General features: G+C 35.9%; 3 protein-coding genes across 3 annotated transcripts in view; 1 reads left to right on the top strand and 2 right to left on the bottom strand.

The window, feature by feature from the left end:
- Positions 1-6,571, bottom strand: part of LOC126707125 (KH domain-containing protein HEN4) — an 8,458-nt gene extending 1,887 nt beyond the window's left edge. The window contains exons 1-5 of the mRNA XM_050406722.1: positions 5,751-6,571; positions 2,167-2,610; positions 1,773-2,048; positions 180-530; positions 16-98 (exon numbers count right to left, since the gene is read on the bottom strand). Of these exons, the coding sequence (XP_050262679.1) occupies positions 16-98; positions 180-530; positions 1,773-2,048; positions 2,167-2,610; positions 5,751-6,431 (1,835 nt within the window). The 5' untranslated portion in view covers positions 6,432-6,571. The remainder of the gene's footprint in view (positions 1-15; positions 99-179; positions 531-1,772; positions 2,049-2,166; positions 2,611-5,750) is intronic.
- A 45,778-nt stretch (positions 6,572-52,349) lies between these two features.
- Positions 52,350-54,278, top strand: LOC126704876 (uncharacterized). Its single transcript, XM_050403868.1, has 2 exons — positions 52,350-52,745; positions 52,848-54,278. Exons 1-2 carry the CDS (start codon positions 52,350-52,352, stop codon positions 54,276-54,278), a joined length of 1,827 nt encoding a protein of 608 aa, XP_050259825.1.
- An 8,468-nt stretch (positions 54,279-62,746) lies between these two features.
- On the bottom strand, positions 62,747-66,314 carry LOC126705844 (fructose-1,6-bisphosphatase, cytosolic). Its single transcript, XM_050405061.1, has 3 exons — positions 65,732-66,314; positions 64,049-64,445; positions 62,747-63,531 (listed from the first exon to the last, which is right to left on the bottom strand). The coding sequence occupies exons 1-3, from the start codon at positions 66,161-66,163 to the stop codon at positions 63,131-63,133; spliced, it is 1,230 nt and encodes a 409-aa protein (XP_050261018.1). The 5' UTR covers positions 66,164-66,314; the 3' UTR covers positions 62,747-63,130.
- Positions 66,315-72,089: the final 5,775 nt, after the last annotated feature.

The following is a 72,089-nucleotide window of genomic DNA, read 5'->3' as shown; positions in this document are numbered from 1 at the left end:
TAGGGTATTACTGACCCGCCTAGCTCCAAGCCACCTTTAAGTGAAGTCAATCCTCTGCCAACATCAGGGTTGCTTCTTAAATTTACTCCACCTGCTGACTGCAACCAAACCCACCCGTAAGAAGTAGCAAAATTATGAGAACTTCTACACACAAAGAGAGGGAGGAAGAGAGATCTTACTTGTGATGCCCATAACCTTGGTGAAGGAGGACGATCTAAACCATGGGAAATTCCAAGATGATCCATACTTTGAGTTAAAGGAGTATGTCGACCGAGACCATGTGAAACACCAACTAAAGGATCTGTACTTTGAGTAATAGTATGTCGGCTGAGACTATGAGAGACACCAACTGATGGATGATTTCCAAGAGAGACAGGATCTCTTATTCTTCCATAGGGGCTGGTATCAGTTAATATAGAGGAACCGCCCCGTGCTCCAACATTGTTCTGTGTGCTTGAGAAAAGGTTATCTCGCAGTCTACCAGTTACATTATACAATGCATCTTGCACATTTGAAAGCTCTCCTGAAATCTGTCAAAAAAAAAGAAATCATAAATGAGGACCTTGCTGCATTTAGAGATTATCCTATTTGACTTTGGCCACCAAAAACCAAAGATTTTACTAAAAAATCCGAATTATTCAGTTTGCTTAAAATTTTCTTTGAAGGATGAGTACATTAAATTACAAACCCAAACATGAAATATAAAATGCAACAAACTATTAAAATCTCTATAATTTATAATATTCAATAGGACTGTACACCGCCATGTACAAGGGTGATTTTATTTGGGTTCAATAAATTTTCATTACTTATCCAACAAAAAAATAAAAATATAAAATAAAATAAAACATTGGAAAGGACTTGAAGGACAAAATTTTGGCTGCTTTAATGAAAAAATTATCATAAAATATTGCTAATTTAATATCATAAATATTGGTAAAAAATTATTGTTTTAGGCTGGATTAAACAAAACTGTCATCAAGAATATGCTGCCAGGATTTTTTTTTTTTCCTTGGATGGCGTGGAGCCTCACCAAGGCAGGGCCCCATAGATACACAAACCCTGCTTGCCAAAACTGGGTATCAAGTAATCAAGGGGAACTCCTAACAGGGAACGAAGCCAGGATGCAGCCAGCAATATAATCAGCAAGATCCTAAACAAACAAACTTTTGAGTCATTTACTTGTTTCTTTTCTGAAAAGTAAACACTGAGTCATTACTTGCAAAATCCATAAAGTGTTTTTTCTATAATTCCAAGCTACAATATGAAGGAACATTTAACCATTTTTTTTAATCTGGAAGTCCCAGAATCATTTCTGCATACTAAATATAACCCAGATTCACTCCCCTCTGGCTTCCGACCCACACCCCACCAAAAAAAATTCCAACCAAGCAGCTAGCGTGGATCAAACACATGACCTTCAGATCTCAAATCTGACGTTCTTCCAACTGAGCTATCCCCCGCTTGGACAGAAATCCCATCCAAGGAAAAAAAAATCAATAAAATTTATTTTCCATCCTTCCATTGTACTTAACAAAAGAAGTGATTCACTGATGTAAGGGGCAGAGTTGTGGCAAAATAAAAACAAATAATTCAATCCAAAATAGGATTTTGTGTTGTGTGTGGAAGCAGCCTAATTCTGTATTGAATTGAGCCGTCTATTTTCTCATTGTTGAAGGCTGTTTTATTTCCTGCTAAGCAGGTCCTTTGGTTGAATGAAATATTACTTATCATCCAAAAAAAAAAAAAAAAAAGAAAGAAGTAACTCACACCTGCACCACTTGATCATTCTCTGACACACACTTTGGGACCTGTTCACCTCCAATTATTCGTATGCCAGTACCTGTAACCTTGCGCATCTCTGAAACTATCGCACCCCCTTTTCCCAACAAACAACCAACTTGGTTATGTGGGACTACAATCCTTGCATTTACAGTTGACCCCTTATTTGAGCCTGAATCTATCCCCTTCTCAATGCCTGCCTCTATAGATCTAGAGAAAACAAGAACAATTGCCTTCTGCGCTGGTGAATATCGTGAATCAGGGTTCTACACAAGACAAAACCAACCATAACACCAATTAATAATTTAATAACAAATACACCCATAAATAAGGACAGGTAAATCGTGAAAGATAGAGATGAAAAAGAAACACAAACTGACAAACCTCGGATGCAGTAACGGTAATCAGTCGTTCATCACACTCAGCTATAGAAGCTCCAACACTTATACTAGCACCTGTCTCATTTTGAAGAGCCCTAACAATGGAACCCCCTTTTCCAATTACACCTCCAACCCTATCATTGGAACAAAGAATCTTAAAAGTAACATCCTGAAATAAGTTGTTTGTTTCCAGAGCAGGAACCCTGTCAATTTCTACTGACAATGGATGAATTCCTGAAGCATAACTGATTGAGCTACTTGGCATAGTGGGTAACCCTGAGTTCCTTTGAAGAATATGATCTACACGCAGTTCAGGCAAAGTCTCACGGGCAACTGCTTCCAGAGGTTTGCTTCCAGCCATCCTTGTCTTGTCAACTGGAGGACAGTCTTGCAAACGGCGGGAAACGGCAACAAGTGCTTTCTTTACAGCCAAAATATCCCCTTCTATCTGCCACAATGTTGATCCATTTTCACAACCAGAAATATATTGTCTAATAATAAACAATAGAAGGGAAGCACAAGCATAGGATCAACATACATAACTGTCACTCTAGAAGCTGTACTAGAATACTCAATTATTAAAATTGAATATATATATTCCTGTTGGTAACTTACACATGCACCCAATGGGTTTTTGAATCAACATCCTCAACTCCCCACCCATTTTTATGAGGGAAGGAATTGCCATCTGAGCAAAGAGCCCATTGGCAAAAAAAGTAATTCTTTTTTTTTTACCTATCAATAAAAAAGAATTACTTTTTTTGCCAATGGGCTCTTTGCTCAGATGGCAATTCCACCTCATAACCATTAATTAAAGGATAACAACTAAATACAAGCAAAATGGAAAACTAATTATGGCTTATCATACAACAAAAGTTATTTCTTTCTTTTAAAAGTATATTTTTAGTACATTTCCTATGTACTGGGCTGTGTTCTTTTTAATAAAATTTTTATGTTACTTATCAAAAATTAAAATAAAATAAAATAAAACAAAATAAAATAAAAAAGTATATCACAAAGATTTATACCATGTTTTGAACCTGAAATGCACACAACCTCACTTTCACTCAACAAGTTCATCAGTTAGGATTTGTCTCTTTCGATTGATTAGGTTTATTGAATGCTTCTTTCTCAACAGAAAATTTAAGAAAATTTTTCAAAAGGTCGCTCTATAACAGAGATTTCATTTTTCTGAAAAACATTACAATATTGTTTTTCAATATATCCTAACTGACCCATTGAAAGAATAAACTAAGTTCTCCTTCATGATTTTGGTGAATTTTCAAAGCTAATTTTCCCCACTTCTAAAAAGAAATATCTTTACATACACAAAAGGAGCCTTTCAGAAAAATAATTGTCCAATTAGCCCCAAAATTCTGAGAGAACATCCATAAAAGATGGACTTTGCTTGAGTCCAGTGCTGGACACGGACACAAAACCTGTACAAAAAGGGCCACATGTTGCACCTGTGTCCTGTCCAGTGTATTGGAGCACTGGATGAAAGGTTTCTCCACCCATAAAAAATTTTTTTTTTTTAGAAAGTCAACCAGAACTATAGGAGGAGGGGCTTCACTAGACAAGAATAATTAACAGATGCCCTAAACAAGAAATTGAAGTGCAATATCTAAGATTTAAAACAATAGGAAACCTCATATTATAAATCAGAGGTTACAGAAGCACAAAGAAAGAAATTGACCAAAGTTTCTCCAATAGATCAGAGACCTAGACCACCCTAGAGATTTTTACTTCTTACTTGAAAAGAAAGCGTAAAGGAAAAAGTTTTTTTTTTTTTTTTTCTTGGGGGGTGGGGGGGGGGGGGGTGTTGTTGTGAAGACCCCTACCGAGGTGTGATAATAAAAACTTAAAAAGTTCTAGCATTTATTTCTACCTAGATAAAGCAAATCATGGCTAAAATGAAATGCCTTCAAACAATCTAATAACACTACCCAGAAATCTCAACAACTCTTTTCGCAAACCCATTCCACTAAAAGGAACCAACATCTAAACCAATGGCAATCAAAAGAGTTAGCCTGTCGATGTGTGGAGAAGCTAACAGAGTTTTTAGATTTCTTCTTGTTAGAATATTGTTAAATGAACTGCAAGGGTGGGGGGGGGGGGGGGGGGGGGGGGGGGAGGGGGAGCCTTTAGAGGCACAAGATGGAAAAAGATGAGGAAATTTTACTCTAGAGGCACTCATCTGAATCACCATCCCACATGAAATATAATTCCACACAAGATTCCCACATTCTATTCAATAAGATCAAAACAGTAACCTAAGTGTGATCAACTTCTAAATAAAGTAATAAACACAATACTCTTGTCATCTGTAGTCTTACAAAACTAAGCATATGAACTTCGATTTAAAGTAACGATCACAATACTTTCGCAGCCTCAAAACACTAAGCACACCCTTAATTCCACACTTTGCTTGCAACAATTGTATGCCATGGAAATCTCCAAAATAATTTTACAATTGAACTTCACTTTTGGATATAAGATTCCCCCAACCTAGCTCTCCTTGTTACTTTGAATGAAAAGCCAAACCCTGATTCACATAATGCTCTTCTTTTCACTAAACCAAGTCTTCCAAGTAAACATACAAGATACCAATCTTTAGGGCAACTTAAATAGTATCCAATAAGAAGATATCAAAATATTGGCCGAAGTTGATTATATTGACATAATTCTACTAAGGAGATGCAATCAGTTTTCATCTTGGTTTTCACCGACATATGTCCAAATGGATACCAATAATTCCCCACCTTCACATTCCCTCATACAGTCCTACTGGAAGGCCTTAGTACTTAATTGGTCATATACCAACATCCTAACTGAAAAAAGGTGCTAGGTGATGCAATTCTCCTTCCAACATTTTGCAATTGAACTCTCAAACAAGCTGTTATTGAACCCCCAATACCCATGAAAGAACTTAATAAGGATCATACAAAAGAATTTAACTCTGTTGAGTAATAACAAACATAATTTTTTTTTTTTTTTTTTAAACCCCAACGACTGAGGTAACTATAAAGGAAAGGCCAGAATATGATGCTGCCAACAAGAGCCATTCATTGAGATGAAAGATGCAATCTTTGAGATGGTACTATAACTTCAGGCAGCCACTAACAAAGCTAATAAAATCAGCAATACACAATCGCAGTGTCTAATGGCCTAAAAGTCTAACCATTCAGTAAATCATACTCAGAAAGACCTGAATTATATCGGTTCAACAACAGCACTTGAATTTGAAGGACGTTTGACATACGCAAAGAATTTGCCAACAAGAATATGCCAACCTACTCTATGCTTTATGTTGGGGGACCACAGTTTGACTCTACAACTACTCTAAAAACAGGCCCGCGTGGCATGATGTCGAATGTCATAAAAGATTTGAGTGTGTCTTCCTCGTCACTAATTGGTTTTGAGGTGGAATGGCACAGCACAGTCCGACACTTTAAAATGCCATTTATCACTAACTCTACAATCAACCTAGTTCAGCAAGTCCAAAAGTTTTCAACTAAATAACCACACACCAACTAAAAAAATCAACACACATTGTAATAAAAACCCGAAAAACACGAAAAGCTATACCTCAATCATCTCGTCGGAAGGGGCGGCGCAAGCCGGCAACTTGTCGGACAAAACCCTAATTTTAGTGCCACTCTCTTTCCTAATCTTCTCCACAACCTTCCCTCCCTTCCCAATCACAGAACCAACCTGAGCCGCCTCCGCCAAAAGCCGGCACGACACGACCCCAACCCCGGCCCCGACGCCGTCACTCTCCGCCGCAACCTCCAGAATCCTCTCGAACACCTTCACCAACGCCTCTTGCGCCTTCGACACCTCCACCACCTCCTCACCACTCCTCCCAAATGCTTCCTCCTCCTCCTCCTCGTCTTCCTCAACTTCGCTCTCGCTCTTCTTCAAACTCAGCTTGCTGCTCAGGTTCGAATTCGCGACGACCAGTATGACCCGATCCGGCGACTCGTTCGGAGTGTCCACGATTCGGATCCTGGCGCCCGTGCCCTGCTGCAGGGTCTTGATGACGTTGCCGGACTTCCCAATCACCCCGCCGATTCGCGACGCGTGGCAGAGCAGCCGGAACGCCACGTGGCCAGGCGGAACGGACAGCGGCGGGTGCTTGTGCCGCTTCGAGGATCCGTTTGCCGAATTCGGGTTCGGGTCGGGCATGGTGGTGGTGGTGGCGGTGGTGGAGGTGTAGAGTGTGGAGTTCGGGCGTTTTGCTGGTGGAGTGAGAAAGTTACTTCCCATTATCTCAACAGTCTTTCACATATAAACACACGATTTATGCTACACACACTCTCTCTCCCTCTTTCTCTCTCTATATTTTGTGTTTTCTCTCTCTCTATATGTATAGGTTTTTAGGGTTTTAAATTTTTCCTTTTTTTTCCTTTTTTTTTTTTTTTTTTATGAAATTTGTCTGTTTGTGTGTATATAAGAGAGAGTTGCAGAGAGATGAGAACGAGAGGGGTTTTGGGGCTAAAGTGCGCGGCCCCTAAGGAAGATTAGGGTGCGCATTGCGCTTACTATCAGTGTTTGAAACGTCACCGTTATTTATGTTCACTGTTCCTTTTTTGTGTGTGTTTCTCAAATAAAAAAGATACTCAGTATTGTCGAGTCATCTCACATCGGTAAGTTATAATATTGAGAAGAAGTTTATCACTTGCTCTGTAACACTAATTGCCGCATGCAATTTTGGTGTTGACATGTGAGTGTATTCCCTTATCTCATCTTTCTTCCCCTATATATATATGTGTGTGTGTTTCTCAAATAAAAAAGATACTCAATATTGTCGAGTCATCCTACATCGGTAAGGCGTGATATTAAGGTGTGTGTGTGTTTCTCAAATTATTAAAAAAAAAAAAAAAAAAAAGGAGGATAGTTAACTAAAAATTAAAAATATTTATTTTGCTTAGAGGTCTATGACTTGACTTTAAAAAAATGTATACCTTGAAAATGAATGAAAATAAGTAATTTTTTGTTTAATATAATAGTTATAAAAATTCTTTTTCTTTTGTATCATTGGTTTCACATGACACATCTCAGCATGGACTATTATATGATGATGACTTCACACAATACTTAATTGCAATTAAATCTACTATCCACCACCAACATAATCTATGTTATCTTCATAGTAGATCTACAAATTGCTTTCTCATATCCTCCATCATTTAGAAGGTGACTGAAGTAATGATTGTATGTAATGTATAAATTTTATTCTTTTACAATATAAAATAATTAAAATAAAATTTAATGTTCAAGAAATTTTTTGAAATAGAATTTTAAATTTCTTAAAACTTAGTTAATAGAGTTTCTATTTTACCTAAAAGCAAACTATCACAATTAATGAGAATTTAACCATTTTTTGCAAAGAGAAGATAAACCATAGGTCCAATTTTATTTTATAGCATAGGATGTTACCGTTAGATTCATACCATGCGTAATACATTAGTCTATTATGATAGTTCTAAATAATATCCTAATACCTATTTATATGAGTTTTCTTTTTAATGATGCCATAAAGGATGAAGTTTAATAGAAGTTATTTAAGATCCAACGTATCCAATAAATTTTTTTTTTAACGTGTAATTGCAAAAGTCTTTTAATTGTAAACTCTAAAGAAAAGTATTCAGAATGATCACATCATTGATACCATATCATGATGGTTGCAAATAACAATATTATTATTCATGATTAATAGATGAACAATGAAACTGTGAATTAACAATTTAACAAATCAAATACCAAGTTTAAACTACAACACATATACAGCAGAATCCAAATACAGGAACGTACTTCTTCTGCCATTTTCATTATTCAATCAAAACCAAAGTTTCAAAGATAATTCCAATTCAGTTAAACCCAATACATACATACACATGAACGTAAATAATTCCAAAAATAAAAACACAATATCTCTCCTATATGTTAACATTAAATCTGATAAGAAAACTTTACATACCTTTTATTTTGAAGGCGCTCAAAGAACCAAAATCAATGCAAGAGATTGTACAGTAGAGTGGTGTTAGAAGAATAATCCAAAAAAAAAAAACTATTTAAAATATAATATAGGAATGAAAAGCCAAGTTGAAATTGTAACAAATAATCCCTAAAAAATTATTTATAATATAATATAGGGTTATAGATTCCTAATCAAATTTGGTTATATAAAATTTTTTTAAGGATCAATATGTTGGTATAGTCCATTTGATATAAAATTTAAATCCTATTGAAATAAAAAATTATATATATTTGTTGAGTCTCATTGATATAATTATAGAGTTTAAATCCTATTGAAATTATAATTTCTAATCAACGTTAATTATTAAAAAAAAAATGAAAAAGAAGAAGAGAAAGAAAACGTGATTGATAGATATAAGGAAATATGATAGAATTTTTATTTATTTTTGTGGGGTCCAATAATCGACGGGCCAGGCCCGTTTGCTGATGAAGGGTCCAAAGGCCCAAGCCTAAAAAGGTCATGGCCAGAGTTCAAGAATAAGGTGGCCCAATTGGCCCGGAGAAGCGGCCGAGGACGGTGCAGTCCTCGGCTGACCCAAGAAAAAGGGCAGAAAAGTAAAGGGGAGTGCCCGAAGGGGAAATCTAAAATATCTAAGAAAGGCTTCCTTTGCCACCTTCTCCATGCATATCTCTGCACCTAACAGAGCCTTATCCATGAACTTTATCCACAACTTTCAACGACTTAGGTCTGAGACTGATGGGACAAGTATCAGTCTTGAAAGGGTCGACCCTACACGTGGACGAAGGAAATTGAACGCATGCGAGTATAAAAGAAAAATATGTAACCTAAAGAAGGGGGTCTCCTCCAGTCCCACTAAAAGGAGAAAGGGTTTCAGAGGCAAGTATACTGGAACCATGCACAAATATCTTAACAAAACCACAGCCGGGTAAACATGACTTAGCCTTTCGATCCCACTCTCTACAAATGATATTGTATGGGCCCATTTACGTGCGAACCCAACCCAACTGAGGTTTAACGCAAATCGTGACCCTACAATTTTTAAATGTCATCAACGTAGAAATTATCAAATTAATGGAAATATATTCCGTTTTTTTGGATAGATTTATATTAATGGAGTTATTATACAGTTTGTTAGGATTATCTAAAAATTCTCTAATTAGGTAATAATATAGGTCTCCTTTAAGTATAGTGGTTGTATGGCACCAAACAACTGAATTTAAATTTTTTTAAAAAGAAATTTAATAAATTTTCTGCAATTTGGTGCTATAAAATCGAAAGAATTAAATCAAATTAAAAAATATAAATAAAAAATGTTGATGTGGAAAATTGTGGAGAGGTCAACCAAAAGTCAAAAGTTTTGGCTATATATATATATATATATATTAGGATTTAGATTTGGTGCAATTAGTGTGGGTTTTTTTAGAATGGGTGAAAAAGTATAAGTAGCAAAAAAATTGAAGGTAAATTTTTTATTCATTTTTGTCCTAAGAGTGAGATTAAAAGTGGTTTTTTTAGCTTTTTAGTATCAGTTTGATTTATCATTGTATGACTATTGCACTCGATATATATCCCATATGTATACATTTTTTTATACAATAATATATATATATATATATATGAGATATTTGAGATACACCGTCGTACTCATTACCTAAAAGAAATTCCAAATGAGTATATATCTAAGATTTTAGTCAAAAATTAACTAAGACAATCCAAAAATGAGATGCATAAGTTAGTTTGTTGCTAGCGAAAATTCATGAAAGTTGTAGTATCTTATCAAGTCTAGCAGGTTACAGGGGCAGTTTGATGCATTTTAGGGCATTAGGCGAAAACTGATTTGAGGTTTTTTATATATTTAAGAGAAAATTACATTTTTCTCACCTTTCTTTAGCTCGAAAAACACTTTACCTACTTGTGGTTTAAAAATTGATACTTTACCCACCTAAGGTCAGTTTTGTTTGTCTCCCGTCACCTACCTCTGTTAAAAATATGAGTAAATTTGTATTTTTACTACCCTTTTATATCTCTCTCCTCTCAAAACATAAAAAATAAAAAATCAAGAGAAAAGAAGATCTAAAAGCTAGGTTTTAATTTGGGGAAATTGCACTTTACCCACTTGTGGTTTGGCCCGTTTTAACAGTGCCTACCTGTGGTTTAAAAGTTGTCACTTAACCCACCTGAGATGGCCTCCATTCGACCCCCGTTACCCACCTCTGCCTTTTCACCGTTAAAAATAGGGGTAAATGTGTCTTTTTCATTATATTTTATGTCTCTCTCTTCTTTTCTCTCATTCTTCTTCTTCTTCACAATCAAAACCCAGAAATCCATGTGAACATACACCCACAGATTCGCTAGCCTTCCACTGCTAAATCCAAAAATTGACTACTTAATTCTTCATAAAACAATCAAAAAATAAAATACAAAAATTAAGAATAAATGGTATCCACCAATTTGCTGAATTCTATCTTTACCCTAGGCTTTCTCTCTCTAAAACTCTAATCCCTTCTCTTTTGCTGGGTTCTCTAAATAAATAAATAAAACCCAAATTTGCAAGTAAAAAAATAAAATCTGCAAAAAAAAACCCCAGCAAAGACCAGCAAGGCAACAGACGGTGGAGATCTATTCCTTTCACGCATCCTTCGACTTTCGAAACCATCTCCATGGAAGAAGATCTCAAAAACAAGGTAAAGTCCGACCTAGAATTTGAACGTAATTTCTGAATGAAAAATTAAAGAAATTCACTGAAACTAGTAAATTAATCGCATTCAAAATTCACTCTTTCAGTTACAGCAATTTTTTTCTTTTCCTTTTCTTCAGTTTCTCAGCAAACAAACAGAGAATGAAAAAATAGAATTTCAATAATCTCTTTGAAATCAACTGAAGCAAGTAAACTAATCACATTTAAATTTCACTGACACAGTAACCTTTTATTCCTTTTCCTTCTTTTTCTTAGGAAATAAACAGAGAATAAGGAAATAAAATTTCCAAAATCTCCCCAGAAACTTTGAAGAAAGCGACCGAAACCAGCAAACTAATCAAACTTAAATTCTCACTGAGACACACTAACTTTCTATTTTCCTTTCCTTTAGTTTCTTAGCAACCAATCAGAGAATAAAGACACTGAATTTCTGCAATCCCACTAAAAGCTTCTATTATTATTATTTTTTTCCTTTTTTTTTTTCAATAAATTGTTTCCAATTCCATTAACACAAAAGAAAATTATATTTTCCTTTTGGTTTTCTCGGAAACCAAATAGGGGATTAAAAAACGAGAGATAATTTCTAGGGTTTTAGGATTTTTTTTTTTTTTTTTTTGGTGTTTATTCAACATTACCTGTAAAGCGACTCTGGTGAAGTTGCGGGAGTAGATGAAATCGGCAATGGGGGCAATTTCATAATTAGATTCCAAGTCCATGGCTGAAGATCAAGTTGATATGGAAGAAATGGGTTTGGGTAAGGTAGAGAGAGGGAGAGAGCTCATTCCTTTTTTTTTAGGGTTCTATTTAGGTTCTAATTTTGGCTTATATAGTAAAAAGGATTTTCTAATAGAAAGGGCAGAGGTGGGTAACGGGAGTCTAACGGAGGCTACCTCAGGTGGGTTAAGTGATAACTTTTAAATCACGGGTAGGCACTATTAAAACGGGCCAAACCATAGGTAGGTAAAGTACAATTTCCCCTTTTAATTTTTACAAAACCTAGTTTTTAGATATTCTTTTTTCTTGATTTTTTAGTTTTTTTATGTTTGAGATGACAAAAGCATAAAATGATAGCAAAAATACAAATTTACTCATATTTTAAACAGATGTGAGGTGGGTAATGAGAGACAAATGGAGCTTAATTTAGGTGGATAAAGTGCCAATTTTTGAACCATAGGTAGGCAAAGTGTTTTTCGAAAAAACCACAGGTGGGTAAAGTGTAATTTCCCTTATATTTAAATATGACATTTTAAAAAAATTAAATATTAATTAAACTCTATTATTTTGTTTTAGACGCAAAATTACAAATTAATCATATAGAATTTTTTTCTGAGAAAATCTATAGTCACAAAAAATTTGACTAAAATTTTCACACCTATTGATGTGGCATATTGGTAGTGGCAAGTAAAAAAAATGATGTTAGTAGTGGATTTAGATGAAAACTAGTAAAAGTTTGTCAACTCAGCTGTTGTGAAATTTTTGTGTATAGTTTTTTTTTTTTTTTATATATAGAAATATTCACAACATTTTCAGAATAAATCCTAGGTTTGTTATTAGTTCTAATTTGAATCCACCACTAAAATTACTTTTTTACTCATTAACAATAGCTAATAACAAACTACCACTTAAGATTTGTTGCAAAAATGTTGTGGATGTAGCATCTCTCTTTCTCTCTCTCTCTCTCCCTCCCTGTTTTTCATTTGATGAAAAAAATATCAATTTATTTATTGTCTAATATTTGAGCTCCTTAGGCTCAATGCTTATAAGGCAATGGTGGGAGGCGTCTCCCCGATGTGGAATTGAGCAAATCCATGAGGGTCACACCTGAACCCAAAGCGGACAATTCCTTCTTCGGGTAGATTCGTTCCTTCCACAAATACTATTACAATAAAATAATTAACTCTATTGATTAAAATTTAGAGATCTTAGGCAACTGCCTCATTTGCCTATACTATAAAGCCGATCCTAACAAGTTACTATAAGTCCTCAATTTTTGTGTTAGTATTTAGAATTAAATACAAAAAATCTCAAAAATCATATTTATTTATTCATTATTCGAAAGCTATGAAAATGACAAGAATTAGATTGGTTTTCCCCAATCGGATGTTGAATAAACCAAATTCACATATCAAAAGCCAAAACTACAAGAAAATTCTCATTGACCAAATTTGGTCTAGTTTGACAAATGGTCAGACGATATCTAAAAGATATCAAGACACCAATCTCTACCAAAATGGTCAATAATGTGAGTCCTAACAGTTCATTCCTTAAGGCTGAAACCCATTTAAAAGTCCATCAAGAAAATTCCGAACCAATGTATGCTATTTTGAAAGTAGCATACACCACTCAAAGAGAAGAACTCTAAAATTACTCAATTTTCATATAGTGGATGATTATGGCCATTGCTAGTTGGCCAAAACCACCAATCTCTTTTTGACCTTCTAAGCCTATAAATAAAACAAACTTCCCCAACCTCATTTCAAACCATTCGAAAATCACTTGGAGAATATCTACACACCCCATTCTTACAAAAATTCTCCTCATTCTGCCTTAGGTCTAGCATTGTCTTATAAAAGTGATAAAAGGAGTCATTTGAGAGCTAATCATTAAAACTAATCACACACTCACAAGATTCCAACTACCACTCCCATTTACGCCTCCCATTATTCTAGTCTGAATGAAGTTACTAACCTTTTGTTTAAGTCTTGCTAGGTTTCACTCAATCTATTCAGTAAAACACACAAGCTTGCAGTACTGATTTGATTGAGGGACCAGTCAAAAGATCATTTCAAATTATTAAGAAGAAGTTATGAATCTACTTAATGATCCATACTCTCCCCTTAAACACACAAGCTTGGTTTGTGCTTTTTTCTTTTTTCTTTTTCTTTAAGGATCTTTATATGTTTACTCTGTACCTATAATGTAAACTTACATTATAGACACACAAAAAGTGCCAAATATTATACAGATTTGCAAAAAGAGGTAAATATTGTATAAATTTTGCAAATGTGTACAAAATTTTTCAATTTTTATGTGTTTACAATATAAATTTACATTGTAAGTACAATGTATACATAGATATATTGTGAAAGTATTGTGATGCATGTGTCAATTTCTTATGGGTCAAAATAAAATAAAATAATAAAATATCATACCGAGATCTAGCATAACTAAAAATAAAGGTATTGTATTGTGAAAATATTGTGACATTTTGTTGTTATCACAATATTTTCACAACTACTAAGGTGTTAATTCCTTATAAGTCAAAAAAAAAAAAAAAATATATATATATATATATATATATATATTAGACTAAGATCTAACACGGTTGAAAATAGAGGTATTGTGAAAATGTTGTGATATTTTGTTGTATTCCTATCAAAGTTCACTTTTTCACACACAATTTTCTTGGGTAAGGTTTCTCGTTTGTTTTTATTTTTTTACACATTGTTTAAAATTTAAAGTAAAAAAAAAAAAACATTTTTACACCAAAAGTAAAAAATAAAAAATAAAAATTAGGCCCTTGGGGTAGTTTCATTCCTCCCTAAACTTTAAAACTGAGCAAATACCCTAATTGTTACTCTCTTAGTTAAACCATTTTGAAATCTTATAATTCCTATAATGTTTCCTTCTACATTGTCTAAAATACTCCCACCAAATTTTAATATCACAAAAATTTTATCCGTGTAGTTTGAATTTGAGAAAAACTTAGGTGTAATACTTAAATGTTGTTCCTTAGGTTTCCTTTTTAAAATTCAGTCATGTGACTACTTAAATAAAAATATACTTCTATCCCAAAAGAAAAAAACCACATGACTGAATTTTAAGGGAAAAAAAAAAAAAAAAAACTGCACCTAAGATACTGTACTCAAATTTTTTTTCTTTTGAGTTTTATGTGGTAGTTATACTTGAAAAGTTGGAATGGTAATATAAGGTGTTCTATTTGTCCCCTGGAGAACATTAATTTTCTTAGGTTTAAATATTCTAGACTTGAAATTTTATCTAATGGAAAATTCAATGACATATTCCTTTCGTTATCCTCTTCTTTCTTTATTTATTTTCTTACTTAAAATGGTGTTCATTAAAAACTAAGTAGGCTAAATATCGTGGCTAGACTCATAAAATGTAAGATAATAAAAAAGGAAGTATGAATAACAAAATCTTTATTATGGATAATTGCAAGTATTTGAGGAAGACCTTCAATTATAGTATATGACATCATTCATTACAAAAATTTAAATATTGTGACAATGTGTTAACAAAACTCAATTGTTTATTGTTGAAAAAAGATGATATTCGTTATCATTCTTAAATTTTATTAGTAAATGGATACTGCCTTTAGCAAATAGGCTCTAAAGAGCTATCATGACAAATAAATACTTATATCTTGAATAGTTACTCTAAATTTAAGTCCATGGTTTCATTCTTCTTCAAATAGAAGTTCTAACTTAATTTTCTTGCTCAAGGAGGCAACATGTGCCTCGCACTTGCCACCCCATCTGCATGATATTCTCCTCTTTAGGAGTGACACGAAGCCTTGTCCCTGAAGGTTTTACTTCTCCCACATGACACCAAGCCTCGTGGGAAAAGGTTTCATACACATGAAGAGGTGGGCACCACTCACTTAAGCAATGTGGGACTTTTGGCACCAGCCTCACCCACACCCTCAGAAAAGAGCCGTCCTCAGCTCTAATGCCACAATTGTCACGCCTCAAACCCAAAAGAGTTCAAAGCATGAGAAAATACAATCCAAAGGTACCAATAGATTTTTCTTTTTTGACAATTCAATTCAAATAATTCCTATCCAATAGGATTTCACACCCATTTGTCAAATGACGCTTTCCAATTCTTTAAATTATCTAATTATTTGTAATATCCATTATAAATGAATCATCTCAAAGCCAATCTCCTAGAATTAATAAAAACTTTTCATTTTTCCCACATTATATATATACACACATTACATGTTTTAAATAGCTACTTACCTTGCAAGACCGCATAAAAGCCTAGCTTCCAAGTGCTCCAACAAGAAATAGTTAGAACCTAAAGAAAAGGTATAAAAGTTTATCATGACAAGTTTGAAAATCTTAAACCAAGTCTAGTTAAATAACTTTAATAGCATTACTCTTCCTTTTATAGTGTAGGATTTATTTCCTTTTGTCTAGAATAGGATAGTTGGAGTTAAAGAAAATTATAAAATCCCGATTCATGAAAGATTAAGTTTTCAAAACCTTAATAAGTAAGAGATTATTTCCCTAAACAATCATAGTTAAATGAAATTGGAATTTAAATGGCTAAGTTGGGGAATTTTTTTAATTAGTAAATTGAAGGCAAAAACTTTCTTAAATAATAGAGGAAATGACAAATTACACTCCTAAAGATTGGGGGTGTTTGAATTTTACACTCTGAAGTTTCATAATTTGGATTGTACCTCCTGAAATTTAAGGGCGTTGGGATTTTACATCCTAACGTTTCAAAATTTAGATTTTACCCATAAAGTTTAGGGGCATTTGGATTTTACACTCCCAAATTTTGAAACTTCAAGGTGTAAAATCCAAACCCTCCCTCTCCCCCCCCCCCCCCCCCAAAATTATAGAGTAAAATTCAAATTTTGAAACTTTATGGTATAAAATCCAAACACTCCAAAATTTCAGGAGGTAAAATCCAAATTATGAGACTTAAGGGTGTAAAATCCAAACACCCTCAAACTTTAAGGGTGCAATTTGCAATTTATCCTAAATAATAATGATTACATTTTAATGGTTTATGTTAACTATAAGTAAAAGTCAAGAGTGCATTTGAATTTGAATCTTGAAGCTAATTTGGTAATAATTTACTATACAATTAAATTTCCCAAATAGGAGTTAAGTTTGAATTATAGCTTAAATTAATTTTTGATTGTGCAATTAATTCATGCTTGGTTTACTTTCACATGTGCTCACATACTTGTATGACTTTTACTTTCCTTTCTTGATTTATTTTACCTCCTTGCACAAATTATGCTTTTTATTATTTTGTGTTCTGTTTGTTTGTCTACCTCCTTTAATAGTTAGAATTTTATGGTTTTTAGGGTTATGATTGTCCGAAGAATTAAGGCTTTCTTGGTAGACCCATTTAGGTATAAGAGAGATGCTACGTCCACAACATTTTTACAACAAATCACAGGTGGTTAGTTGTTATTGGTTCAAATTTCAAACTAAAGCTAAGATTACTTTTTTGCCCCAACAATAACAACTAGTAACAATTTGCCACTTAGGATTTGTTGTAAAAATGTTGTAGACATATCATTTCTCTAGGTATAATACACTTAATACAATTTAAGACCAGCTATAGTTGATGGTCTTGGGTGTTTATTACTTTTCCAAGAAATACCCTAGCTTTTTTATGCTCAAATGAAAGATTAAGAACAAATCCTAGATCCAGACCTACTATAGGCTAGTATCTTTGCGCATGGAGTTCAATGTTGGTTCCTTGACCTGAACTAGGAGGCGATTCATTTCTTTGTATTAACCCATGATGTTTATGGCATACTCTTAGGCTCATGTTTACGATAGGCCCATACTAGGCTACCCAACCCTGCTTCACAATGATCCATTAAACCCGGAGCCTTTATTAGAAATGATGGACATGGGCGGCTTTACATTAAGGCCAGGGTGTTCAAATGAACCCCCTGACCTAGCCCAAACAAAATTTTTATATATAATTTTTTTTTCCATTTTGACCCCTAAAATAAAATTTTGAACACCCTAATCCTAAATTTTGTTTGAACCCAATTGAAATAAGCTTGAAGCTTGAATATGATCATCTTAATTTTAATTTCACAATATTTTTACAATAATATGAGGTAAATTGTAACTGCTTTTTATCTAGACCCACAACAAACAATATTTTTTATTATCTACCTTTAACAATTGGCCACCTAGATTTTGTTGTGGAATTTTTTTGAAAGTATTGTGTCAGTTCCAAAAATTTTGCTTATTCATTAAATATATATATATATATATATATATGAATATTCTTTCCATGCTTTTGGCTTACTTTACAGTTGACAACGAAGTGAAGTTGTTTTTCCTTGCACTTTTCTTCTTTATTAATAAAAAAAAATTACATCACTGTTACAACTAACACATCTGTACAAATTTGTATCTATATGACTATATCTGTAATTTTTTCCTCATTCTCTCTATCTCACTTTCTCCCTTCTATTTTTTTCTTAATTTTTCTTTTTATCTCCAATTCAAAGAGAGTGACTATATCTATGTGTATGTTTAAGAAGTCATCCACTTCAAAAGCAAAAATTTATATCAATTACTATTTTAATTTCTTAGTTTCACATTTACTCCTAGTCCTACTTAGGGCTGTCCATCCAATCCGAAAACCCGATCCACCCGAAGATTCCGACCGTATCCGACCCGAAAACCGGCCGACCCGATCAAGTCACCGGTCGGCGGCGGGTCATTTGTTCCAAAAACCGACTCCGGCGGGTCGGCTCTCGGTTTTCCTCCCCAAAACCCGAAAAAACCCGATCCGACCGATATACTACGATTTCTATCAAAAAATTTCCAGAATCCGGCGAAATTTTCCAGAATCCGGCGAAATTTTCCAGATTCCGGCGATATTTTCCAGCTTCCGGCGATATTTTCCAGATTCCGGCGTTAAATTTCCAGATTCCGGCGTCAAATTTCTAGATTCCGGCAACAAACTTTCATATTTCGGCGACTTATCAAGTAGATCTAGTGATATTTCGTCCAAATCTAGTGAAATCTCACCGGATCTAGCGAGATCTCACCAGATCCGGTTAGATCTCCGCCGGATTTGGCGTTTTTCTCCTGAAATCAACTATTTTGGCTGGTTCTTTTCACCGTGGACGATTCCGACCGAACCGACCGTGTTTCCGGCGCAAAACCGACCGCACCGATCCGACTCCCTTGCCGGTCGGCGGCGGGTCAGGATTTTCTCAACCCGATTCTATCGGGTCGGTCTCGGGTTGGGCACAAACCCGACCCGGACCGACCCGTGGACACCCCTAGTCCTACTCCTAAGTGTGTTACTAGTCTTCTCCTTCTTTATCATATATTTTTATATAATTGATATTGATGAATCCTGTGATATCAGTGGACTGAACGTGCCGGGCCTTGATGAATTTGTGACTGAATCCTGAGAAAACAAACAAAAACTCAGAGGAGACCGGTGGAAGCCGGCCAAGAATCCTCCGATGGTGAAGTTAGCCTTTTGTATGACTTCGTAAATGGAAAGTCTCAGAAAAAACAGAATCCCTTACTCTTTCATTGGCGTGTGTTTATATAGTATGCGGGGAGCGGTTACCTGTTTGGTAACCGTTCCTACCGTTGAGGAATCCAAAAGGCTCGGAGGTAACTTCCATAACTGACGTAGAAGTTAGATTATTCTAAAAGTCTGTACTTCACAACGGTTGGACTTGACTAGCAACGGTACATTCTTTCACTAGGTGGAGACATGGTGTAGTAGCCTCCTCCGTCCTTTAAGGACGAAGAGACAGTAGTAAGCTCGTCCGTCCTTTACGAATGGATGGACGGTAGAAAGCTCGTCTATCCTTCAAGGATAGACGAACGATAGTAAGCTCGTCTGTCTTTTAAGGACAGACGGACGAGGAGCTTGGCGAGGATTTCCCTTCCTGTCTTCCCTTTGGCGACGCGTATGGACAGGAAACGACTTAGGAATTTTCATTGCACATCAGATATTACATATAAATATAATAAGTTATTATTAACTTGACAAAAATGTATGATTAGTAATTTAATTATATTAGTTTATGCATTCAATAGTTGTTGTCTTACCTATTTTATAACAGTTTTAGACTATTGTATAATATAGTTATATTGTATACTAAATTATATTTAGAATATTATTTTAAATTATTGTATATAATATGGAAGTTTATCTATACAAAAAAAGATTAATCATTTAATTTTTTACTCACTCCTCATGACAAATGACAAATTCCTAACTTTGCCATTGCTGACCCCCCTAGAAAAAAATCTTGGAGCCGCCACTGATGATGGAGACCCAAGTAGGGGCGCTCACAATGGTGACTCCACTACTGTTAGAGAGCTAAACTCAAGATATTACAAGATTATAGTTAAATGGACTCTTACTTTGAAAGCCTAAATGCACACACATGCAATTTTTAACCCTAATTACCCAATGGTGTCAAATCTGTTGTTCTTTATACACAATGTTCTATAGTCTACACAAGCATTAAAGACCTTCATCCCAAACATTAACTAAATATGTCCATTTATAGTAATGCTACAATTAGGGCTGTCCACGGGTCGGTCCGGGTTGGGTTTGTGCCCAACCCGGAACCGACCCGATCACTTCGGGTTTCTCATGCACAGACCCGCCGCCGACCGGTGAACGGAGTCGGTTCGGGTGGTCGGATTTTCATCGGGTGCAGATCGGTCCTCGGTCGGTTTCGGGTTGTGAGAAAAACTGCCGGATTTTGCCAAAAGCCGCCGGATCTGGCGAGACCTAACCGGATCTTGGCGAGATTTCGGCGGATCTCGAAGAGATCAAGCTAATCTCGGCTAGATCTGGCCGGATCTCAATGAGATCTTGGCATATCTCGAAGAGATCAAGCCGAATCTCAACGAGATCTTGCCTGAACTCGAACGGATCTCCTCAGATCGAACAAAAAATCAGCGCTTTCCAGTCAGTATACGGTCGGGTCGGTTGAAAATCGGTTTCTAAGCCTCAACCCGCCAACCGACCCGCCATTTTCGGGTTCAGAGGGCAAAGATCCGCTGCCGACCCGTCACCGGCGTCGGGTCGGCCGGTTCTCGGGCCGGATCGGATGGTTTGGCCGGGTGGGTCGGTTCCCGGTTTTGTTTGGACACCCCTAGCTACAATCACAAACTATTTTACAACATTTTTACAAACTTTTGATATGGCAAATTCTTATTAGTTCTAATTTGGGCCCACCACTAACATCACATTTTTACTTAATAATTATTTGGAAAATGCTAAAGTCACATTAGCAATATGTAAAAATATTGTAAAATAATTTGTGCCTATAACATTACTTGTCCATTTATTAGAATAAATACTTAATTAAAAAAAATATTGGCTACTGCTTTTAGACTATTATGGGTAACATTAAACTATGAAAGTGTCAACTTGAATTTAAGCATTTATAAATTTAAACGAATAACAAATTTTTTTTTACATAAACATATACTTAAACATAAAATATATTAATGAAATTAAATGATTTTGTATATTTGTTGGATATATTTCAACAATTTACTTTGTGATTAAGCAAAAGGAATAACATACAAATCTAAGAATAAGAAATAACACAAATAGATGTGATAGGCAAAAACAATAAACAAATACTGAATATATTTAAGAAGAAATCTACAAATAATTAAAAACTCACAGACCAAATGCGTGAAAGATTAATGATTCAAATCAAGTCTTGTGTTTGACACAATCTCCTTAAAGCAGATTTCGCCCATCACACAATCACTATGGTGCTTTGAGACTCACGGACGTCTGCCTCTCAGGATAAAATGATCTATAGCACGAAAACGAAGCACACAAGATTGTGTTTGACACAATCTCCTTAAAGCAAATTTTGCCCCTCACACAATCATTGTGGTGCTTTGAGACTCACGGATGTTTGCCTCCCAGGATAAAATGATCTACAACACGAAAACAAAGCACACAAGGTCGTGCTCTATGAACTACTCAATGTTTCTTTCTCTCTATTTGACACAAAATAAATGCACAAAATATTCTCACTTTGAGAGTTTTCTTTTAAAAGTAGTTTTTATGATTGAGGGACTATATAAAATTATATGTTACTAAATACGCACTCTGTTTCAGTTAACTACTGCGCACAAACTAACTGACTCAAAAATTAAAATAATAAAATATTATTATTTGGACAAGTAGGCCCAGTCCACATATGCCAAAGGCCCAACCCAATGTCCAATTCATGAGCATATAAACTAATATATTATCTCTTTCTTTTCCTATGTGGGACTCAAGATTTTTACCACTTTTAATAACATCTTCAAGTGAACGTAGAAAACATCAATTTCTTATTCACTCCATGTTATTTTTCCAACAATATGCTCATCTCATATGTGGATATTTTTCTTATTTTTGAAACACATAAAAGAGAAAATATTGAGACATATTCTTTCAACCAAATTAAGTTTGACCTACAAAGTGTGTGTGTATAGTGAAATGTTTGACTTTTTTTTTTTTGGTATCTCTCCCTATTGTGCTATGTGGTTGTATAAATTTATGTCACATTTACATTTAAAAAAACAAAAAAAAAATGTCACATTTACATTCATGTCACAATTAAGTGAATATGTCCCTTTATTAGAAAATTAAAAAATTAAAAGAAATTTTATTAGCTACAATTTTTAGAAATTGACACAAATGTTACAACAAATGATGTTCAAATAATATACTAAAGAATAAAACATTTTACGAGTAACATCAAACTATAAAATACCAACTTGCATTTAGCTATTTGTTAATCTTAATAATTTTAACAAACATTTGTTTAACATAAACATATCCTTAAACATAAACGTGTATTTTAAATATATTTAAATTCATCCCATACGTCACTGTTTTCATTTTTTTTGAGTGTGTGACTGTTTTGTCCTATAGTTTTAATTTTTATCAACTTAGATCTTGGCTGTTTTTTTTCTTTTCTTTTTTCTTTCTCTTTTTGCATTGTTTTTTTTTTTTTTTTTTTTTCTTTTTGTATGAAATTAGGTAGATTTCTAATATATGTGGTTGTTCATGATAGTTATAGTATCTCAATAAGTTTAGTGGGAAATTGTTGAAATTGTAGTTTATTCACGCGTGATTAAGAGAATTTTTTCTTTTTTGAAAGCTAAGGGAATCACAATAATTAGATTGGTTTGTCCCTAATCAAATGGTGGATCAGCCAAATCCCAAGAAAACTCTCATTAACCAAACTTTGTTTGAAGTTTGATCAGGTTTGACCAATGATCAATGAGAGCTAAAGGGGATCAAAACACCAATCTCTACCAAAATGATCAACATCATATGTCAAGCCTAACATTTCATTCCTCATGGCCCAAAACCATTTCAAAGCACATAAGCAATTCTTTGACCAAAGAGTATACAGATCTTTTGGTCCAGTATGTTTAGAACTTTCTACCTAAAGTACGCCCAAAAGGGCATACACAATTAGGGATTGGCATACTTCATTTGGTTTTGGTGTACGTTGGGTATATTCAATCATGCCTTTTGTCTTTGAGTTTATATTCAAACCTTTGTGTCTATGCTACTTCAGACATAAACTTTGGGTTCTTTTCAATTATTCATATTTGCTTGTACAATGTCATTTTCCTAATTTTAATTCCTTTTGAAATTTCAATTAATTTTGTGAATAAAGTGCTTTCATTATTGTTTTTGGGTATGATAATGCATAGTTGATTGAGATTCAATGTGGGTAATATGAGAATCTTAATGTTGAATGAGATATGTTCATGCAAATGTATTGATTTAAATTTTGCCTATGCAGGTTTGGTTTATACATGTTGATTTATGATTAAATGTTGCTTGATCTACATGCTTGTATATGTGTATATATACATAAACCCATGTGTTGATTGATAGATGTACTACTTTTAATGAGTAGATTCACATATATACTAGTTCAGATATGCTTGGATCTACATGATGATTAGCACATATATTGATTTACATGTTACATGCTATTGTATATGTATTTGTGTATAAATATATATGTCTAGATTAACATGTTGGTTGATAGATTTGGATTTATATGTTTAGATCTACATGCTAATGCAAAATCCTATTTAGATCTACATGTTAATAGTGAGATGCATGTTTAGATCTATATATTTGGTGTATATACATTAGATTTATAGAATGTTTACTTGATTTGTGTATACTAATGGTTAGATTCACATGCTTTGTTTTATCACCATGAACATTTTGTTGGAAAAATACATGTTTGTATCGTATACAAAACATACGCAACAGAAAATTAACGGATCTACTTCATTCGCAATTGATAACATGTAGTCATGTACTATGTAAATTTTAGAAGTTAAGAACAAGAGAGTGTACCTTGGTATGGTAAATTTCAAAACAAAGATCAGAAGTTCTTGAAAACACTTTCAATCTTCACTCCAATTCTACTTGTGCCCAAGAAGTGTGGTCTCTCAATCAGTTTCTATGAATTTGTTCAAGGGAGAATGAGAGAGTGTCTAACCCTCACATACAAACAAACCATTTAATGTTCTTACAAAAATTCTGTATGTTTCTCTCCTTACAACTGATTATTTAATTGGACTAGCCTTTTAGGCCTTTCCAATTGAGTTTTAGTATGTGGCTTAGAGTGGGACCAAAATGGAGCAAATAAGACACTAGCTCCAACAGGCCTTGAGCTTTTTTGTCAACTCTTGACAAATTCAAAGTTACCATTAATTATATTTAATACCACTATATAAATATAATTGCACTCTAGGCCTTATTAATAAATTATATCCCAAGACTTTATTATACATGCAACCCCTTCATAAAATATTCACAGTAATACAAAGTCATTAATGTAGACTGCCACTTTGTAGATTACTACATCTTAACCCATGAGTACCCGGTTTAATTCTTTTAAATTATTCATCATATATTTGTGAAAACCAATTTCATAAATATATATTTTAGTAATTCCTTACTAAAGTGGTTAGACCTAACTCTCTGAATAACCGAATCCATTAAACTTATCTCAAGAGAATATTTTATATCTCCGTTAGGAGATTATGAATTCCATCTTGAGAATATATGTTCCATCAACACTAAATGTGGCTGCCCAACATACTGAGGTTTTAACTGTTATTTTAAATCTCACTTCTGATATATCAAAACAACCTACACTCCATGATTAGGTCCATTATTCTCTCAGGATTAAGAGTTCATGTAAATAGAAGTTGTGAAATTTATTATTCATTTGATAGTCGTTAGAAAAATAATAAATCTCATAACGGTCTAGTTCAATATGTCTTAACTCTTAAAACATATCAACATATCAACTAGAAGTCTCCACTTCCATGATTAAGACAAATCATCTTAGTTGATATGTTATAGTCTTTGCAGATGAAATGTCCAATTTCATCATCGATTACGAACTAAAATTCTGAGTTTATAAAGAACTTGTGATTTATGTGAAAATTCACAGAAGATATATATCACAAGTTCTTTATAAATTCAGAATTTTTACATAAATCACGTACTATGCATCTCATGAATTATATGATAATGTTTGAATATTCATGTTACAATTATTTTAGATAATAGTAAAACAACTTTATTAATCACAACATTAAGTCATATATAATGTCATACATAATAACGTACATAGCATCATACAATAGGATTTAAGGGCACTAATCCTTACAAAATTTAATATCCATGCTTACATAATGGTTTGTCCTAGTACTTTGTTGAATATGTCTTTGTTAAGTGATTTTCTTTTCCATTGGACATACATGAGCTTGTATGCTAGCTTCTTAGTTAGCATTGCAAGTTCATAGTCCCACAATAAATTGGCTTAATCCAAACTTTTTTTTTTCAATTCATTTTCAAATAAGTACTCAAAAAAAAAAAAAAAATTCCAAAGAGTATTTTCAAATTTTGCCTAAACATGTGTTCATTGTTTCAAAAAATAAAAACTCATGAGACATTTTCTTTAAATCCCTTCTAGGGAATTTTTATTTTTTTAAGGACAAAATTTAGCTATGAAATTAGTTGTAATCTAACGCTACAATCTTACTCAATATCTTTTTATTGGAGGTGAATTTTGATAAATTAATCATTAGATTACATTTTCTTCTTATATCCTTCATGCTTACAAAATTTCTAGAAAATTAAAGATCAATAGTTATGTCATCAATAAATAGTTTAAATTGCAAATTTTTGTAGTTTAAAATTATGAATGAAATATAAACTTATAGATTATATAGCAAATAATATCTTATTGTCATAAAATTTGGCATAAAGTACATGCAATTTAACGGTTAGATTTTCAAAATATGTAGTAATGTTAATTTTTTTAAAGAAGGTTGTAGCCTTAGGCTACAACCAATTTTGTAGCTAAACTTTGTCCTTTTCAAAGGAGTAATGAGATTTTTTTTTTTTTTTTTAATTCTTTATAGGAAATTTTAAAAGCAAAACTCATGAGATTTTTCATTAATCCTTTCTAGGGAATTTTTCCAAAATCCATGAGATTTTCACTAAAATTACCTAAGGTAATTTACCACCAAAAACCAATGAGATTTTTACTAAAGTCCCTTAAGGAAATTTTAAGCTAAAACTCATGAGATTTTCAGTAAAAAAATCCTTCTTGACTTCTTGGGATTTTTTTTTTTTTTTTTTTCATAAAAAACTCAGGAGATTTTTATTTTTTATTTAAAAAAAAAAAAAAAAAAAAACCCACCTAGGGAATTTTTCACCAAAATTTTTTAAGATTTTCATCAAAAACCCTTTGAGGGAATTTTTCATTCACAAGTCATGGGATTTACATTAGATGCCCTTCAGAAAATATTTTTCAAAATGAAAACCCATTTTCAAAAATATAAATTCTTTTCCAAAATATAAATCCCTTTCCGAAATAAAAACGCTTTTCAATACACAAATCCTTTTCCAAGGCAAACTCCAATATTCAAATTAAAAACCATTTTCCCAAGTGGTTTATAAAAAAGTGATGCTTGGCCCATGATTTAAATTAATTAAGCCAATAGACCACAAAAGCAAGCCAACATATCTCCCCTAGACTGACCTTTTATCCTTGATTACTATTTTTAATGAGTAATTATACGGAGAGTAAATTAATAAAATTTTCTTCGCTTTTAAAGGAGTGAGGTACCACTGTGCACCTTTGACATGATAGTCACTTCACAAGTATAAGTGATTGTGAAGTGTAGGAGGGTAAGGAATGGAGTTCAAGTCTCTAGAAAGGAGGTTCACACACATATACACTTAGATTGGGTTAAACTCATTAGAGTATAATTTTTATCTTTGTATAAAAAATAAAAAATAAAAAGAAAGAAAAAGAGTGAGGTAACCCCTATTTAATTTATCTTTCTAGTCAATGTCATGCAATCAAATACTTAGCTATGCTCTTTAATCTTGCTTTCAAGAATAGATTGCTCACATGCTCGTGCATTTTACATGCCATTTTCTAGGATAGATTATGTGTTCACATATTTACATGCCCATGCATTTCACATACCATTTCCTACGATATATTATATGTGTTCGCATGCTCACATGCTATCTGTTTGGGAAAACCATATTTTATGTTTTTTTATTTTAAATTTATTGATCAAAAACGACTTTTTAAAATGTGTTTCCAAAACAAGTCCTAAGATTCCTTAAATGGATCTTTTTATATATTGGTGTAAAAGTTGATTTTATTTTCCTTTTTGTTATTGTATTTAAAACTTTAAAAAAAAAGAAAAAAGAAAAAAGAAAAAGAGATTTCTGTTGAAGTGTAGACACTCCAATTTGTAGTGGCCAATATTCAGAGTCCCCGGTCTTAATTAAAAAGATGTTTTTTTTTTGGGGTCAAGTTTGCACTCTTAAGGAAGCAGTTGGGGGATGTATTATAGAAAGAACTCTTGCAGCTTTTTAGCATTTATAACTTGGGTTCTAGCTATGTACACTCTGCTTGTTTTGATAAAAAAAAACCTTGTGTAAAGATAGTTTTTTGTGTTTTCTAATATTTGGCAGTATCAGAATAAATGAGTTAATGGAAAACTATTTTTGGTCAACAAAAAAATATTGACTTATTTTTAGAGATTGTTTTCCATTAATCTTTTTTGGAAAACAACTCTATCTCACAGCAAGCTAAATAAAAGAAATTAAGAAGATTGTTTTTCAACTCATTTAAGATTGCTATCAAACATAGGAAAATGAGATAGTTTTATAGAAAATACTTTTTGAAAAGTGACTCATTTTCTAGAAAATATTATCACTGAAACAAACAGAACGATAATTTGGGATGCTTTGAATGTGATAATGCAATTCATTGTTAGCCCTCAAAAGTCCCCTATTCGATTCAAGGTTTCGATATTTGTCTTTTATTAGAAACACTAGTCTTTTCTTGCAATACTAGTCTTTTATTATAAAATTTGTGGCTTGGAATTTTAATTTTATTCATGGATGTAGATAAAGGAATTCCTTTTCCTACAATGTTGCTAAGTGGGATTATGATTGTAATGCTAATGTGCCAATATTCCTCACTCTCCTTCTTCCTTGAACCTTTGATTGTTGAAGGGGAGATGGTCTTGGCTCATCTTGTGGTTTTTGAATCTTTGTCTCTATTAATAATACATTTTTTTTAGAGAGTTTCAACTTATGACGTCTACACCTGATTATAACTTTTTATCATCAGATTAAGACACTAATTAATTTTTGGTGTAAGTGGGGATTAAACCTCAGATCTCTTATACAACCATCAAGTATTAATAATACATTAATACTTGTTATTTAACAAAAGAATAAAAATCAAATCAAGTTTAGGTCTTTATGGACATGGCATAAATTCAACACAACAATATGCATACTTGTGTGATCAAAAGGTGTCCTTTTAACTTTTCCATTAGATTATTTGGTCATTTGAATTTTCTATAATCATTAGTAAAGCAATAATGATTTTTAGTAAAAACTTGTTGATAGATAAGCATACAATATTCTCTTACCAAATTAAGCAACTATTATGATAAATTTAGCTAAACAAGTAAGAATGCTTATTGATAGCGAAGACAATTTTTTTGCTCTGTTAAATAAACTCAGTCACACACACTCGTGGACTTGAAAACCTCCAAAAGGGTGGCATGCCGTTGGGATATATACCCATTGGCTAACAGAAGCCTATTTGAGATTTACATAGAAAATATAGTATTACTAGTAAGAATTTGTCACATCAATAGTTTGTAAAAATATTATGAAATAATTTATGCCTGTAGCATTACTCTAAAACTCAGTACATATCAAATTTCAAAAGTCCTAGTATGCAAAAATAGTTATTTATACAATTATTTTTTTAATTAAAAAATGTTGTGGAACTAAATTGGATTTTGAGCATAGTTTTCAAACTTTGACCGTTTAAAGAATCGGAAAAAAGAGAGAAGTTTAAGACTTTAAGGTTAGACTGAGGATAAATATCGTGATGAAAATTTACCCAAAAAGATATAAAGCAATTTAAATAAATTTCAAATGAATTTTCATTATTTTAATAAAGTGAATAGAAAATAATAAAATATAAACAAGCTTTAAAAAACTGTGTTTACTAATGAAGCATTTTAATTAAAAATAAAATCATTTTTAACATAAATTTACAAATATCACATTCACATTCACATGTAATGACGTAAAAACATAATTCTTGATCACAAATAAATGTAGCAAATATTATTAAGTAAATAGTGATAAAATTAAATGCTAAACTATTAATCTTGTAAAACTAAAATAAATAAAATATAAATTCAATGGATGACACAAAGAAGTCAGCCAGTGTAGTTAGTTTTTACTTATGAAAGAATATTACTGAATATTATTTAATACATATTTATATATCATGCTTTTGGGAGATAACTCTTTGTACACCGTACACTTAGGGTATGATTGGTAATTGTTTTTTCCCCTTATTTTCTGTTTTCAAAAACAATTTTCTATTTTTAAGACTAAAAAACTTATTTGTCAACCCAAAATGGGCTGAAAACAAAAACTGTTTTCAAAACTCAATTTGTGAAGAAAACTGAAAACATGCAAAAAACTGTTTTCAATTTCTAATTTTCAAAAGTAAAAACATGCATTTAATTTAATGAATTTATCTCATTTAATGACTTAACATTAAAATTCAAATTCTAGTAACAACATATTTTAGTATTTTCTATTATTTTCTTCAAAAAACTATATTTTTTAATTTCAACTAACTAAACATGTTTTTTATTTCAAAAATACAAAATTTTTTTTTTATATTCCCAAAAACAAGTTTTTGAAAATAGAAAACAAAAACTATTACCAAACGTAACCTTAGTGTTTCCTTGTTATTTTTTGACATTATTTTTTAAAGATATTAGACTCTCAAGACCTAACAAATTGCATCAAATTAATATCAACAACTCAATTAATAAAGTTTATGATACTTAAATAAGAGATTTAGGGTTCAATTCCTGCATACACCAAAAACCAATTGATATTTTAGTATGATGATAAAGAGCACAATACACAAATCACCAAAACATATAACAATAAATAAATAAATAAATTTGAATGTAGAGTTAAGCAGAAGCCTCAATTCAATAATTTTTTTTTTAAATCTTAATATCTAAAAATTAAGAGAGAGAGAGAGAGAGAGAGAGAGAGAGAGAGAGAGAGAGAGAGAGAGAGAGGAGGGAAGATGATAGCCAAAGAGAGAGGTTAGGCCTATAAAAATTGTTTTATGAATTGTTTTTGTAGGGGTAAGGGCCCAAGATCATATATTGGGATTTGGGTTTCACCTAGGACGTTGACAAGTCCGAGGAGAGGCAAATAGTTGTTAAGGGATCCCCAGTTAAAATCTCATAAACAGAGAATGAATGGAAGATGATCCGTGGAGGAATACCTCCCCAGACGCAACGAATGTAGCTCAAGTGTGTACTCTAGCAATTAGAGGAACACTCCAAAAGGCTCTAGCGATAAGAATGTGCCTCATGAACATACGAGAAAGAAGGAAACTCAAAATATCTAAGGAAAAGCTGTTACCACCGCATTAAATGCATTGCAGCTACTTTTCTGGCCGCATTTATGTGGAGAAGACCTCTGAATAATGCTACCTTGGCTATCACAACTCACAGAAGGCTGAAAGGGGTGTTTGATGGGATGAGCACTCAAGTAGGGACTCAGATGATCAACAAGTGTAGAATTAAGATGGTCCAAAAGGGGCTATATAATATGAGAGACCCTCCATGAGAAGGAGATCGGAAAATAGAGAAAAAAAAATAGTATAACAATCTAAATCATTCTAATATCCAAGAGTGATCATTATATACAGGTTTAACCTCCTCGAACTGAAAGTTTATCGATATCAGCATCCTTTATTTGTGTTTGATCGTCATGCAATTCAATACTAGCTGTTGTCCAACTCATTAGGACCTAGTTCTTTGACCCATTCTCTACAAATTCATTGTGCTCATTGGACCAAGACTCCATACATTCTAGGCTTGGGCCCTAAATTGTGACCTACAATTATATATATTTGTGTATTAAATACTGTTTAAAAAGAAAACTGTTAAGAGAAAGTTAATAAGAACAAAAAGATATTATTAATCTGATAGTAAAACGTTAATGGTAAAAGTTAATAAAATAATAATTATATATAAAAATTATATTAGATGAAGAATTCAAATTATAATCAAGTTAGGTTTTTTAACACAAAAAAGTTTTTTTTTTTAGAAAAAACAGTTAAAAATTAAAAGAAAAGGAGATAAGAAATACATAAAGGATAATATACGTAACTGTATATTAAAAAATATACACACTTATACTTATATTGCTTAAATAAAAATATTAAAATGTCTTCAAACTTTGCTACACGTCCCCTGGGATACGTTCTTGAGTCTTGACTCCATTAGTAATAATCTCCCATTTGTGAAGAAGCTCATACTTCACAACTCTTTAAATTATAAAAAGAAGCAAATGAAGTGCATAGTTCACGTTTTGAAAGTATATCATAGAAGAGGTTGTTTTTTTTTTTTTTTTTTTTTTGGTGGAAAATAGAAGAGGGGTTGATTATAAGAGAATGAAACAATGTGGTTATAAGTGACCCAAAAAAAAAAAAAAAAAAATGAAGGTAGCGGAGAAAAAGGAAAAAAGAGTTAATAATATAATTGATAAAAAGATGAAAAGAAAATTGGTATCTATAATTAAACTTTTATGTCTATCTTAAAAATTGATAAAGTAGTATAAAGAAGTTGTGGGTTCAAGTTAGTTCAATTGGTAAATTTTTTTATGATTGTATAAGAGATATGTCATAAGTTTAAACTCTCTTAAAAAAAAAAGTTAAAAAAAAGTTGATTACAACAATTAATTAAGTTGTTAAGAAAGACAACTAATTTTTCTTACTTTTTTAAGATATAAAATTTAATTAAGTTTTATATTCAAGTTCGGTTACTATTTCTTTTTTCTAAAACGGAGAGATTGACTAAATTTCACATCAATGAACAGTTTTCTAGCACATCCAATAATTTGTTTTTGGAAATATGCTAAAGATGCTAGCAATTTTACTACATGATCTTTAGAAATTGACGTAACAATTAATTTATAGTTTTAAAAAAATAATAAATGAGTGTTAAATTTTTTTTTTTATGATTGATGACACATTAATTGAAAAATGTCATGCAATAAAATTTGTAGTATTCATAACATTGTTCTTTTTTTTTTTTTTTTTTATAAAAAATAGATTTTATTTATTGACTACTAATATTTGGGATTTAATTAATACTCTCACAAGTAAAAATATATCTCTATTGATTAAAATTTGGAGGTCTTAGGCATATGTCTAATTGGCCTAGTGCTTGAGCCAATACTAAAATAGATCCTGAACCCAAGGGCAACCAACAAAAAAAATGTAATGATGACATATTTTGTATAATATAAGAGAAATGCTACACCCACAACATTTTCACAATAAATCATAGGTGGTAAATTGTTATTAGTTATAATTTGAATCTCCAAATTAAATTACTTTTTTGCCTACCCATATATAACAACCAATAACAAATTACCACTTATAATTTGTTATGAAAATATTGTTGACATTGTATTTCTCATAATATAATGGCCAAAATGCAGAAAGACCTCCCTACACTATCAATGTTGTATTGCTGTTTGTTGACCCTAAGATTTAAGAATTTTATAAATTGATCCATTCTTGATTTTGTTAACTATAACTAACAGTCACATGATGTGCATCAAACCACTTTACTTTAAAAAATTATTTTAAAAATAATTTGTGCACATCACATAAACCAATTTCTATCTATTATAGTTAACGAAATTGAGATGGAGTCCATTTGAACAATTGTTAAACCTCGGGGTCAATTTTAAAAAATTCATAGCACAAGGGTTAGTTTGCAACTGACCTAAACTAAAAAAATTCATGGCACAAATGTTAGTTTGGAATTGGAAATGTCCTAAACTTTGAGGGATCTTTTTACATTTTGCCCTATTAATATCATGCCAAACTAACTTTCATGCAAATAATGTGTCAGCAATTTACTTAACAAAACGACTACTAAAGAAATCAGACTGAGGCTATTGATTCATTATCTTGTTCTCTGGCTAGTAGAAATCATGGCTTCTAAACAGCCACATTATGGTGTTCCCATGGCTGGCATTTGGCCATATGATACCATTTCTTGAGTTGTCCAAAAAGTTGGCAGAAAAGGGTATTAGAATTTCCTTCGTTTCCACCCCAAGAAATATTCAGAGGTTGCCTTCTATACCTCCAAATTTAGCGGGCAACATAAAGTTTGTGCAAGCTCTGATACCATTGACTACCCAGGAGAGAGCACAGCAATAATATAGAAGCATAAACAATGATAAAATAGTTGATACGGAAGAAAATAGCAAAATAGATATAGTCAAAATAGATTAAAACAGAGTATGGAATATGAAAACTGAAACAAATAAAATCTTACTTGAAAATACTTCTGTCTTTGATTAAAACTGAAAACTTCTGTCTTTCTTACAAGCTTTGAAAATAAACACTGTCTGAAGAGTTACAAGATTACGAAGTAAAAATCTGTAAAGGGTTACAAGATTGTCTGTCTGGAAAGGAAGGGTTACAAGATTACAAAAAGAAAGTAAAGTACAAAAGTCTTTCGGGGAAAGGGAGAAGGAAAGTTGTAAAGTCTTTCTAAAGCTTGGACCTTGGAATTAAACTGGAAACTTAGACCTTAGAACTGGACCTATCTTCTGTCTTCAGAGCTTGTCTTTTTATAGATAAAGTGAACCATGGTAAGTCTTCAAAAGTAACCTGAGTTATGTAAAGTGAACTCAAGTTAATCTGTCGGTAGAATCTTGAACAGCAAAGGTAGTCTTTCTGGCAGTCTGTCCGGGTACGCATGCTAGTGAATAGTAACTTTCTGTCTGTGAGAATCTGCGTACGAATAATATTCTGTCAAAATATCTGTCTGCATTCTGTCATTTTATCTTTTGGTCTCTTGTCTTCTTTTTGTCTTATCTGTCACATGTCATAGGGGTCTTGGGAATCTTGAAATGCTTCTGGATGAGTTCTGTAGTTTGGAGAAGAGGATTCCATTACTGTGTCATCTTCATCGTCTGATATTTGTGATGCAGCTTCAAGCAGTTGCTTTTTAAGCTGTCTTCTGTCTGAAACAGAGGCAAGCTGGCACTGAACTTGACTCTTTTCTAAAAAGAAATTAGAACTTTCTGTCTGGGAGAAAGAGGTCTTTTTCTGTAATTCTTGGCAAATATGATCAAAATTAAACTTATTCCACCATTTTAATTTAAACTTTCTGGCGAGCATAGGAAAAGGATACTGGGGATGCTTTTCTATCTTGTATTCCCATCTAATGATCCATGGGAGATCTGGAAACCTGTAAAAGAACTGTAAAAGATGTGGGAAATCCCTAAGATGTAGTATGTTAGGTTCTTTCTTGAAAGTCTCATAAGCTTTTAAAAGATCAGGGGGAAGAATCATAGCTTCAGGACCATAGGAATTCCACCAGTCAATGAACCATCTTGGAATCATCATGTCTTTCTTTCTGTACATATCAAACCGGAAAAACCAAGTATGCTTGTTAATATTATTTTGGAATAAAAGGAATATGTCCCAAGCTTCCATATAGTCATAATAATTATAAAACTGAGGCTCAAAAGGTACAGAAAAGTTCCTGGTGATCCAGGGTTGTGCTTTCCACTGAGAAGGGGTGAGAATCTGTTTTATAACAACTTTAGAATAACCAATTCTGTTTGGTTCCTGGGAAAAAGGCATATGTGTAACTAAAATTGAGTCTGTATCTACTAAAATATGCTCATAACATGTCTGGGTCTTAAAAGTTTCTGTCTTAGGATGTTCCCATCCTGGGGGTATGAGCTGTCTGATAAGGGAGAGGGTGTCTTTTATGTGCTGGTATTCTGGTTCAATCCACAAAATAAAATTCCAAGAGTCTTTTGGGATTTCAATGCTGTGATCTTCTTTTGGGATTTGGGTTTGGGTTTCAGGAGAGGTAGAGGATCTATATTTTGGTTGGTTGGAAGGAGAGGCCAAAGGAGGAAAAGAAGATGCAACTACAATAAATGGTTTCTTTAAAGGAGGGGTTGAGGAGGTTAAGGGTAGGGCATAAGTCTGTTTGGATGTTGGATTGGGGCTGGGGGAGAATGGTTGGAAAGGGTTTGGACTACAGATTAATGGGGATCTGTCTAGAGATTTATTTGAAGAGAAAGTGGGTGAAGTGAAAGAGGGGCAAGGGAGGAATCTGCTAGGGGGAGGAGGAATCGGGGGAGCAGCATAAGACTGTCTGGTTCTGGGTTTTGGGGATTTGCTCTTATCTGCAGGGGAACTCATCTTCCCTGTAGAAATTCACGGGTTAGAAAATCAGGAATTGAATTAGTTTCCCCTTTAATATATTCAATGTCAAAGTCAAAAACACTTAAAATAGCCTGCCATTGAGCAAAACTCTGTTTGGAAACAAGATTTTGAACATCTTTCTGTAAAACTTCTTTAGCACTTTTACAATCAACTCTAATTAAAAACTTTTGATTAAAAAGATCATTTTGGAATTTCGAAATACATAGTATAATAGATAAAATCTCTTTCTTAATAGTACTGTAATTCTGCTGGGTAGCTGACCAAGAGCCAGAATGAAATCTAACAATTTGTTTTTTAGCATCATTTTTTGCTACCTGTTTTAGGATTCCACCATAACCTATGTCAGAAGCATCTGTCTCAACAATTTTAAAAGTATTAGGAGAGGGAATAACAATACAAGGAAGTTGCTTAACATATTTTTTAATCTGTCTGACTATCATAGTGTAAGGTTGAATTTAATCAACCATGTGTTGGCTTTATTCCATGACAAATTTGCTTGTAATATAGCACTTAGAAACCTTGTATTTAGGTGGGAATCATGTAAGGGTAGTGTGTGAGAGAGTGTGAAGAAATGCTCAAGACAGTGCAGTGAAGCAGAGACTCGCGGCTAGGACTCGCGGGTGGCTCGCGGCTTGCAAGCCGCCAAAAGTTGCTCACGTGCAGAGCATGCAGGGGAGCTGATCAGTCACGCCACCTGGAGCACTACATAACAAAAACCCAGACTGGCCATTAAGTTAGCTCGCGACTTGAACTCGCGACTCAGTCAAGTCACGAGGTCAAGTCGCCGGCCAGCCCTGTTTTTGGAAAAACTGACTCTTCGTATTCCATTCTCACACCAGTATAAATACCCCTCATTCCCACAAGATATGGGTGGCTATTCAGAAAGAAAAACCCTAAGAGAGGTTTCTTCAAAACACCCACCCAATTAGAGAGAGCTACTCATTCTTAGAGAAAAACCTTTGTAGTCTCTTCTCATTCCCTCTCTCATTGTCATACCTATTGAGAGGAGATTTCTATCCAAACACTACCCACACCCATTTAGAGTGTTGAGTGTTTTTGGAGTTTTGGGAAGCATTGGAAGATGCCAAGGATGGCGGATGCTATGGTCTAGTAGCGGAATCCGGTAAGCTAGAAAAGAAAAAGGTTCGGTGCAACCTCGTTGGAGCAAGAAGCTTGGAGGGCTTAGGTACATCGGGTAGATTAGGCTTGGAGGGTCTATTGCTGTTCATGTATCCCAACTACATTTTCTAGTGGATTATTGACCGCTTGGAGGGCGGCGGAGAGGTTTTACGCCGAGGGCTTCGGTTTCCTCTTCGATAACACATCGTGTGTTGTCCTTGTGTTTGCATCTCTCTTCCCTTTATCTTTGCCTTTTATTTTCTGCTGTGGATGTGTTTTTAATTGGCTTAGATTGTTTACCAATTTTGTATTAAGCTTTTGTTCATGTTCCGCACATTAATTGTTTGATTTAAAGCTTGTATTGGTATTTTGTATATTGGGGGTCTAAACGTTCAAAGGTGTTTTGTACACGTTTTTGAACTTTCAATTGGTATCAGAGCGGGTACACTTGTTGTGGTTTAAATACCTAAGTGTGATCCTTGACCCCTTGTGTTTATTTGCCATGGATTGTGCTTTGTATGCCTCTTTGCATGATTTGGTTGGTGATGAATGTAACATGCCACATGTTTGTGAAAATGCCTCTATGAGTGTTAATCCTCATAAGTGTGATGACATGTTATTTGAATCCATGGGTGTTGTTGACAAACTCTTAAAGAAAAATGCTAAGAAGTTTCAAAAGAATTTGAGCAAGTTATTTTGTGAAAAGGATGATTTGATTGCTAAGCTCAATGAATCCAACAAATTGGTTGAGAAATATAAAAAATTTGCTGAAATTTCTCTTAAAAAGATGAAAGAGTTTGAATGTTTGAATATGGACTTGGATGCTAAACTTGTTTTGTCTAACAAACTTGTTGATGATCTTAAATGTGAAAATGAATCTCTTAAGATGCATGCCAAGTGTTTGATTGCTGAACCCATTGATAAAATGGATGATAATATTTGTTGCAATCATGTTGTGGTACCCGATTTTGTGCCTAGTGTGTGTTCTACCTTAAAGGACAAATCGGTGTACATTCCTCCACATAAAAGAAATCAAAAGGTGGAGAGAAAGGCTGTTAAGTCAAAACCTTCGTTTAGGTCTCAACCTAAGGCTTTGGATGGATCTAAGTTTGTTCCAACTTGCCACCATTGTGGTGTGATTGGTCATCTAAGACGTCAATGTCATAAGTTGAAGAGGGAACAAAACCATGTTGCTAGATCCATTCCCAAAAAGCCTAGTGGACCTAAACACATTGTTTGTCACCATTGTGGTGTCTTTGGTCATCTAAGACCTCATTGCTCTAAGTTTCAAGCTCTTAAGAGAATCAAAAGAAAAGAGAAACTTGAGCTTTTTGGAAGTTGTGCTAAAAAGAGTAAACTGGATTTGAGTGAAAATAGCATGTTGTTAAAGAAAATGTTTAATGCTCTTAACTCCTTGACTATGTGCATCTCCGGTTCTCATTCTTCCAACCCTCGTCTCGCTTCTCTTGAGACACTCATTCCAAACAATCGTTCCATTTGGATGAGGAAGGGTTCTTATGGTTGAGCTTTTGCTCTTTTGGTCCTTGATCTAATTCTTTCGATCTTTGTAGGACCCTTCATGCATTAAATGTCATATCTTCATGCATTTTGTGCATCTTGCATTTATTTGTATGCATTGTTTCGTTTTTTATCTTACTTTTATGTTTCTATTTTGTGTGAGTAAAAATCCAAAACCACATAAAAAGTGAAAAATTCAAAAAGTTTGATCGTATATGTTTGAGCACATATCACATGTGAGTTTGGCCTTGTACCTTTGTACAAATGGCTTTGTGCATTTACGAGCTTAGCTTGTTAGTTTTTGCACTTATATCTTTGTGGGAAAAATCTTGACATCTTTGTGTGATTGTTGTAAATCGATCTTCAAGCTTGTCATGAATGATTTGTCAATAGTCATGTTGGTTTTGATACATGCGTAGACTTGTGCTTATATCTCTTCCCACTCTTTTATTTTTATTGCTTAAAGAGCTCAATAAATGTAAATCTCAAAATGAAAAGAGATAATGAGCTGCAAAAGCCGTCGCACATACTAGTATTCGACTAGGAAAAAGGGAAAGCGACTTATATGAAAATGTATGATGCCCAAAAAGCCAAAGGCTTGTTCTTTAAAGTGAAATATCAAAAATTTCAGGCATCAATCTCAAAAATGAGATGTATTGCTCAAAATGAGTTGTATTGATTCAAAATGATCAAATGATATGAATTGTAAGAAGCCAAATGAAAAGCTTCAATCTTATGTAATCATTTTCTTGTGGGAGGTCATATATGTTCACTTCTATAATTGAGATAGACCACTTGACTTAGTACTAGTTGTGTATGACTTGATTGAATTGATCATTGAAGCTTCACTCTAGACTAAGGACTATTCCACATTTGATACACACACATAACACACTTGCCTTATGTTCAATGAATGTCTTATTCATTTGTTAGATTGTACTTGTCTAAATGTGATGTGTGTGTGCTCAATCTTATATGGATTAATCCAAAAATATTTTTGATCATTTTATATGTTTTTGGAAGTGATTTTTATCACTTTCTGTGTTTATGTTTAGTGCTTACTTTGTTTTTCAATGTTTAAACATGTTCTGGTTTGAAAAACAAGTGTCAGAATTTTTGGCCACTCATTTTGGCCACTTGCGTGAGCTGCCAGTTTTGGCTACTCGGTTTGGCGGCTTGCAAGCCGTGAGTTCATACAGAGAGGTTTCGCGGCTCACTCGCGACTTAGCTCGCGACTCGCCAGTCGCGAGTCGCCCAGAATCAGCTTTTTAAAGAGCTTTTTCGTGGGAAACTTGTTTTAAACCTCTCCCATCCTCTCTAAAACCCCTCTTTCAATATTTTTACATCAAAACCCAACCAATTTGAATGGTTTTTCAATCCATTAACATCTCTAAGGTAATTATAAACTCTTTTCATTGATTTTTGATCCTTGGATTATGTTTTGGTGAGTTTTGTGCTCTTGGTTGGGACTTTTATCATTGGGGTTGGGAAAACTTAATTTTTGTCAAATTTCTTTATGGGATTGGTTTCTTTTGTTGATATGCATTGGATGTTGGCCCCTTGTGGCAGAAAGAACATGTATTAAGGGTGGATTTCATGATGTTCATGCATTGTTTCACATTATTGTTCATAGTGTGCATGCTAGGTGTTTGATAAAATGCCTCTTAGACATTTTCTCGCTTGTTTGGACTCCGATGAGTACCAAACTTTGGGGTTTCTCATGTTTCCTCATTAGGAACATGTTTGGTTCATTAGTTGTGTATTTTGCACACTTTGCCCCACATGTGCATTTTTCATGCATTGGTCATGCATTGCACTTAGCCACCTCTTACACACACCTTTGCTACCCTTGTCATGCATTGGTCTTTACCTTATTTCTTCATCCTAGCATGTCATGCTTACCTTATGCTTTGTAGCATGTTACTTTGTCTTAGGTTTGAGCTTCATTTTCTCATTCATCTTGCACCCCTCATGCATCATTAGCATTGTTCATACCTTCATATCTTGCCCTCGTTTCTTCTTGACCCTTTGTCTATTCCTGACAAAAAGGGGGAGAGTATACTCTAGAGAATGTTTCGGAGTATTTTGTCATTTCTATATGACTCTTGTGCACATCCTTAGGGGGAGAAATTCTATTTCTCATGCACATTTGTAGGGGGAGAGATATTCCATAGGGGAGATGCATATACCAAGGGGGAGAAGACATTGTGTTAACTAGAAAACTTTGTTCTGTTTGTTTTCTTGTTGGCTTTATGGTGTTTTGTGTTATGCTTTGTTGTTCTCATTGCATCATGTTTGTGCTTTGGACATGCATATATCCCTATGCTATTGTGCTTCTTTAAATGCATGTTCGTATGATCATTTGCTTTGCTATGTGATCATTGTAGTCATTTCTATATGACTGTTTTGGTGTATGATCAAGTTGCTCACATGTTTCACATCATGTTTACTTGATCACAATTTACTTGTTACATTATACTTGTTCTTTTATTACTTGCTTTACTTTGAGGGTCTAATGTGTTTTGTGCAAGTGTTTCAGGTTACAAGTATATATGTTCTAAGTGCATCACAACTTCTCATCATTTTGAAGGGGAGAAACTTTAAGCACTTTTAGTTTATATTGTTTAAGTTTTTATTCAATATAATGTGCTTTGTACCCATGTTGCTTTTGTAAGCTTTTAGGGTTTGATATCATTTTTCTGTAGGCTTTATGGTCTGTACCATGCCTTATGCAGCCTTTTATACTTTGTTTAAATCAGTACTTCTATATAAATGTATTGCATTTTCTTTTAAGTACTGTCACTCTTGTGCCCTTGTAGGATTGTTCCTAGATGCATATACCTTGTGTGTTATGCATTGGTTAAGTGTTGAGCATACAAGTGTCTTGCCTTGTGCTTGTTAACTTGTATGTCCTTGTGTTCATTCCAAGTATGAATGAGCACTGTGATCACTACCTTGTGGTGTTCACTTGGCTGATCAAGCCATGGTTTGTTTCTTAACTCCATCTTTGCTTGATCACATATTGCCTGTTTCATATGCATTTATAATTTTCTGCTTACAATGATCATGGTGTATTGTTGTGTTTCAGGAGTATTATGTTCATATGATTCAAGTGCTTCACAGCTTCTAGATTTAGGTGTGAGTGAGTTTTGCCATTGTTCCCAAACTCACGTTTAAGTCTAGAGTCTGTTTTAGGGTGTTTTGTCATGGAATAGCCAAAGGGGGAGATTGTAAGGTTGAATTTAATCAACCATGTGTTGGCTTTATTCCATGACAAATTTGCTTGTAATATAGCACTTAGAAACCTTGTATTTAGGTGGGAATCATGTAAGGGTAGTGTGTGAGAGAGTGTGAAGAAATGCTCAAGACAGTGCAGTGAAGCAGAGACTCGTGGCTAGGACTCGCGGGTGGCTCGCGGCTTGCAAGCCGCCAAAAGTTGCTCACGTGCAGAGCATGCAGGGGAGCTGATCAGTCACGCCACCTGGAGCACTACATGACAAAAATCCAGACTGGTCATTAAGTTAGCTCGCGACTTGAACTCGCGACTCAGTCAAGTCGCAAGGTCAAGTCGCCAGCCAGCCCTGTTTTTGGAAAAACTGACTCTTCGTATTCCATTCTCACACCAGTATAAATACCCCTCATTCCCACAAAATATGGGTGGCTATTCAGAAAGAAAAACCCTAAGAGAGGTTTCTTCAAAACACCCACCCAATTAGAGAGAGCTACTCATTCTTAGAGAGAAACCTTTGTAGTCTCTTCTCATTCCCTCTCTCATTGTCATACCTATTGAGAGGAGATTTCTATCCAAACACTACCCACACCCATTTAGAGTGTTGAGTGTTTTTGGAGTTTTGGGAAGCATTGGAAGATGCCAAGGATGGCGGATGCTATGGTCTAGTAGCGGAATCCGGTAAGCTAGAAAAGAAAAAGGTTCGGCGCAACCTCGTTGGAGCAAGAAGCTTGGAGGGCTTAGGTACATCGGGTAGATTAGGCTTGGAGGGTCTATTGCTGTTCATGTATCCCAACTACATTTTCTAGTGGATTATTGACCGCTTGGAGGGCGGCGGAGAGGTTTTACGCCGAGGGCTTCGGTTTCCTCTTCGATAACACATCGTGTGTTGTCCTTGTGTTTGCATCTCTCTTCCCTTTATCTTTGCCTTTTATTTTCTGCTGTGGATGTGTTTTTAATTGGCTTAGATTGTTTACCAATTCTGTATTAAGCTTTTGTTCATGTTCCGCACATTAATTGTTTGATTTAAAGCTTGTATTGGTATTTTGTATATTGGGGGTCTAAACGTTCAAAGGTGTTTTGTACACGTTTTTGAACTTTCACATAGTATGTCTATCTATCCAAGGTGGAGGATTCTTTTCTAATCTTTTATACAAGGGTCTGCATATCTTTCTTAATCCTTGAAAATAATCTGAAACATAATTTAAACTGCCAAGAAATCTCTGTAATTGATTTTTATCTTTTATCTCATCTGGGAATTTATCTGCAAATTGAATAGCTCTGTTAATAGGGCTTAAAGTTCCCTTATAAATATTATGGCCTAAAAATCGAATTTTATCTTGAAATAGACTTATTTTAGAGGCTGAAACAACTAAACCATTTTGTTTGATTACTCTAACAAATATATTCAAATGTTTCCAATGGTCATCTATTGTTTTAGAAAAGATTTGAACATCATCTATATAAACAATGGAAAAATCTGTGAAAGGTGTAAATATGTCATTCATTATATTTTGAAATTCACTGGGTGCATTCTTTAAACCAAAAGGCATAACATTCCATTCATAATGACCAAAAGGAACTGTAAAAGCAATTTTGTATCTATCTGTCTCATCTATCTGTATCTGCCAAAATCCACTTTTCATGTCAAATTTAGAAAATATGGTTGCTTCATGAAGTCTATCAAGAAGATCTTTCTTATTGGGAATAGGATATCTTATCCACTGTAATGCTTTATTTAAAGGTTTATAGTTTATAACTAATCTTGGAACTCCTCGCTCCAATTTTGCCTGTTTATTAACATAAAAAGCAGTATAACTCCAAGGAGACTTGCTCTTTCTGATTAATCCTTTAGTTAAAAGATCTTCAATTTCTTTCTTACAATGTTCTAATAATTCATTATTCATTTGTATTGGCCTAGCTTTAGTAGGTATCTGTCTTTCATTAAAATATTTTTCATAAGGTAACTGTACTATATGTCGATGCCTGTGCCAAAAAGCAGTAGGTAGACTAGAACAAATCTCTGTCTCAATTTGTTGTCTAAATAACTTTATTTTATTATTTAGTATGGGGTCAGTTAATTGATCAGTTATTCTTTTATGTTTTATTTCTGTCTTTAAAGATTCCAAATGTCTATTCTTTCTGTCAATTCTTTCTCTATCAATTTCCTTTACTATGGTATTAAGTGAATAAATATCTTTTGGAATTGGTGGTAAAATAAATTTAAAAAGTATATCTTTCCCTAGCACATTAGTTTTAATACCTTCTTCTGTCGTTAAAAAGGGGTAAAGTAAAGTCATAAAGGGTTTTCCTAGAATGATTTTAGAAGAAAGGTCTTTAATTAAAACAAAAACTGTTTCAAAGCAAACTCCATCATTACATATGTGAACACTAGGTATTTTATAATTAATTATTAATTTTTCTCCATTAGCTTGAGCTAGTCTTTTAGATGATTTTTCATAATACTTTAAAGGTATTAATCCTTCTTGTATACAGTTCATGTCAGCACTTGAATCTATCAAAGCAATTCTTGTCAAAGAAAACTCTTTATTAATTACCAAAGTAATTTCTGTATGCCATTTTTGGAAAATCACTCTGTCAATTAGACTTAAGAAATTCTGTCTATTGTCATCATTATCAAATTTTCTGTCTATGGGATTAGAAAATTCTTTTAAGTTTATCAATTCTGCAATATTTCGCTCATTTATGTCTGTGGAGTTTTCTTCCTTAATTTCTTTAATTTCCTTTTTCACCATTTTTGCTTCTGTCATTAAGTCTTGTAGATTTACTTGTTTTATTTTTATTTTTATCTTTTCTTTCTTGTCTTTTTCTTCCTTTCTATAATCCCTAACATGGTGTTCATATTTTTTACATTTATGACAAATAGTATTACTAACATCTTTGTCAATTTTCTCATTATCTAATAACTCAGTAGTATTTAAAATTGTTATATCTCTATTTCTGTCTGTTTGTAAGGGTGTATTTAAAATTTTCATTTTTTTAGTTAATTCTGTCAAACTATCATTTTGGGTTTCTATTATAGATCTTTCAATTAATTTTAGCCTTTCATCTACCATTTCTTTTAAACTATTACACTTTTTGTTTTTTACTTCCACTTTTACTACACTATCATTATTTTCTTTTAAATTACCATTAATGTTTTTCCTACCTTTGTTGACTTTGACCTTTTCTCTTTCATGTCTCATCTTTTCTTCAATTTCTATCTTCCTATGTAGAGATTCTTTACTACTATTTGTTTTTGGTTTTTGCATGTCCATCATTATTACTTTCCCTACATCTTCACTATTTTGTCTTTCAAATATTTCTTTCATCTCTTTTACCATTCCTTTTTTTATTATTTATTTATCTTTAATATTATTAATATTTTGTCTTTTCTTATTCACATGCAGATAGACTATTACTATTCAAGATAGACTTTTACTGTTCAAGATTCTACCGATAGATAGACTATTACTGTTCAAGATTCCACCGACAGATTAACTTGAGTTCACTTCACTTAACTCAAGTTACTTTTGATGGTTCACTTCATCTATAAAAGGACAGACTCCGAAGACAGAAGATAGGTCCAGAACAGAGGTCCAGTTCTAAGGTCCAAAATTTCCATTTCAATTCCAAGGTCCAATAGATCCAAGATAGCTCTCTCCCTCAGAAAGACTTTACAGCTTTCCTTCTCCCTTTCCTCAAAAGACTTTTGTACTCTCCCTTAGAAAGACTTTTGTACTTTACTTTCTTTTTGAAATCTTGTAACCTTACCTTTCCAAACAGACAATCTTGTAACCCTTTACAGATTTTACTTTGTAATCTTGTAACTCTTCAGACAGTGTTTATTTTCAAAGCTTGTAAGAAAGACAGAAGTTTTCAGTTTTAATCAAAGAAAGAAGTATTTTCAAGTAAGATTTTATTTGTTTCAGTTTTCATATTCCATACTCTGTTTTAATCTATTTTGACTATATCTATTTTGCTATTTTCTTCCTTATCAACTATTTCATCATTGTTTATGCTTCTATATTACTGCTGTGCTCTCTCCTGGGTAGTCAATGGTATCAGAGCCGGATCAAAAGTGTACGGAACTCTCACCTCTCATACGGGGATAAAGGAGGGCTCTCCGCCATACAGCATACGCTTTACGTACGTGGCTCTGATAGGTACCGCTCATGTTCCTTTGTAAGGGCATTCTTGGGGTGACCTTCCATACCCCTGGATAGGGCGTTCTTGGGGAAGCCTTTCATACCCCGGCATGGGTCCCGCTTTTGGGATTACTTACTTGGGTGAATGAATGTAACCTGGGTAGTCAATGGTATCAGAGCCATGGATGGTAGGTGTATGAGTTTTATTTCTTTGCAATTAAGAAGTTACTAGGAACTTATATTACTACATAGCCACTACTTGCTCCTTGTTAGCATTGGTCAGCCTAGAGACTCGTTGGCAAACCATAGTTTCGCGTTGGTCAGCCCCTTTGTTGTAGCCGACGGACAGGCGTTGTTTGGGTGGTCCCGCAATGGAGTTTCCCGAGGAGGTGGTCCCGATAGCAAGGAAACCAGTGGTTAGTAATAGTTCCGCCAGTAATTATTAATTGCTTAGAAAGAGAATAAATACATTTATCAGCTCATCATCTGTTTGCTTGTTCACACTTAGGCTAGGCACACACTAATTTGAAACATGGACTATGATGATATAGTTTATGATGAAGGTTATAGCATGAAAGATATAGATGATAATTGGTCAAATAGTGATATGGATTATGAAACTGATTCTAATTCTGACAGTGAAATTGATAATTATAATTATAATGGTAACACAAATAATTAGAGTACTTTAACAGAAGATAAAATCAACCGACAGACTAATAAACACAATGATAGTTTTTTAGACAGAATTAATAGAAATTTGGAATCCTTGGAAAATATTGACAGATCTGCTATATATACTAAAGTTGAAAAGAAAAATGATAGTTTTTTGGACCTCTATGAAAAAATGAAAAAAGAAATAGAATTTGGACCCCATCATAGATCATCTTTTACAGAAACTATGACAGATAATTGGTATATAAATAGTGATATGAACTTACAGATGTTAAAAACAACTGACAGAAAAGTTGATGAAGAAACTGACCCAATTAAGAAAAGAGTAACATGTGTAGAAGATAAAATAAAAGATCTCACAAAAGAAAAAAGTACTATAGAAAATGATAGACTAAAAGAAATAGTGGAAAAGCAAAATAATAGAAAAGTTTCTAGTTCAGTACAAATTATATGTAAAGAGCTAGACACAGATAGACAAAAGAGCCTAATAGAGACAGACAAGAAAGAATCTCTACATGAGAAGTTAATAGATTACAATAGAGAAATAATAATAAAAAGGAATGGTAAAAGAGATGAAAGAAATGTATGAAAGAATAGAAAGTCAACACAATGGAACTCTACGTAAAAGATTAGATATAGGAAAAGATATAGTAAAACAAAGAAACATGACAAAGAAAGAGTTAAAAGATGATAGTCCTAGAAATAATGATGATAGCTTGAAAGAATTGTATGAAAGACAAAACAATGAAATGGTACGTAGGATGTTAGATACAAAAGAGATAGAAAGAGATAGTGAAAAAGTAGTCAACAATGGTAGGAAAAATAATTATGGTAATAGTGATAGTGTAGTAAAAGTAAAAATGAAAGTAAAGTACAAAAGTCTTTCTAAAGGAGAGTACAAAAGTCTTTCAGGGAAAGGGAGAAGGAAAGCTGTAAAGTCTTTCTAAAGTCTTTCTGAGGGAGAGAGCTATCTTGGATCTATTGGAATCAACCAAGTGCCTAACCTTGGACATATGAAAATTTATTTAGTGATTTTTTTTTTTTTTTTTGGGAAAGTTTCTTTAATGAAACTTGACCCTTGGGAAAGTAAAAGAAAGCATGGTCCGTTATTTCCTGAACTCAATCACTAACGTGACTCGAACAAATATAAATAGTTTCACACTTTGAAAGTCTAACTAAACCATTCAAGTAATTAAAAAAAATGGTTTAGGTTAGGATCTAAGGGTGTCTATGATGTAGAAATTGGGAAGGGGGAGATCGAAGAGGGAATAAAAGAAAATGAGCTAAGTATAATATTTTCTAGTTTGGTTTATAGACATAAGAAATTAAAGAAAAGGACGGTTTAAAATTAAAATACAGTTGACACTTACGATTGTTAAGGAAATACAGTAGTTCATAAAAAATTTAAATAAAAAAAAAAGGAAATACAGTAATTAGGAATAGTAAAAGGCTGGCTAGCAAATTGTGTTGCTTCAATGAAACGGTGTCGAAGGCAGTAAAAAGACGCATCTTTTCTTCATTACTCTATTTCTCATTTCTATAAAAACAAAATAAATTTAAAAAAATTTAAACATTTTATAACCAACAATGTCATATATTTTTTGGGGACAATCAATAAAATTGGAGCAAAACAAAAAGATGATATAAGAAAATAATGATTATTTTATTGTAAAATAAATTTGACCACTATAGAAAACCGAGGGAAAAAGAAGTTTTTTTTTTTTTTTTTTTTGGGAAATTTTAAATTACTATTTTTTTAATTGTAAAATAAATTTGACCACTTTATAGAAAACCGAGGGAAAAAGAAGTTTTTTTTTTTTTTTTTTTGGGAAATTTTAAATTACTATTTTTTTAATTGTAAAATAAATTTGACCACTTTATAGAAAACCGAGGGAAAAAAGAAGTTTTTTCTTTTTTTTTTTTTGATAATTTTAAATTACTACAAATTTTATTATATAAACAATTCCTTACAAATTGATGACAAAATATCAATGGAGAGAGAGAGAGAGAGGGAGAGTTACACTTGGTATATATGTGTAAAACTCTCTCCTAGAGACTTAAATCCTGACCCTTGCCTCCCACACCCCACAAGTACTTATTCTTGTGGAGTTACTATAGTACCAAGGGTGTGTCGTGGTACCACTCAATATTTTTTAATTGGATGAGAATTTTGATAAATCTACTATTAGATCACATTATCTTTTTATATTCTCCATACTTGCAAAATTTCAAGGTAATAAAAAATTAATAGCTATGTCATCAATCAATTGTTCAAATTCAAGTTTTTATAGTTTAAGATAAAGTATAAAAGATGAGTTTATGGATCGAATGGTAAATAACATTTAATTGATATGAAAATTGACATGAATGTTAAAAATATATAGAACATGTAATTTAAAGATGAGATTTTCAAAATATGAATTTTATAACAAGTTATTGGGTAATGTAATATTATTTAGAGTTATATTAGGTGTAACTGGAACTCAAATATATATTTAATTACATTTTTTTGTGTGTTTAATACTTGATACATTAGTTTGTATGGCTTAAATAATAAAATTTATAATATCCTTATTATCACTTATAAACTATAGCCTTCAATGCAGCAAAAGACACTTTAAAAATTATCGAGATGTCAAATTGACGAGATCAAAAGGTACGACCACTTTAAACTAGAAGTGCACATGAGTTGGGTTGGAGGGTTTTTTCAACCCAATCTGACCTTGTCAAGCTGAGAAATTCTCAACCCATCATAAGTGTTGGTTAGTTGTGCATAATGCATACTTGTTTTTATGCCTTGTAAAAAATTAGACGTTGATCATTTATTTAAACACTTTTTTCAATAAATTATTACAATTCATATAATATATCTGTTGATGATCATTTTTGGAAGCCCGATAGAAAGAAGAAGCCCAACAACATGGGCAGAAAAGAGTTAGTAAGTGGATACAAAAACCATTAAGCCCAGATGATAGGAATAATGGATTATAGGCCCATAAAACAAGTAAATGGGCCTTGAGGAAGTAGACGGGCCTAAAAGAGCCCGGAAAGAGAGAAGAAGCAAACCCATGGGCAGTATGTGATGTACAAAAGTGAGAATGGACCATAGCAGGCCTGAAGTAATGAAAGTAAGGAAAGTAAGGGGTTGATGGAAAGTCCATGAACCCCAAAGATGAAGGATAAGTTAACTGGACTAGAGAAGTCCAAAGGAGTTAGTAAAAACTCATGGGAATGCAGAGTCAGGAAAAGGGCGAAAAAGGCCCAAGGAAAGTAAATGAGCCAAGGATGCCCAACGTAACCAAAAAAAGCTCAAATGACTATACTAAGTCATTGAGGGAAGAATAAGCAACAAGCCCAAAGAAGCCCAGCGGGCTTGGGTCAAATAACACCACGGCAGGAATGACAGGGCAATACGACAAGACACACAAAGATTGCAGAAAAGAACAAGAGAATGGGCCAAAGGAGGAAAAGCCCATGACCAAGCAAAAGTCCAGCCTCGAAAGGAGCAAGCTTTAAAGAATGAGAAGCTAGAAAATGGTCCATGCCATAAGAAGCCAAGGAAGGGTAGCAAGATGTGCAGACAAGTCTCCAGACTATGCCAGACGTGTGAGCAGCAGGCAGATTTCGGATGTACATGGAAGTGAAGCATGCGCAAGGCTCAGATCTCGCCAGCCTATACCCAGCCAATACAGGAGGTGGTGAGGTCATGGGTTAGAGGTAAGAGGGCATGGTCTGGCGGTGGGGAAAGGGGAAAACCTATTCTAGGGTTCCTACTTGGGCTCTTTTGGGGGATACGTCCTGCTGGGATGACATACCACCTAAAGGAAGCAAGGATGAGCTAGGACCACTAAATGCATGCCATGAGGGATAAGGAGAGAAAGAGCACTCACTATAGCACGACAGGTAAACAAACAAAATAGTCTTCTTTGCCTGGTGCCACGGCCAGTGCAGGTAAGTGGTGGTGGCTGGCAAACCAGTAAGTGGTCAGCAAGGACACCCAGACCAAACAAAGGTTGTTAAAGGCTAAAATAGTAAAATCCAATCACAACAGGCACTATAAAAAGGGGCTTTGCCATACACAGTGAAGGGGGGGCATCACAATCATAATCACGATCACAAACACTATAATAATAACCTCTAAAAGTGAATCGCAACAAAAGCGAGTAAACACTGAGAAAGAAAAGGAAGAAAAGAAGAAAGAAAAGAAAAACTAGGAAGGATAGAGAATAGAGAGTATAGAATGGCAGGCATGCACCAATAGGTGGATCTCCTCTCTCCCTCTAAGGCCCAGCTCTCTATCAAAAAGACAGAGGATCACCCATTAAACATAAACCATTCATGCCCATTCCCTCAAAGCAATTAATTTCTTTCCCCTGAGAAATTAGTTGCATAGAGGAAGTGGTTTACCTTCTTGGTTTCAATTCCACGACATTACTTGGCATGGCAGATCGATTTTCCCCTCTTTAATACAATAACCCCATTATTATTATTCCTCGTTTATTTCTCTATTTTCGGCCTACGGATTGCCTCTTGTCGCTCCATTTTATTCATTTTGTCTATCATTTTTCTTGTATTGTCTTTGTCATATTTGCCTGCCATATCTTACCCGCAGTAGTTCTGCCTACCATAGGCCTGTCATCAAAGCCTGGCAAACGAGGCATAGTTTGTGCACAAGTCAAACCAAAGTGAGTTGCAGCTAGACTAGTCCCAACTCCCTCACTCAGAACATTAGGATCTAATACCGCAGGAGGCAGCCCAGCCCAATATTATAAAAAAGGCCCACTACAATATCCAAATTTCCAAATTCAACAAAATTAATTCTCCAAATACGAAAATCAATTAAACTAAAAAATCAAAATAAGGATTATAAAAAATAAATTTATATACATAGTAGGTTGAGTTGAGTCAAATGAGTTGAAAAAACTATTAACCCAAACCCGATCCAACCCAAGGTTCAAAATAAAATTCCAACCCATGAAAATTAACTCGAGGCATTAGGTTGGGTTGGTTTCGTCAGGTTAGTGGGTTTGATGCACACCCCTACTTTAAACACAAAATAAAAATTAAGGACCTTAAACCAACTTGATTAAGCTGACAAAATAAAACAATATCACAACTCACAGCACACCTTTTTTTTTTTTTTTTTTTTTTTTTTTTTTTTTTTTTTTACACTTTCCCTTCAATCCTTTAACTTTCTTTCTAACTAGATAGGTACCTCAAGTCAAATGTGGCCAAGCTCAGGTTTTCAGTCTTTGTTGCTTTCTTCTTTCTTGCTCTCTTTGTTGATTGTAAAAGGAAATGTTGCGGTGTAAAGCCAAATATTGTCGTAACAATTGAAAATAAAAATGCCCACCTAGCAATCCTAAACAATTGGAATCCACATCGTTGCACAGTCAGCTGATTATGCTGTCCTTGACCCGATGATTGTATTCATTTTCACCAATGTGATGGATTCTAAAAGGGTAAAAATTGGCATGACGGACCTTCGTTCGGTTGGGCCTGACGGATCCTAGCCCATGGGCCGACAGTGGGTAAGCCCAGGGCATAGCAAAAACCTTGACTTGAAATACTTGCTACACACGCCTGAATCCTGGTAGAATCCCAAAAGAAATAGGAATTCTAATACAAGAAGAATTCTGGAAGATACGCGCGTTAATGAAAGACCCTCTCTACAAGGAAAAGTCCTGTCCATCACATTTGGGATTATTCAAGAGGATTCCTATAAGGAAAAGACTTCTACATCAAGGAAGAGGGGCTAACCTTCTACTACTATAAAAGCCCTAATACCCTCACAAATCAAGGTACGCATAATTTACCCCTCTCTAGCACTCTAGAGTTGAGACTAGTTCTAACTTGACCTTCAGATGGTATTTGGTCGGCACCACACCAGTGCCCTCTGTTAGATCACTTCTTTCTTCTTGCAGGTCGCTATTTCAAGCGTGCGAGGATCGTGTAGCTCACTAGTGATTTTACAGCATCATCAGTTGGCGCCGTCTGTGGGAAACGTCGAGTTTAGCCAGACTATCACTACCCGGACATAAGAGTTGCATGGTACTCACTCGCTCGATGGCTACCACCAACAACGTTTAAGGAGACGAGCCACCGCGATCCACTGCATTGGAGAGGCAGGTCCAAACTCTCATGGCAGCAGTGGAACGTCTCACAAAACAAAACCATGATCTGGAGGAACAGCTACGCCAAAGGGATGCAGGACACAACGTTCAAGAGAAAAACCAAGAAGGTACCAGTGCCGAACGAAGGGACCAAGAGAGGCCAGAGGGTAGTAATGCCCCAAGCAGACCAAAACGGCAAAACATAAGCCTTCCATCTCTCATGGATACGGCCCCCCCACCTATTGTCGCGGAGATGCAAGCGATGAAGGAACAGATGGAGGTCATGATGAATGCCCTCAAGGGACGAGTGTCCAATGATCTTGATGACCTAGTAAACAGAATCGACTCACCGTTCACTACCTCTGTCAACTTCTTCCACCTGCCACAGAAATTTCGCATGCCCCAGATTGAAAGCTACGACGGGGTCAAGGACCCCCTCGATCACCTAGAGACTTTCAAGACCCTGATGCACCTTCAAGGAGTACCAGACAAAATCATATGTAGGGCCTTTCCTACGACACTAAAGGGTCCTGCAAGAATTTGGTTCAGTAGACTGACGCCGAATTCCATCAACACTTTCAAGGAGTTGAGCGCCCAGTTCACCTCGCACTTTATTGGTGGACATAGGTACAAGAGGTCTACTGCGTGCTTGATGAGCATAAAGCAGCGAGAAGACGAGACGCTGAGATCCTACATAACTTGCTTCAACAAGGAGGCCCTTTCAATAGGCGAAGAGGATGATAAGATACTCATAGCAGCATTCACTAATGGGTTACGGAAGGGTAAGTTCTTGTTTTCTTTATACAAGAACGACCCAAAAACCATGTCGGATGTACTCTATAGAGCCACCAAATACATAAACGCGGAAGACGCATTGCTGGCCCGTGAGGAGAAGCCTAGAAAGAGGGAAAGACAAGAGGACACACGACAGGATAGGGGGCGAAAGATGGCTAGAACCGGAGATCGACGAGATGAAAGGCGCTCTAGACCCCCCACTGGGAAGTTCACGAGCTTCACCCCATTAACCGTCCTAATAGATCAAGTCTTAATGCAAATCAAAGATGAAGGAGCCTTGACGTTCCCTGGTAAGCTCAAGGGAGATCCCAAGAAGAGGCCAAGGGACAAGTATTGCTGCTTCCACCGTGACCACGAGCACAACACAGCCAACTGCTACAATCTGAAACAGCAGATTAAGGCTCTTATCAGACAAGGGAAGCTACAGAGATTCGTTAACAAGGAAAGAACTGATCCACCCCAGGAGCAGGCCCCACGGCGGGAGAATGAGCGCCCTAGACCACCTATAAGGGACATAAGAATGATCGTAGGGGGCACAACCGTTGTCGGATCTTCTAAAAAAGCCCACAAAACCTACCTCAGAATGGTCCATAGTGTCCAACTTACAGGATCCGTACCTAAAATGCCACGAATAGACAACCCCATCATCGGATTTTCAGAAGATGATGCTCGGAGACTTCGCCATCCGTATGACGACGCACTTGTGGTCAGCTTGCAAATAGGAGATTTTAACATGCATCGGGTCCTTGTCGACAACGGCAGCTCAACGGATATTCTATACTACCCGATGTTCCAGCAAATGAGGATTGACAGGGGACGATTAATCTCGACGAATGCCCCTCTCGTGGGATTTGGAGGAACGAAGGTGTTCCCCTTGGGCGTGATCACACTATCTGTAATGGCGGGTGACTATCCTCAGCAGATCACTAGGGAAGTAACGTTTCTCGTAGTCGACTGCTCGTCTGCCTACAATGCCATTCTAGGACGACCCACTCTCAATTCCTGGAAGGCGGTGACTTCAACATACCACTTGATGATTAAATTCCCGACGGATTACGGGGTGGGAGAACTGCGAGGAAACCAAGTCACAGCGCGGGAATGCTATATTGCCATGTTAGAGATGAAGGATCAACAACAAATGATGTGCATAGGAGAACAATGAGCACTAGAAGAGCCGGTTGAGGAACTGGAAGAGGTGAAGCTCGATAACACACGACCGGAGCGGACAACTAGAATTGGCACACTAGCTAGTTGGCCAGTACACCAAGCGCTCACGACGTTCCTCAGAGATAACTAAGACGTGTTCGCCTGGAGTCATGAAGACATGCCAGGAATTGACCCCTCGATCATAGTTCACAAGTTAAATGTGTCGCCCTCATTCCCTCCAATCCGACAAAGAAACGAGTGTTCGTTCAAGAGCGAGACAAAGCCATAGCGGAGGAGGTTCGGAAATTATTAGAGGCAGATTTCATCCGAGAAGTATACTACCACGACTGGTTGGCAAACGTCGTCATGGTTAAAAAGGACAACGGAAAATGGAGGATGTACGTAGATTTCACGGACCTCAACAAAGCTTGCCCTAAAGATAGCTACCCATTCCCACGAATAGATTCTTTGGTAAACTCAACTGCAAGACACTAGCTCTTGAGTTTCATGGACGCTTTCTCGGGCTACAACCAGATCAAAATGGAAGAATATGATCAAGAGAAGACCTCCTTTGTCACAAGCCAGGGACTATTCTGCTACAAATTGATGCCATTCGAACTCAAAAATGCTGGAGCTACATACTAGAGGTTAATGAACAAAATGTTTACACACCAAATTGGCAGGAACGTACAAGTCTACGTTGACGACATGTTAGTAAAGAGTCTGCATGAAGATGATCACCTCAACAACCTCAAGGAGACCTTTGACACGCTCCGATCATATAACACGAAGCTGAATCCAAACAAGTGCGCATTCGGAGTGACGGCAGGGAAATTCCTAGGCTTCATGGTGTCTCAAAGAGGTATAGAGGTCAACCCGGAGAAGATACGGGCCATAATGGAGTTAGAACCGCCAAGGACGGTTAAGGAGGTCCAGAGTTTGAACGGAAAGGTCGCAGCCCTGAACAGGTTCGTCTCAAGAGCAAAGGACGGATGTCTACCCTTCTTCCGCACTCTAAGGAAATCATTCGAGTGGACGAACGGATGCCAGACGGCATTTAACGACTTAAAGGCATATCTTTCATCTCCACCATTGCTCAGTCCATCCAAGCCAAGAGAAGAGCTTTACCTATATTTAGCCGTTTCACAAGCTGCTATAAGCACAGCTTTGGTAAGAGAGGAAGACGGATCTCAGAAACCAGTCTACTTTACTAGCTGAGCACTCCGAGGGGTAGAAGAGAGGTACCCTCAGATGGAGAAGTTGGCTTTCGCGTTGATAATCGCAGCACGAAGACTTGAGCCATACTTCCAAGCGCACACCATCATTGTCTTGACGGACAAGCCCTTGAGAAAAGTTATGAGTAGTCCAGAGGCAGTAGGAAGAATGGCTTTGTGGGCAGTAGAGCTTAGCGAGTTTAACATACAATACCGTCCGCGAACGGCTATGAAAGGGTAGGTAGCGGCGGACTTTATCGCCGAATTCACCATCGGAAACGGCCAGGGGGCAGAGGAGAAGAGACAATGGAATATTTATACGAACAAATCTTCAAATAGACGAGCCGAAGGAGCCGACGTGGTGATCCAAACCCCGGAAGGAGATAAGATCCAATGTATGATCCGACTAGATTTCCCTACAACCAACAACGAGGCAGAATATGAAGCCTTGGTGGCAGGGCTAGACCTCGCAAAGGATGCAGGTGCGGAAAACATGGTCGTACATTGCGACTCACAAGTGGTAACGAGTCAGATCAACGGCGACTACGAGTGTAAGAACGAAAGAATGAAGAGGTATCTAGAAGAAGTGAAATACCGAATCGGTGACCTCGAAGTCAAATTCGTTCAAATCCCAAGGGAAGAAAACGAATGTGCCGACCATCTAGCAAAAGCTGCCTCAGTCAAATTTATGCTTGTTCCCAAATAGGTATTATCATTCGTTCAACTCTCCTCACTTATCGATGACGGAATAAGTATGCAGGAAGTAGACTCTGAATACAATTGGACTACGCCGTTGATATCCTATTTGAAAACCGGTGTATTACCAGATGAGAAGGACGCCGCAAGAAAGTTGAAGGTCCAGGCATCACGGTTGTGCTGATAAAAGATGTCTTATACAAAAGAGGGTTCTCTCGACCATACCTGAGGTGTTTAGGCCACGAGGAAGCAAATTACGTAATGAGAGAAATCCACGAGGGTATCTGCGGAAACCACTCGGGGGCACGGTCATTAGTACACAAGTTGATCCGAGCAGGATACTACTGGCCCACAATGCTGAAGGACGCCCAAGCTTATGTCAAGTCCTACGACAAGTGTCAGAGGTTCAGCAACTTCATCAAACAATCGTCCGAAGAGCTGACCGATAACGGCACCTTGGCCGTTCGCTCAATGGGGACTAGATATCATGGGCCTATTCCCAACAGCGGTCAAGCAGCTCAAGTTTTTGGTAGTTGGCATAGACTACTTCACTAAGTGGGTAGAAGCAGAGGCCTTAGCCACCATCACGGAGAAGAACATCCAAAGTTTTGTCTGGAGAAATATCATATGCAGGTATGGGATACCCAGAGTGCTGGTCTCTGACAACGGTAAGCAATTCGACAACAGCACATTCAAAGACTTCTGCTCGGAGCTAGGGATCAAGAACCACTACTCGTCGCCCGCACACCCACAGGCTAATGGACAAGTCGAAGTCACGAACCGATCCTCGCTCAAGATAATCAAGACCCGGCTCGAGGGGGCAAAAGGTATCTGCCCGGACGAGTTACCAAGCGTTCTGTGGGCATACCAGACTACAACAAGAACACCCACTAAAGAAACGCCATTTCGACTAGCATACAGAAGTGAAGCTATCATTCCCACAAAAGTAGGGTTCACAAGCTACCGGGTGGAGAACTACAACAAGGATAAGAACGAAGAGGCCATGCGCCTTCAGCTCGACCTAGTGGACGAAGTCAGAGTGGCAACAGAGCAGAGGTTGGCGCGTTATCAAAATCTCATGGCGAAACACTACAACTCCAAAGTAAGGCATAGAGACTTTCAGGTCGGTGATATTGTACTACGGAAGGTAATGGGCGCCACTAGAGACCCTTCACAAGGAAAGCTCGGCCCCAACTGGGAAGGACCCTACAGGATCACTTCATGGCAGAGGAAAGGCACCTACCACCTCAAGATGTTGGACAGACAAAAGCTGCAGCACCCATGGAACTCGGAACATCTACGAAAATACTACCAGTAGAGATAATATGAAGAACAGCGACAATCCCTATTTTCCCAGTTTATTTAATTTTAGCTACAATTACTAGTCTTTCTTTGACAATTTTTGCTACAATACTTTGTGCCTTTTTAAGCCCAATGGGGCAGGTACTTTTTCCTACAAACATATTTTTATTTTAAAGAGGAATATTCAGACACAACCATGTTTTTCTACTTGAATTCTTACAAAAGTTCATAAGAGAACTAGAGAAAACAACGTCCAAAAAGTGGACGGATCACCTATAGGGTGAATTCATTATCAAGTCCACAAAGTGGACGGATCACCGATAGGGTGAATTCTATTATCAAATCCACAAAGTAAACGGATCACCCATAGGGTGAAAAACTACTATCAAGTCCACAAACTGGACGGATCACCCATAGGGTGAAAAACTACTATCAAGTCCACAAACTGGACGGATCACCCATAGGGTGAATTCATTATCAAGTCCACAAAGTGGACGGACCACCCATAAGGTGAAAACTACTATCGAGTCCACAAACTGGACGGATCACCCATAAGGTGAATTCATTATCAAGTCCACAAAGTGAACAGACCACCCATAGGGTGGAAACTATTATCCAGTCCAAAAGTGGACGGATCACCCATGGGATGAATTTATTATCAAGCCCACAAAGTGGACGGACCGTCTATAGGGTGGAAAATATTATTATTTCACTAACCGGACGAATCATCCCATAAGGATGAAGTTTCTAAAAGTCCATAAATATGGGTGGTTGCACAAAAGTCCACAAAATGGACGGATATTCCTAGACGGGTGATAGTCAAAGTCCATAAAAATGGACGGATAACAAATAAAGTCCGGAAGATAGGCGAATCATCCCTGACGGGTAAAGATTTACTTAGTCAAAAAAGTGGACGGCTAGAACAAAATCCATCAACTAGACGAGTAGTCCCGGACAAGTGAAACCCCTAAAGACCATAAAAATGGCGATTAATATACAAAGTCCACCAATTGGACAGATCATCCCAGACGAATGAAACTTTCAAGTAAATAAAATGGACGGATAGCAACAAGTTCTCTAAGTTCACATAAATGACGGACACAAGCCCGCCGACTACACGGATCATCCCATAAGGTTAAAATTCCAAAAAACCATAAAGAAGGACGGGATAAACTACATAGTATTTAAGGACGACAGTTCGTCCACAAACTAAAATTATGTACATAAAGATGGCCGGTTCTCCATATAATGGACAACTTAAGAGGACGGATATTTATACATGTTCAAATAATAAAGATAGATAAAGCAGGCATAAAATTGTGAAATAAAGCAACATTAACGAATAAAACCCTCAAAGGGCAATTGTTCAATACACAAAATTAATGACGGATTGTTCTCAAAAAAAAAAATATATATATATATATATATATATATATATAATAAAATAAAAAGAACTATCTACTCTTTAGGGTCGGCATCTTGAACATTTTTTGTTGGAGCTGACTCTCCGTCGCCTTAAGCTGCTTCCTCAGCGAAGAGGTCATCTGTGTTCTTTGAGGCGACGGGCAAAGCAAACGTCTAGGCTTGATCGTCGACGTTTATCATGGACACATCCAGGGCAGGGTAGGCTTTCTTAACTTGACGTAGCGCGTCATCAAAACCTTGCAGGAATGAGTCTCCCAGCTTGGCCAATAAGGCGTCGGAGTCACGGTATTCTCGAACCCTTACCTCCTTAGCCTGACGGAGCTTTTCCTTCAGGTCTTGGATCTTCTTATCTTTGACCTCCAAGGCCTTCCTCGCCTCATCTGTCTTTTGCTCAAGCTCCTTCCTCACCTGCTCTGAAAGGTCTAACTTCTTCTCCATAGTGGACTTCCACTTGTTAAGTTGACCCAACTCATCCTCTGTCTGCTCTGCCTTTGCTCGCACACGTTCCAGAGCCGCCTCACGGTTAAGGCACTGATCCATTAAGCCCTTCATCATAATCAGGGACTAGAACAAACAAGTTAGAAGGGTTAGATAAAAACTAGGTGGAGCGGACGGGCGTAAGTCGACAGACAAAGATTACCTGTGCAACAGCAAAGAGACCCGTCTCCCCCATTGCCTCCGTCGAGTGATTGCCCAAATCCTCATAGTCCTCCGACGTGATAATAGATAAAAGTTTCTCCAGGGCATATTTGGAGTCGTCATGAAGGAGAGGAGGTGGCTTCTCTTGGCTAGTGGACAGGGCCTTCATTAAGCCCTTGCCTGACCCATGCTTTGCTGGGATGACGGTCTTCACACCCTCAGCCATCAACCCTACGACCGGTTCTAGAGGGACTTTTTGTTGTTTAAGGGGACGGTCCCTTTTGGACGATTGCTGCTTCCTTTTAATGGACGAAACCGTCCCCTTAGGAGCCACATCGCCGAACTCTTTTCTTTTTGCAGCCTGTGTTTTGATCAATGCCCTCCTCTTAGCATCGTCCATCTCTGTAAAGAATGACGAATGAAGTTATTAACTAAAAGTTAAAGCCATTTATGCAAAATAAAGGTTGACGGACTTACGTCTGTGAATTTTGGCGTTATATCTGACGGCTTCTGGTGTGGGTTCAGGACCGTCACAATACTAGTGGATGGTATCTGGATTTACTAACTTCGCCCAAGTCCTTTCCTCCGGCTTGGTCTTTGAAAAAATCTTCTCAAGAAAACTAAACTCTTCAATACTAACTTGTGAACGCCGTCTAACTGCAGAAGAATTGGACGGTTAAGAGAGATGGAGAGATTATAACTGAACGAATATAAAAAGAATCTACAAATTAGAACGGATGCATACTGGACGGATTTAATACTCCCCAGGTTGTGTCGACGGGCATATATTCCGTCTCCCCTAGACGACCCATCCACTCGTCACCCTCTAAGAAGAAGTAACGACTCTTCCAGTCTCTATTTGAGTCGGGTGTTTCAAATATGACCTTCAACAACGGACTCCTACTAGCAAAACTATACATTCCCCTTGACCTGTCAATTTCATCTGGACGGTAGCAATGAAGGAATTCACGCACCGTCAGCCTCCTAGCGCCGTCTGTCATAACACCATAAAGAATCTCCATTGCTATGAAGACCCTCCAGGCATTCGGGGATATCTAGGTGACGGACAGACCCAAATACTTTAGAAGTTCTCTATGCAGGGTACTTAGCGGAAACCTAAGTCCTGCCTTCAACATCTGTTCGTATACTCCAACACCTTCTACCCCCTTGTAATAACATTTCTCTAATACGTAGGGTAGACGGATTGGAATGTAGTCTGGAATTTGAAAATTAACCCTAAATGTGTTAAAGTGTTTCTCCTTGATGACGGATGTGAATTTATGCACCATCCACTCTGGTAGCATGATGAACTCCCTAAGTCCATCAGCACCAATGACGGATCTCAATGGTTGATCCTCGCCGTCATCAGAAATATCTTCTGGTTCAACCATCTCCATATCCTCATTTGTTGAGGACGAGGAAGAGACGGACGGACTCCTCTCTTCGCCTGGACTCTCTTGGTCTTTATGACTGGATGGGTATACTTTCTTGTAATCCGCCCCGTCACAAACTACTGACTGATTACTTGACGTACTAGACATTGCCTACAAGTGACGACAAAACCTAAGATTGACGGATCTAGGAGTGATGACGGGTGTGTATAAAAGTCTAGGAAAATGAAAGTACAAATGCAGGACTTGTAAAAAATAATAATACTCACCAAGTCTGAATAACTGAAGGTTGACGATTGTATAGATGACGGGTACAACTATTCGACGGATCGCTCTCTGATAAGGTTGACGATGGCGCTCTGACAATATGTTTTAGCTGAAAAGTGGAGAAATGAAATAGGAGAAGTGTGATATATATATATATATATATATATATGAAATGCACGGAAGACGAAGCGACGCTTCGATCCGAGAGAAAATCCAATCAAAAAGCGACACGTGTCGTACCTCATAAATGCTTGACTACCTGTCAACAAATGATCGCAATTCGCGTTGTCCTCTTTGAGAACCATCAACTCCAAGAACCTTAAACCATCAACCCCAAGAACCTTAAACCGTCAACCCCAAGAATATTGAACCGTCACCCTATTGGTCCGTCCACTCAAGCATGACGAACCATAGGGTGAAGGGGGCAACTAAAGCGGTAAAAATTGGCATGACGGACCTTCGTTCAATTAGGCCTGATGGATCCTAGCCCATGGGCCGACAGTGGGTAAGCCCAGGGCATAACAGAAACCCTGACTTGAAATACTTGCTACACACGCCTGAATCCTGATAGAATCCTAAAGGAAATAGGAATTCTAGTACAAGAAGAATTCCGAAAGATACGCGCATTAATGAAAGACCCTCTCTACAAGGAAAAGTCTTGTCCATCACGTTTGAGATTATTCAAGAGGATTCCTATAAAGAAAAGACTTTTACATCAAGAAAGAGAGACCAACCTTCTACTACTATAAAAGCCCCAATACCCTCACAAATCAAGGTACGCATAATTTACCCCATCTCTAGCACTCTAGAGTTTAGAATAGTTCTAACTTGACCTTCGGAGGGTATTTGGCTGGCACCACACCGGTGCTCTCTGTTAGATCACTTCTTTCTTCTTGCAGGTCGCTATTTCAAACGTGCGAGGATCGTGTAGCTCACTAGTGATTTTACGGCATCATCAAATTCTATGCCTTAGTGAAACCTCTTGTCTCAGCTGTTTGGTGTTTCTATTGGTTTTGGTGATCTCATAGTGAATCAAGGTGTAGTGTGACATTTTGCAGTGAAACAACCACCTCAAGGAGTATAGAATGTTTGTGTCATCTGCGCTGTAATATTTTCATCTATATCTTCATGTAAAAGCTTTTACTAAAGAAATGTTATTCTATTGGCCTTGGAGTGAAATTAATGCAGTTTCTAGAGGAAAAGGTAATTCAGGCATGCTACAGTTTTATTTGTTAATTGTGAATTCTTAACGCATCAAATAGTGTCTACTCCCATTTTCTCAAAACACTTTGCTGAGAAAGTATTCACATAATTAAGAAGAGTAATAATCACTTTACCATTGTTCTCTTCTAATGCATGTATCCCTCATGACATCTTAATCCTTATTACTATGACAGTGTTATGAATTATAAGCTGACTTAGCCAACCAAAGATTATTACACCATATTGCTCATCATAATCTCTAGAGATGGCAATAATCTCTTTAAGTTTTAAGAATTTCAATATCATTTGTACAAGCTCTTGTTTGATACTGGACAGAACTTTGCAAATACATGTCAAAATAGAATACTTTTTATTACAGAAAACAAATTACACAGATCATAAAGAGTATACAATCTTTACATGAGTGAACTTAAAAATTTACACAATACATTTTTTGACCATGGAAAGAGGAAGAAAGACCTCTTCTAGGCTTCTAGTTTTTCACATCTAAACTCTTCAAGTTACTTTAATTTCCTGAGAAGATGGGTATGATGAATAGCAGAAACAAACAATAGTTAAGAATTTTACAATTCTTGATAGTTGGAGTGGCTAGATTATACATACTTGTGATGAGAGGTCTGAATTCTTGATAGACAGAGAGTTTTAGTGACACAAAGCAAACCCAGGTTGATTTACACAATAACCAATGAAATTTTGGGATTACTGTAGCATCAAACTTCATAACCAGGATTTACTCTCTGTTGTACATCCCCGTAACTCTCCAACTCTTCCATGTCCTCCAAACTTCCAAGAAACAGTGGAAGTCTTTGATGCAGCTTAACTGGTTGAATTGAAAGAATCCTACTTTTACCATCAGATCCTCTGCCCCCAGCTTGCTCTACAAGAAAACTTAGAGGGTTTGCCTCATAAACCAGACGAAGATGGTCCCTTGGATTCATTGCCACCCCTCCATACATTAGAGTCCGATGGAGATCAGCTACCAGAGAACAAATATAACGGGCCGAGTACTTCTTGGGGTATCTGCCTTTTCCTTGTCTCACAGTGTCAATGTATCGCCTTAACCCTTCCGGCCAGTCGAAATATCGTGCATCATTTACTGAATAGATTTGTCCTGACATGACAGAGATTTGTCTTTAATAGAATCAAAAGCAGCTTATTGACATTCGTAGTATTTTTCCTCTTTTAGTAAAAATATATGTTGTATATGTAAATTCTAGATGTGAAAATATGAGGGGTTTGTCCATGAAAAGCAAAGCATGAAACTAAAACTCTAAAACTAAAGGTTATAATATAGTAATGCCCATCAGATTTATATTTTTGGGTGCAATGATTCATATGCTAGGACTTCTAATGTTGTTCCTGATAAAGATGAAAAGTTTAAGTCAGTGTTTATTCCAAGGCCAAGCCCTAGGTGATTGAGACTGACAAAAAATATTTCCAAGACAAGAGTAGAAACCAACAGACAATTGTATGTATTAAAAAAGTTTACCACACACATACAAATCCATTTAAATCATTCTTATGATTTCTATTATAGGCAAAATGAGTGATAGTGCATAAATAGATTTGGTACAAATAGCATTTATGCATTATTAGCATACAGTACACATGGCTTTATTAATAATTACCTCGAGGAGGAATTTTAATGCTTGGATGTGTGAGAATGAAATCTCCTGTTGAATGATCCAGTGTAAATGCATGTGTCCCCGAACCAAAGCTGGTGCAGAGAATTGTAGCTGATGAATAGAGAACATAGCCAGCAGCTACAAGCCTAGCTCCAGCTTGGAGTGAATTCAGCAAAGCCTTCTCCTCCTTGGGTAGATGATCTACTTCCACAAGGCGATTATAAATTCCAAAAATTGTTCCAGTTGGAATTGATGCATCAATATTTCGAGAACCATCAAGGGGATCCGTTACCACTACAAATGGTCCATCATCAGTTAACCAGATCGGAGCATCATCTTCTTCTGAAGCCATGACTGCAACTTTTCCAGAACTGCGAAGAGACGACAAGATGATTTCATTCTGCACATTTAACAAGAAGAAATATTGGATGTCATGATTGTTTGTTCCTTACTTACCATCATTTGTGGCAGAGAAAACATAGTTTCCCTAGAAAAAAAAAAATTTATTGAAAGAAAAGGGTCGAACAACTTAACAAAACAGTAAATTTCCTAGAAGTAAACAGTCTAAGCTTTTATAAATCAAAAGAGAGAGAGAGAGGAGATGGCCTATAGCAGTCATCCAATCATACAACCTCAGAAATAAACTTAAGCTTCTTCCAGAAAAGCTCAATACCACAGGTCTGGTTAGTCCTCTTATCCTAGATTGTCCAGATAAGGCAAGTCTGGACAGTGTTGCAATTCTTATTGCTTCTATGTTGGCCAAACCTCCCTTTCTGAACCAAGTACCTCAACAACCATCGTAGGCATTATCCATCAGACTCCAAAGAAGAGAAAACACTCACCACCATAGGCCCCTTGCATGGTTACGTACCCTATAAAAAAAATGAACAGCTGCTCCCCCCCACCCCCCCAACCAAAAAAAAAAAAAAATCACAAACAATAACTTTCTCTCCTGATAAGATTTCCAGCCGTTGAGATTTTTCCTGAAGCAGATGTCCAAATGAAAAAGAGCAACTCTCAATGGAACTTCCACAGTCCACACATCCAAAGACGCCATTAGACCCTGCCAAAACTTATTTAAACATGACCATCAAACTTAGCGTTTCTGGTAAGCCTCCAACAAATGTCCTATCCACCACCCAAAGGCTGATTTGGTTACAATAAATTAAAAAATGAACTAAGCAATTCTACCTCTAAATCTTGGAAAGCTCACACAAACCTAGGATTCCAATGTGCCCAAATACCAAGCTATAGATGCATCTTTATCCTTTATTATGAGAAATACATCACCAAACAAATCCTTCATAGCAGCCTCACCAATGGCACCAAAAGGCACATCCAACTACCATCTCCCACCATCCACCTGAAAACAACTCCCACCATCCCTTAATGCCTTTTTTCCAAAAACCAAGACATAACCTGTTAGTCCGAACCGCGTTAATTCTCTCATTTCCAGTCTCTTCCTCTCTCTACAACATCTTATTTTCTTTTTTCTATTTTAACACACTAAAATCCAATATTTTCCTCCCCAAATGAAATCCCACAATTAAAATAAAATCAAAGCCCTTATAAGACTACCAAACCAGGCACATTAGACCATATAAATAAAGTATGCAACAACAACAAAAAAATCCAAAATTCAACAACAATATCATTGGCATTCAATTCATTGAGAGTAAAACTTACTGAGACAATATCAAGTGGTTTTGGAGCATCCCTGCCAGACCCAGAACCAGTGCCAGCAAGAGTGTTCTGTGTCCCAAGGCTGGAATTGAAAGGAGAGGCCACCAAAGCTGCAATTCTCTTGCAAGCATACTGAATATGATGAAGCAAGACCACCATATCATCTCCCACATTCAATCCTTCCTTACCCACATACTCTGTCAAAGTACACAACCCATTAGTATCAACCCCAATTGAAGAAGAAGAAGAAGCACCACCACCCACTACTTGTGACCTCACACCAAAACCAAACCCACCAAGAGAAGCCATTTTTGGTGGTCTATAGAATAAGCTTTGAGGAAGGAGATGAAGTTTTGGAAGCAACTTCAACTGGGTATGGTGGGATTTTGGAGGGAAGGTTGAAGATGGGTTGAGAGGTATTGTGGGTGTTTGCATATTATGGCAGAGAGTGGTTCCAAGGTTGGAATTTTAGGAGCTGTGTCATTTGAGATGCAGTGCTCGGTGCTGACTGATCGGGTCTGCTACTCTGCAGAGTTTGTACTTGGATTGGAAACCAAAGGAAAAGGATAAGATGACAGCAAAGTGATTTTGGGTATATAAAAAACAATGAAAAAATATATATTGGAATTGAAATATAAATTCACAATCAATAAAAAATTTTATGATTGGATAAGAGATTTAGGATTAGTCTAATAATAAAGAACACAGTTATCAAAAGTGGATGCGAGGTTGGTCTAATAATAGAGAACACAGTTATTGAAAATAGACACCATATGTCAAAACTTTATAAATTTTTCAAAAAATAAAAAATAAAAAAAAAATTGAAATTGTTAGGACATATGTGATTCACTTGTTAGAAACATATGTCATTATTTTATGTAATTGGCTTATCCTTTGACAAAATGCACTTTACTTGTATTTGGGTAAATCTAGGATGTGTTTAATACTTCAAGAAACTGTATTTCAAGATCAAGTGTTGAAGACATGAAGTCTGTCCAAAATTCAAGCTGAAGAAGTGTTGTTCATTAAATCTCGACAACTAGCTCGACAGCTAGCTATCCATCAAGTTTAAGAAACTGTTCCAACCTCGAGACTCGACAGCTGCTTGACAGCACCTCAATAGACAACTATCTGTTGAGCTTTATGAAAAACAAAATTCTAGTTCTGTTTTGATTCTAATCCGTGATTATGTGTTTGGGACTTCTTTTCTTCTAACCCTAGACATATAAATGGATTATTTTAAGAGTCGTCAAAGGGTATGCAAGTTGTACAAATGTTGAGCAAAGTTTGTTCAAGCAATTTGTAACCGGAGACAAAGTTTTGCCCTAGTTTATCATTCTTGTGAAGAAGTTGCTATGTATGTGCACCGTAGGGTTTTGTGACCAAGCATCTTCTTGATCTTCATCATTGGGATGAACTGAAGAACTTTGTAGCCAACAACCTTCTCTAATTGGTGATTGAAGTTGCGTACTGGGATCCGCGCATTGGTTAGTCACGTACTTGGGAGCCGTGCATCGAAAAGGGAAATTATCACTACAGAACAAGTCCAATTGAGTATTGAGGTAAGAGTTCAACTGTACATTGGTATAAAATACTGGGATTCCTTTACTTGTAACTGCTTGTTGTGATAATAGTGGAATTTCAGGAGTGGTGACCTAAAAATCACCCAGTGGGGTTTTTGCTGTTAGGTTTTCCCCATTTGTAAACAAATCACCGTGTCATTTATTTTCCGCTGCATATTTAGTTATTTGGTGATTTGTTTGTGCTACCACGCGTTTGCATGTTAATTAACTTAATTAATTCACTTGGCTAAATTAATTGGTTAATTTATCACAAGAGGTCAATTCGTTTTTTGCCTATCAAGTGGTATCAGAGCAGGCACACTCTGATTAAGTTTTAATCTTTACTGTGTTAATCCATTGACCCCTGTTTGTCATGGATAGAGGACAATCATTAATCATACCTCCTTTATTTGATGGCACTAACTATGCATACTGGAAAGTACGCATGAGAGCTTTCTTGCAGTCTTTAGATGAGAAAGTGTGGCAAGCTGTTGAGATAGGCTGGACCAAGCCGAAGGAAGCACCGGCTAACTGGGATGATGCCAAGATCAAGGCGGCAAACTTCAACAGCAAAGCGTTAAATGCCTTATTCAGTGCAGTCACCAATGAGGAGTTTAAAAAGATATCCTTCACTGAAACTGCTAAGGAAGCATGGATCATCCTCCTGATAACCTATGAAGAAACAAAGGCTGTTAAGGATTCAAAATTTCAGAGGCTCACTACAAGCTTTGAAGAGATTAAGATGGAGGAGGATGAATCGTTCGATGAGTTCTATGCCAAGCTCAAGGACATAGTGAACTCAGCTTTCAATCTTGGGGAAATCATTCCTAAACCCAAGATTGTGAGAAAGGTGCCCAGATCTTTATCTGAGAAATTCCATGCTAAGATTACAGCAATCGAGGAATCAAAGGACATTGACAAGATTCCTTTGATAGAGTTGGTTGGAAATCTGCAAACCTGCGAGTTAGGGTTGACTAGGATTGGCAAGACCGGTAAAGGCAAGAGCATGGCACTAAAGGCCAAGAGCAGTGAGACAGATGAGTCTTTAGATGATGAAGATTTTAAGATGAAGTCCTACATCACCAGGTAGTTCAAGAAGTTTATAAAGAATGCCAATGGAAAAGACTTCGATAAGGACTGTAGACAATCCAATTCTTCTCAATTTAAAATCCAAGACAAAGGGAAGAAGGATGCAAGGGATGGCAGTCAGTACACTGTTCCTACAGGACCTAAGTGCTTTAGGTGTCAAGGCTTCAGTCACATGAAGTAAGAGTATCCTACATATCTCAAGAGCATTAGGAAGACTAAGGCACTTGCTGCTACCTTGAGCGACACCGTGCCTAAGGATGATTCTGATAATAAGGATGACGGAATTTTGAATGCCTTCATTACCACTGTTAATCCTACTGATGGGATTGTTGAAGATGTGGTTGAAGAAGAGGAATTGGTGGAATCCAAGTTTGAGAAGATGGATGATCAAGATAATATCCATACAGCCTATGAGAAATTATACAAGCTTTCTGAGAAACATGAGAAACTTTACAGGCTGACCACCAAGAAGCTTAGTAATGTGAAACTTGATCGTGAAGAGCTGTTCACAAAGTTTGATGAGGCTAATCAGACTATTGGAGCACTGAGGTACGAGAACAATTTCTTGGTTGAGAAGACCAAGAAGCTTAAAGCGAAGCTGTTTCAAGTCAGAGCTCAATTGAAGAGGACTTCAAGTGCAAAGCTTGATGAGATGCTCAGTCTTCAGAAATCTACTTCTGATCGAACAGGTTTAGGGTATGGTTTCTCTTCCTTTAATACTACTTCTACTAGTACTACTGTTAAGAAGCAGCATCTTTGTCATCATTGTGGTGTTGCCATTCATACTCGACCAAATTGCTATAAGTAGCTTACTACTCAACAGAGTAACGACATGATAGCATCTGGAAGCCAGAATCAACTTTAATCCTCTCTTTCTCCCCTTGGAGATCTTCTCAAAACCCTCATGTTCCTTTCAAACTTGAACGGTCTTAATTCTTCCTCCTTACCGCTGGTTCAAAGGTTTAATCAAATGAAAGGTTCTTCCAAGGTGTGGAGGGAAAAGGGCTCCAAGTGATTCTATCACTTTTCTCTCTATCTTTTCTTATTTTTGTGTGTGCATTACTTGTGTGTTTTGCTTTCTAATTTTGAGTCAGTCTAGTTTTTATACTTTGCATTGATTAAATTGTTTTTGTTTGTTTTCAGTTTTGATTATTTTGTTTTTAATATAAAAATTTAAAAAAAAATTGAAAAATCAGAAAAATACAAAAACAGTGTGTGTTATGTATACATTGGTACCTGTGTACCTTTGATGACCATTGAAACAAATTTTTCTAAACTTTGTATTTCTTGTAACTTAGATGAGCATCTTTATGCACAACTACGCAAGTGAGCTTTGTGGCTCTTGTATATGATAAGTAAGATTAAGTTATCTCTTATACTTAACACTCGTATCACTCTTTTTGACGAGAAGGACTAGAAAATTCTAAGAGAAAGGCATAAAAAACCATCTTACCACTGTTGCCTACCAATCATAATATGACACATGTATACTCCGGCATAGCAAAATTGCAGTGTCAATAACATTTGTGTGCCTCGACATAGCAAAATTGGAATGTCAAATGCTTACCATCATTAGGTATTTCTTTCTCTCTCTTATATGCCCATGCATGATTTGCCTAAATAAAATATGCAAAGAAAATGAAAAGCAAAAAGATCAAAATGCTTTAAATATAATTGCAAACGTGTATTCTAGAAGACATGGGAGTTATAGGATGTATCTCGAAGGTGATAATCTCTATCAAACAGTTATGATTGTGTGTGAGTTAAAGTGATTTTCTCATATCTCAAATCGTCATAACATGTATACACTTATGCAATCTTGCGATATTTTTCACACACAACACGCAATATTCTTTGCTACTTTTGATACATGTGCAGGTACAATGTGATTTAGTCATCACAAGGTTTTACATGTGTTAATGTATGCTCACTAAACTGTCTTGATTTGTTTTTGAAATATAAAATTGGTTAGACTTGTTTAGTGTGTGTGTGTGTATGTGTGTGTGTGTGTGTGTGTGTGTGTGTTTTTGGGATCATTGTGCTTAAAATTTTTGTTGAGAGATGATTTTGAGAGTTTAAAATGTTGATTGGATCCTTGGTTGAGTTGCATGCTTGATTGCATTCATATATGTGTTTTTCCCTTCTTGAAAAACGATTTTTTAAGCTATCTTGACACCTCCTCGACACCTAGCTATCTGTCGAGCTCTTAAGGTCTTTTCTTATCACAATCTCGACAGATCCTCGACAACTGGTGGATCGAACGAGAAAGTTCCTAGATCCTCGATAGCTTCTCGACACCTGGTGGATCGATCGAGCCTCATCTCTTGTGTCTAATGTTTTTGTACCTTGACACTTGCTCGACATCTGTATCTGTCTACGACAAAATCCTTGACACCTATCTCGACACCTTGCTCGACACCTCATCTGTCAAGCTTTACTAAGGTTCTATTTATACTTCCTCGTGCAATCCGAACCTCATTTCTCCCGTTCTCTCTCTCGATACTTCTATCTTTTCACCTCCCAAACCTTTCTCACTCACTCTTAACCTCTTTCCCAAGGGATTCTCGAGCTTAATCAAGTTTTTCCTCACTTGGTATGTCTCTAATCCCTCATTTTCATGCATTTCATTATCTAAAACCTAAGTTTTTGGGGATTTTGAAAAATTTTGGGGTTTTTCAAAATTGATTAGCGTTTGTTGAAATTTTGGGCTGGGTTTTGCTTAAATGAGTTTAAAATCTCATGCATTGTATCATATTAGCATAATAACAATATTATTTGCTCAAAAAAAAAAAATAATAACAATATTATCATGCATTTTAGATGCGTGCAATTGATTGTGTGCTGGTAGGATTGGATTGGGCTGAGCCCATGATGCAATTTATTTTGCATATCACATGTTCATGCATTCCCCATGCATACGTACTTTCTTTTCATTATACTTGTTATATTTGAACTGCTTTGGAGCTTTTCTGATTGTCTTTCTTTCTCTCCCCCCCCCCCCCTCCTTCTATTTACGTTAGTTGTGTCTATGGCACCTAAGCGTAAGTCAGCCCCATCCCAGAACCCTTTGCGTTCTAGGACATCGTCTTTGTCTGATCCTACTCCTTCTCATATTCGGTTCCATGATAAGGATGCCCGAAAGGACTTCTCAGAAAACTTTTCTTGACGAGGTGTTCATTCGGAACGCCAAGTCATTTTGGCAAACTTCACCGACACTGACCTTCCCATTATCATTCATAGTTGGGGATAGGAGTCACAGTGTGACGTCCCAGTCACTTGTTCGACCATGCTGATTCAGGAGTTTTACTCCAACATGCATGGTTTCGATTTTTCAGTACCTCTCTTTTCTACTCACGTTCAAGGTACGCGTATTGTAGTCACACTGCAGCTTATTGCGGATGTGCTTCATGTTCCGAGGGTAGAGCATCCTAACTACCCCGTTTGTGAGCATCTGCGAACTGTGTCCAAAGACGAGATGATATCCGCTTTCTGTGAGCATCTCACAGATTGGGGTGATCGTCAGTTCACACCATGTCGACCTTTTGCTATAGGTCCTAGATTCATGAACATGGTGATGACTTTTGTTTTGCACCCACTATCTCACTATAACTCTATCATAAAGCCTCGTGCTCAATTTTTGCTTTCTTTATTAGAGCACCTCACTATAGATTTTCCTTCACATTTCATTCTTTCTATCTTAGATGTGTATA

The sequence above is a fragment of the Quercus robur genome, chromosome 11 (assembly GCF_932294415.1).
Source record: "Quercus robur chromosome 11, dhQueRobu3.1, whole genome shotgun sequence".
In the NCBI taxonomy this organism is placed as follows: domain Eukaryota; kingdom Viridiplantae; phylum Streptophyta; class Magnoliopsida; order Fagales; family Fagaceae; genus Quercus; species Quercus robur.
Note: the sequence above shows the minus strand (reverse complement) of the source record. Positions and strands in the feature narration are given on the sequence as shown.

Bases quoted from the DNA above. Each gene is read 5' to 3' on its own strand.
- LOC126704876 (XM_050403868.1), top strand. From the start codon at position 52,350: ATGGCAGCAGTGGAACGTCTCACAAAACAAAACCATGATCTGGAGGAA. The intron at 52,746-52,847 runs GTCAAGGACCCC...ACGACACTAAAG, and splicing joins AGATTGAAAGCTACGACGGG to GGTCCTGCAAGAATTTGGTT.
- LOC126705844 (XM_050405061.1), bottom strand. From the start codon at position 66,163: ATGCAAACACCCACAATACCTCTCAACCCATCTTCAACCTTCCCTCCA. The intron at 64,446-65,731 runs GTAAGTTTTACT...TTAAATGTGCAG, and splicing joins AACCACTTGATATTGTCTCA to AATGAAATCATCTTGTCGTC. The intron at 63,532-64,048 runs GTAATTATTAAT...CTGTCATGTCAG, and splicing joins CATTAAAATTCCTCCTCGAG to GACAAATCTATTCAGTAAAT.